We start from the raw sequence: 60,948 nt of genomic DNA, 5'->3' as shown, positions 1-60,948 counted from the left end.
AAAAACAAAAAAACATTGGTACCCCAGGTCATCTTAGGTTTCATTACATACAGTCGAGAAGAACTACTGAACATAAGAGCAGCGTCAACTCACCATCAGTACGACCAAGAATATAACTTTCGCGAAGCAGACCCTGTGTTCTGCCTTTCACCCAGGACAACAGAATGGAACCCAGCCGGCGACCCCCAAAAACGACTTCAAAAAAGGGGAAAACGAAGCGGTCTTCTGGTCAGACTCCGGAGACGGGCACATCGTGCACCACTCCCTAGCATTCTCCTCGCCAATGTCCAGTCTCTTGACAACAAGGTTGATGAAATCCGAGCAAGGGTAGCATTCCAGAGGGACATCAGAGACTGTAACGTTCTTTGCTTCACGGAAACATGGCTCACTGGAGAGACGCTATAGGAGACGGTGCAGCCAGCTGGTTTCTCAATGCATCGCGCTGACAGAAACAAACTTCTTTCTGGTAAGAAGAGGGGCGGAGGCGTATGCTTTATGGTTAACGTGACGTGGTGTGGCCAAAACAACATACAGGAACTCAAGTCCTTCTGTTCACCTGATTTAGAATTCCTCACAATCAAATGTAGACCGCATTATCTACCAAGGGAATCATCTTCGATTATAATCACAGCCGTATATATTCCCCCCCAAGCAGACACACCGATGGCTCTGAACGAACTTTATTTGACTCTTTGCAAACTGGAATCCATATAGCCGGAGGCTGCATTCATTGTCGCTGGAGATTTTAACAAGGCTAATCTGAAAACAAGACTCCCTAAATGTTATCAGCATATCGATTGCGCAACCAGGGCGGGAAAAACCTTGGATCATTGCTATTGCAACTTCAGCGACGCATATAAGGCCCTGCCCCGCCCTCCTTTCGGAAAAGCTGACCACGACTCCATTTTGTTGATCCCTGCCTACAGACAGAAACTAAAACAAGAAGCTCCCGCGCGGAGTTCTGTTCAACGCTGGTCCGACCAATCTGATTCCACACTCCAAGACTGCTTCCATCACGTGGACTGGGATATGTTCCGTATTGCGTCGGTGTCATTGTCGGTGATTCGGTGTGTGAGTTCGTTAGAACGTGCGTTGAAGATGTCGTTCCCATAGCAACGATTAAAACATTCCCAAACCAGAAACCGTGGATTGATGGCAGCATTCGCGTGAAACTGAAAGCGCGAACCACTGCTTTTAATCAGGGCAAGGTGACTGGAAACATGACCGAATACAAACAGTGTAACTATTCCCTCCGCAAGGCAATCAAACAAGCTAAGCGTCAGTATAGAGACAAAGTAGCATCTCAATTCAACGGCTCAAACACAAGAGGTATGTGGCAGGGTCTACAGTCAATCACGGATTACAAAAAGAGAACCAGCACCGTCACGGACCAGGATGTCTTGCTCCCAGGCAGACTAAATCACTTTTTTGCCCGCTTTGAGGACAATACAGTGCCACTGACACTGCCCGCAACTAAAACATGCGGACTCTCCTTCACTGCAGCCGACGTGAGGAAAACATGTAAACGTGTCAACCCTCGCAAGGCTGCAGGCCCAGACGGCATCCCCAGCCGCGCCCTCAGGGCATGCGCAGACCAGCTGGCTGGTGTGTTTACGGTCATATTCAATCAATCCCTATCCCAGTCTGTTGTTCCCACATGCTTCAAGAGGGCCACCATTGTTCCTGTTCCCAAGGGTAACTGAGCTAAACGACTACCGCCCCGTAGCACTCACTTCCGTCATCATGAAGTGCTTTGAGAGACTAGTCAAGGACCATATCACCTCCACCCTACCTGACACCCTAGACCCACTCCAATTTGCTTACCGCCCAAATAGGTCCACAGACGATGCAATCTCAACCACACTGCACACTGCCCTAACCCACCCGGACCTATGTGAGAATGCTGTTCATCGACTACAGCTTGGCATTTAACACCATAGTGCCCTCCAAGCTCGTCATCAAGCTCTTGGTCTCGACCCCGCCCTGTGCAACTGGGTACTGGACTTCCTGACGGGTCGCCCCCAGGTGGTGAGGGTAGGCAACAACATCTCCACCCCGCTGATCCTCAACACTGGGGCCCCACAAGGGTGCGTTCTGAGCCCTCTCCTGTACTCCCTGTTCACCCACGACTGCGTGGCCACGCACGCCTCCAACTCAATCATCAAGTAAGTCGCTCTGGATAAGAGCGTCTGCTAAATGACTTAAATGTAAATGTAAATGTAAGTTTGCGGACGACACCACAGTGGTTGATTACCAACAACGACGAGACGGCCTACAGGGAGGAGGTGAGGGCCCTCGGAGTGTGGTGTCAGGAAAATAACCTCACACTCAACGTCAACAAAACTAAGGAGATGATTGTGGACTTCAGGAAACAGCAGAGGGAACACCCCCCTATCCACATCGATGGAACAATAGTGGAGAGGGTAGTAAGTTTTAAGTTCCTCGGTGTACACATCACGGACAAACTGAATTGGTCCACCACACTGACAGCGTGGTGAAGGCGCAGCAGCGCCTCTTCAACCTCAGGAGGCTGAAGAAATTTGGCTTGTCACCAAAAGCACTCACAAACTTCTACAGATGCACAATCGAGAGCATCCTGTCGGGCTGTATCACCACCTGCAACTGCTCCGCCCACAACCGTAAGGCTCTCCAGAGGGTAGTGATGTCTGCACAACGCATCACCAGTGGCAAACTACCTGCCCTCCAGGACACTTACACCACCCGATGTCACAGGAAGGCCATAATGATCATCAAGGACAACAATCACCCGAGCCACTGCCTGTTCACCCCGCTATCATCCAGAAGGCGAGTTCAGTACAGGTGCATCAAAGCAGGGACCGAGAGACAGAAAAACAGCTTCTATCTCAAGGCCATCGGACTATTAAACAGCCACCACTAACATTGAGTGGCTGCTGCCAACATACTGACTCAAATCCAGCCACTTTAATAATGGAAATTGATGGAAAAAATGTATCACTAGCCACTTTAAACAATGCCACTTAATATGTTTACATACCCTACATTACTCATCTCATATGTATATACTGTACTCTATACCATCTACTGCATCTTGCCATCTTTATGTAATACATGTATCACTAGCCACTTTAAACAATGCCACTTAATATGTTTACATACCCTACATTACTCATCTCATATGTATATACTGTACTCGATACCATCTACTGCATTTGCCTATGCCTTTCTGTACCATCACTCATTCATATATCTTTATGTACATATTCTTTATCCCTTTACACTTGTGTGTATAAGGTAGCTGTTGTGGAATTGTTAGGTTAGATTACTCGTTGGTTATTACTGCATTGTTGGAACTAGAAGCACAAGCATTTCGCTACACTCGCATTAACATCTGCTAATCATGTGTATGTGACAAATAACATTTGATTTGATACTATGAGTCTATCAAACCAAATTGAATTTTATCTTACAGTGAAATGCTTATTTACAAGCCCCTAACCAACAATGCAGTTTTAAAAAAGTACAAATAAGAATAACAAATAAAAGGAACCAGTAATTAAAGAACAGAAGTTAAATAACTAGCTAGACTATATACGGGGGGTACCGGTACAGAGTCGATGTGCGGTGGCACCATTTAGTCGAGGTAATTGAGGTAATATGTACATGTAGGTAGAGTTATTAAAGTGACTATGCATAGATGATAACAGAGAGTGGGGGGGGTTTCCTCTGACACCACCTGGGATAGAGGTCCTGGATGGCAGGAATCTTGGCCCAAGTGATGTACTGGGCTGTACACACTGCCCTCTGTAGTGCCTTGTGGTCGGAGGCAGAGCAGTTGCCATTCCAGGCAGGGATGCAACCAGTCAGGATGCTCTCGATGGTGCAGTTCAGAAGTCTCGATGGTGCAGAGATCTTTGTGGGCTATACTCAGCCTTGTCTCAGGATGGTAAGTTGGTGGTTGAAGATATCCCTCTAGTGGTGTGGGGCCTGTGCTTTGGCAAAGTGGGTGGGGTTATATCCTTCCTGTTTGGCCCTGTCTGGGGGTGTCATCGGATGGGGCCACAGTGTCTCCTGATCCCTCCTGTCTCAGCCTCCAGTATTTATGCTGCAGTAGTTTATGTGTCTGGGGGCTAGGGTCAGTTTGTTATATCTGGAGTACTTTTCCTGTCCTATCCGGTGTCCTGTGTGAATTTAAGTATGCTCTCTCTAATTCTCTCTTTCTTTCTCTCTCTCGGAGGACCTGAGCCCTAGGACCATGCCTCAGGACTACCTGACATGACTCCTTGCTGTCCCCCGTCCACCTCCAGTTTCAACTGTTCTGCCTGTGATCATTATTATTTGACCATGCTGAACATTTGAACATCTTGGCCATGTTCTGTTATAATCTCCACCCGGCACAGCCAGAAGAGGACTGGCCACTCCACGTAGCCTGTTTCCTCTCTAGGTTTCATCCTAGGTTTGTTGCCTTTCTAGGGAGTTTTTCCTAGCCACCGTGCTTCTACACCGGCATTGCTTGCTGTTTGGGGTTTTAGGCTGGGTTTCTGTACAGCACTTTGAGATATCAGCTGATGTACGATGGGCTCCCGAGTGGCGCAACCGTCTAAGGCACTGAATCACATCTGGCAGTGAGTCCCATAGGGATGTACAATTGGACCAGCATCGTCCAGGTTTGGTAGGCCGTCATTGTAAATAAGAATTTGTTCTTAACTGACTTGCCTAGTTAAATAAAAAATATTGTGTGTAGATTGATGAGGAACATTTTCTATTTAATCCATTTTAGAATACGGTTGTAAGGTAACAAAATGTGGAAAAAGTCAAGGGGTCTGAATACTTTCAGAATGCGCTGTAAAGTAAAGTTTAAAAAAGTTAATTAAATACATTTAAAATGAACTTTATCTGAAAATAAAATATGATTCTCAACTGCGTTTCCCCTCCAGTCAGCAGACGGCGTTGTGCGTCTTTCAGGCGACGCTGCCAGCGTGACGTATAATCTAGTGGACTTTTCTTCAGAAACAGCTCGTCAACCACCTCCGTAGCTTGCTAGACAACATAGCCGATAGATTCAAGCTATTTCTACGCTTTCGAAGTATATTAGCTACTGTGTTTTAGACACCGTTCTGTCGTATCTACTTGTTAACCTATTTAATTTAATATTTCGTTATTCTTTATTCGTCAGCAATAGTAGCTGGCTGGTTACGTCAGCACTAGCCTAGTCGCTAATTATAGCTAGCTAGTTAACATCCCCGACCATGAGCTCCCTAAACTACTTTCATCCTGTTAAAGAAGAGATCTGCTGGACGGAGAAAGAAGCTCTGGGGCTGAACCTTGTCGTGAAAGAGGAGAAGGAAGAGGAGGATGTTACAGTTAAACAAGAAGTAGAGGGTGGGGCTGTTAAAGTGAAAGAAGAAGAGGAAGACGTTTCAGTGAAAGAAGAGGAAGACGAGTTCAGAGTGAAAGAGGAGGAAGAGAAAGATGATGATGCAGTTTTTGGAGTGAAGAAGGAAGGGGAGATTACTGTCACATTGAAAGATGAGGTGGAGATAGGAGATCTGATTAACACCAGTAAGTTCCGCCTTGAATAGTTTTTGTTCACTTTGGATATTCGGAGTTGGCTTGTCAATACCTCTTCAACGAAGGGCCCTGGGATGATGTCTGATATGTCTAGAATCATCAGACGACAGAGAGCAAGCTACCCCTTGTTTTTTCCGTTCCGTTTCCAAAAAGTGACGTAACATGTATATTTGAGAAGGGTCTAAATGCTGACCGCAGACTGGGGGCACGGCATGTAGTGATTTTTGTGTTGTGATGATTTACTACACACAATGCCCCCAGTCTGAGGATTGTTGACGTCAACCGCCTGTATTCAATGGAGAGAAATGCTAAGCTACTAGCCTCATGGCATGAATATGCATCTGGAGACCACTCCTATAGTGTTTTATTAGAACACACCGTTCTATACAGTCCACCTGATAGAGGTTCATATCTGACAGAGATGTACACACTGTTCTATACAGTCCACCTGGTAGAGGTTAATATCTGACAGAGATGAACACACTATTTTATACAGTCCACCTGGTAGAGATGCATATCTGACAGAGATTAACACACCGTTCTATACAGTCCATCTGGTAGAGGTTCATATCTGACAGAGATGAACACACTGTTCTATACAGTCCATCTGGTAGAGGTTCGTATCTGACAGATGAAAACCTCTTTTAGAAACTTAGAAAGAGGGGGAGTCTAAAGCTGCAACAACTAGGATTGTGCCTTTTGGCTTCTGGACAACGAAATCATTTTGATATGAAAACAAATAGAACAGGAGAGAAATGGCATAGTGGTGGGTCTAATAGAACAGGAGAGAAATGGCATAGTGGTGGGTCTAATAAAACAGGAGAGAAATGACAGTGGTGGATCCAATAGAACAGGAGAGAAATGACATAGTGGTGGGTCTAATAGAACAGGAGAGAAATGACAGTGGTGGGTCTAATAGAACAGGAGAGAAATGACATAGTGGTGGGTCCAACAGGTAAATAAATTGAAATACATTTTCCCAAATGATATAATTACCCCAAAGAAAGGATTGCCAAATAATTTCCCAATGTGAATGAGACCCCCTTCACCAGTCAGCTAGGCCTCACTCCAACGACAACGGAATTAATTTTGAATTGTAAGTATCAACAAAGATATTAAAAAATGGTTTTGTCAATAAAATATTTGTTCATACTGCTGTAACACATTGGAGAACATTCACAATATGGAGCAACAGTAACCATAGTAACACATTGGACAACATTCACAACATGGAACAACAATAACCATAGTAACATTGTTTCCCCCCAAAAATGAAAACGAAGTTTGTTCTGAGGTATCTGTCCTGTATCTGAGAGATATAATTACAAATATATAAAAAACTATATTTTTATTTGTCACTAAAGTCTTTCCACATTTTGTTACATTACAGCCTTATTCTACAATAAATAAAAATCCTCATCAATCTACACACAATACCCGATAATGAAAAGGCGTAAATAGGTTTTTAGAAAAAATGCTACATTTATTATAAGAAAAAACATTATTATTTATTATTTACTTATTTAATATTATGTACATAAGTATTCAAACCTTTTAATCTGAGACTTGAAATTGAGCTCGGGTGCATACTATTTCCATTGATCATCGTTGAGATGTTTCTACAACTTGATTGGAGTCCACCTGTGGTAAATTCAATTGATTGGACATGATTTGGAAAGGCACACACCTGTCTGGCTACCACAGCATTCTGAAGCAATACACCATCCCATCTGGTTTGCGCTTAGTGGGACTATCGTTTGTTTCTCAGCAGGCCAATCTCCCAACACACCTCCAGGCTGTGTAAGGGCGATTTGACCAAGAAGGAGAGTGATGGAGTGCTGCATCAGATGACCTGGCCACCACAATCACCCGACCTCAACCCAATTGAGATGGTTTGGGATGAGTTGGACCGCAGAGTGAAGGAAAAGCAGCCAACAATTGCTCAGCATATGTGAGAACTCCTTAAAGACTGTTGGAAAAGCATTCCAGGCGAAGCTGGTTGCGAGAATGCCAAGAGCGTGCAAAGATGTCATGAAGGCAAAGGGTGGCTACTTTGAATATTCTAAAATATATTTGGATTTGTTTACCACTTTTTTGGTTACTACATGATTCCATATGTGTTATTTCATGGATTTCATGTCTTCACTATTATTCTACAATGTAAAAAATAGTAAATATAAAGAAAACCGCTGGAATTAGTAGGTGTGTCAACTTTTGACTGGTACTGTATATCTCATTAATGTTTTTACCACTTCTTCCAAAGGCAAACATGTAAGGAAATGGTTTTTTTTAAATCAAAAGGGATGCTGTCAAAAATGTATGGAATTCAAATGGATTTACCCAGCCTACAAAGCACTACAGCAACTCTGTGATGACCAGTTCTGCTCTTTTATTGAGGGATCTAGTCTAGATTAAACCTCATAGGAAGACAGTTTCACCATGTGGAGGTTTCATTCAGGTCTCTGTTTAACGAGATACTCTGTTTGTCTTTGGCAGGAGAGAAAACAGAGTCTCACTCTGACAGCAGGAAGAGTCCTTCAGGGGAACCAGACCCAGAGACGCCCAAACCAGCCAGACAACACCACTGCTCCCACTGTGAAAAGAGTTTTTGCTGGTTAGGGAACCTAAAACTGCATGAGAGGACACACACAGGAGAAAAGCCTTTCCAATGCTCCCAGTGTGGAAAGAGTTTTGCTGTGTTAGCTAACCTGAAAAGACACGAGAGAATACACACAGGAGAAAAGCCTTATCATTGTGCCCAATGTGGAATGAGTTTTAATCAGGATGGGGACCTAAAAGCTCATAAGAGGAAACACACAGGAGAAAAGCCTTTCCAATGTTCCCAGTGTGGAAAGAGTTTTACTAAGATAGGGCAATTAAAAGAACATGAGAGAATACATAAAGGAGAAAAGCCATTCCAATGTTCCCATTGTGGAAAGAGTTTTACTCGGATAGGAAACCTAAAAAAGCATGCGAGACTACACACAGGAGAAAAGCCTTACCAATGCTCCCAGTGTGGAAAGAGTTTTGCCGTGTTAGCTAACCTGAAAAGGCATGAGAGAATACACACAGGAGAAAAGCCTCATCACTGTTCCCACTGTGGAATGAGTTTTACTCAGTTATGGGACCTTCAAGCTCATGAGAGGATACACACAGGAGAAAAGCCTTTCCAATGTTCCCAGTGTGGAAAGAGTTTTACTCAGATAGGGCACCTGAAAGCTCATGAGAGGATACACACAGGAGAAAAGCCTTACCAATGTTCCCAGTGTGAAAAGAGTTTTACCATGTTAACTAACCTGAAAAGGCATGAGAGAATACATAGAGGAGAAAAGCAGTTTCTACTCCCAGTGTAAAAATAGATTCTCTCGAATGGCAGAACTTAAAGCTCATGAGAGGATACAGAAGAGAAAACCCTTTCCAATGCTCCCAGTCTGGATAGAGTTTTACCTGGTCAAGTAGCCTGAAGGAGTATAAGAGGATAAACACAGTAAAAGTCCTACCACTGCTGTCTGTGTGGAAGAACATTCAGAGTACCTGAAATCAAATGAGAGAATAGAAAGAGTGTATTCTGACTTATATTTTTGACTGAAAATTTGTGTTTTTGTTTAGGCCACATGAAATCATATTGTGTATGGTTACACCTGTCTATATAAGGTCCCACAGGTAACAGTGGATGTCAGAGCAAAAACCAAGCCATGAGGTCAAATAAATTATCCATTGAGCTCTGAGACAGGATTGCGTCAAGGCACAGATCTGGGGAAGAGTATTTCTGCAGCATTGAAGGTCCCCAAGAACACAGTGGCCTCCATAATTCTTAATTGGAGGAAGGTTGGAACCACCAAGACTCTTCCAAGAGCTGGCCACCCGGCCAAACTAAGAAATCGGGGGAGAAAGGCCTTCATCAGGGAATGGAACAAGAACCCGATGGTCACCCTGACAGAGCTACAGATTTCCTCTGTGGAGATGGGAGAACCTTCCGGAAGGACAACAATCTCAGCAGCACTCCACCGATCAGGACTTTATGAAAGAGTGGGCAGACGGAATCCACTCCACAGTAAAAGGCACATGACTGCCAGCTTGGAGGTTCCCTACAGAGTAACTCTAGAGCTGTCAGAGTGACCATCGGGTTCTTGGTCACCTCCCTGACAAAGGCCCTTCTCCCCCGATTGCGCAGTCTGGCCGGGTGGCCAGCTCATTGCTTGGTGTTTGATCTGACGTGCATTGTCAACTGTGAGACCTTATATAGACAGGTGTGTGCCTTTCCAAATCATGTCCAATCAATTGAATTTACCACAGGTAGACTCCAAACAAGTTGAAGAAACATCTCAAGGATGATCAATGGAATCAGGATGCATCTGAGCACCATTTCGAGTGTCATAGTAAAGGGTCTGAATACTTAAGTTAATAAATGTGCAAAAATGTCTAAAAACTTATTTTTGGTTTGTCATTATGGGGTTTTGTGATGTCATTATGGGGTATTGTGATGTCATTATGGGGTATTGTGTGTTGATTTGATGTGGGGGAAAAAATCTTCAATTTTAGAATAAGGCTGTAACGTTTAAAAAAAATGTGGGATAAGTGAAGGGGTCTGAATACATTACAAATGCACTGTATACCGCTAGCAGAGTGTTGGCAGTTTTCTTCCGCTGGCAGAGTGTTGTCAACGTTTTCTATCCCTGGCAGTTTTGTACAGTCATGTGATACTTGGTATAGAAAAGTCCAATCTTAGGAGGGTACATGGGAGGCACAATACTGTGTGTCTGCAGGTGTCTGTCTGGTCAAAACCAGTGATACAGTTGCCCCTCCACCCTCTGGTGGGATGGATCATATCTACAGAGAAACCTAGATTCAAATACTTAGATTTGTGTGTATTGGGTATTTGTTGTGAAATTGTTAGAGATAGAGAACTATCGACTCTACAACCACAAGCATTTCTCTACACCTGCAATTATATATTCTAAACACATGTATGTGACCAATAAAATGTGATTAGATTTTGATTTGAAATTAACATCCTATTTATCAAAGGTGCTTTTGGCTGGGGTGACTCCAAAGGATTTGAATGAGTTAAAAGTCCATATTTATACAGAAACACTAAACCATTATTTTGATTTATTAAGAACAAGTTGATTGACAAAGTCATGAAAAAATTGAAGAATTGAATAAACCACATTTTGGCTATGATAAAATATATGTCTCTGGTGTCAAAATGATCCATGTTAGAACTATGGTTCAATTTAAATATGTAGTGGGTGTAAAGTTTGTTTTAAATTCTCACTCATTAAACACGTATCAATCAACACATGCTTCTCTTTGAACGACTTAATAAACTTAATAAATGAAAAATGTACTTTTGGTTCCTCAACTGCGTTGCCCACAACAGTCAGCAAATTGTGATGTGCGTCTTTTAGGTTCAGGCGACGCTGCCAGTGTGACGTATAATCTAGTGGACGGGACGCTCCAACAAAAACAGCTATTCAGACACCTCGGTAGCTTTCTAGCATAGCTACAACATTCACGCTCTTCACGCTGTTTTTGGTGTATTTTAGTCTCTGTGAATTAAACACACATCTGTCGTATGTACTTGTTGGCCCATTTAATTATATATTTACGTTGTTTGTCAGCTAGCTGGTTTGCTAGGTTAGCTTAGAACTAGGCTAGTCGCTAGCCCCGGCCATGAGGTCACTAAGCTACTCTCCTCCTGATAAAGAAGAGGAGGTCTGCTGGACGGAGAAAGAAGCTCCGGTCAAAGAGGAGGAGGAAGAGGAGGCTGTTACAATACAAAAACAAGTAGAAGGTGAGGCTGAGAAAGACGTTTCAGTGAAATAAGAGGAAGACGCGTTCAGAGTGAAGGAGGAGGAGGAAGAGAAAGAGGAAGATGCCGTTTTGGGAGTGAAAGAGGAGGGGGAGATGACTGTCACATTGAAAGAAGAAGAGGATGTTGGAGATCTGTTTAACACCAGTAAGTACCGTCTCTGCAGTCGTTGAACCAATATGCAGTAAAGGGGTTCTACAATTTAATGTTGTTCTGTAGGAATGGCTGAAGCTACACTGTAACGTGTAGAGCATCAAGAGTGGACCATCAACAAAATGTTAACAATTGATCAAATGCAGTTGCAAATGAGAACTTGTTCTCAACTAGCCTACCTGGTTAAATAAAGGTGAAAAAAAATCTAATGACAATGCCTGAAATACTGTAGTCCTCAATATCTCCTATTAGATTAGCCCAAGATGTAGTCTTAAAGGGGCAATCAGCAGTTGTTACATCAATTTTGCAGCTTGATGAAATGTACCCATCTGTTTCTTGAAGAATTCACTTATAAATGCCTCAGGAGCTTAGATCAACTGTCGTACCCCACCAGAACCCAGAATATAAGCTTTAAAAAAAATGTTTGTCATTAAATATAAACAAACACTGTATATCCTCAAAACATGGTTAAAACTAGAATGTTGATATCATGGAGGGTTGCATTTTTCCAGCCCCATCCCTCAGCTTTTTACCGAAATGGGCAGGGAGTACGCTTTGTTATTGTTTCTACTGCTGATTGCTGCCCCCGTTACTCCTCAAGGTCCAAGGACTTTATGTTATTTTCAGAGGTAGACTGGCTCTGGCAGCTATATTAGTCCAATAATCCACCTAAATGTGAATTGTTTCTTAATTGCGATACATTTCTAGAAACATAAATCGCTGTACTTTCATATCACATCGAAATAATTTCACACAACACTTTCATATCACATCAATATAGGTAACCAGTCACGATGCCACAAAAGGTAAACCAAATTTGTTTCTCGTCATTTCTCCTTTCTTCAGGCTTCTTTTTCTTCTTTGGACTTTATATGGCGGTTGGCAACCAACTTTAAGGTGCATTACCAATTGGACTGGAGTGTGGACCTCAGTTGATCTTTCAATCACCTACGTGGGTATATACCAAGACAGTCATGAGGAGGGCACAACAAAACCTTTTCTCCCTCAGGAGACTGAAAAGATTTTGCATGGGTCCCCAGATCCTCAAAAGGTAATGCAGCTGCACCACCGAGAGCATCCTGACCGGTTGCATCTCCACCTGGTATGGCAACTGCTCGGCATCTGACCGTATGGCACTACAGAGGGTAGTGCGAACAGCCCGGTACATCACTGTGGCTAAGCTTCCTGCCATCTGAGGAAAGCCCACAAAATTGTCAGAGACTCCAGTCACCCAAGTTTTAAACAGTTTTCTCTGCTTCCGTACGTCAAGCGGTTCCGGAGCGCCAAGGACCAAAAGCCTCCTCAACAGCTTCTACCCCCAAGCCATACAACTGCTGAACACTTCATAAAATCGCCACTAGACAATTTACATTGACCCCCCCCCCTGCTTTGGTTGTTTGTTACCTACATTTACATTTACATTTAAGTCTTTTAGCAGACGCTCTTATCCAGAGCGACTTACAAATTGGTGCATTCACCTTATGACATCCAGTGGAACAGTCACTTTACAATAGTGCATCTAAATCTTAAAGGGGCGGGGGGGGGAGGGAATACTTATCCTATCCTAGGTATTCCTTAAAGAGGTGGGGTTTCAGGTGTCTCCGGAAGGTGGTGATTGACTCCGCTGTCCTGGCGTCGTGAGGGAGTTTGTTCCACCATTGGGGGTCAGACCAGCGAACAGCTTTGACTGGGCTGAGCGGGAGCTGTACTTCCTCAGTGGTAGGGAGGCGAGCAGGCCAGAGGTGGATGAACGCAGTGCCCTTGTTTGGGTGTAGGGCCTGATCAGAGCCTGGAGGTACTGAGGTGCCGTTCCCCTCACAGCTCCGTAGGCAAGCACCATGGTCTTGTAGCGGATGCGAGCTTCAACTGGAAGCCAGTGGAGAGAACGGAGGAGCGGGGTGACGTGAGAGAACTTGGGAAGGTTGAACACCAGACGGTCTGCGGCGTTCTGGATGAGTTGAAGGGGTTTAATGGCACAGGCAGGGAGCCCAGCCAACAGTGAGTTGCAGTAATCCAGACGGGAGATGACAAGTGCCTGGATTAGGACCTGCGCCGCTTCCTGTGTGAGGCAGGGTCGTACTCTGCGGATGTTGTAGAGCATGAACCTACAGGAACGGGCCACCGCCTTGATGTTGGTTGAGAACAACAGGGTGTTGTCCAGGATCACACCAAGGTTCTTAGCTCTCTGGGAGGAGGACACAATGGAGTTGTCAACCGTGATGGCGAGATCATGGAACGGGCAGTCCTTCCCCGGGAGGAAGAGCAGCTCCGTCTTGCCGAGGTTCAGCTTGAGGTGGTGATCCGTCATCCACACTGATATGTCTGCCAGACATGCAGAGTTGCGATTCGCCACCTGGTCATCAGAAGGGGGAAAGGAGAAGATTAGTTGTGTGTCGTCTGCATAGCAATGATAGGAGAGACCATGTGAGGTTATGACAGAGCCAAGTGACTTGGTGTATAGCGAGAATAGGAGAGGGCCTAGCACAGAGCCCTGGGGGACACCAGTGGTGAGAGCGCGTGGTGAGGAGACAGATTCTCGCCACGCCACCTGGTAGGAGCGACCTGTCAGGTAGGACGCAATCCAAGCGTGGGCCGCGCCGGAGATGCCCAACTCGGAGAGGGTGGAGAGGAGGATCTGATGGTTCACAGTATCGAAGGCAGCCGATAGATCTAGGAGGATGAGAGCAGAGGAGAGAGAGTTAGCTTTAGCAGTGCGGAGCGCCTCCGTGATACAGAGGAGAGCAGTCTCAGTTGAATGACTAGTCTTGAAACCTGACTGATTTGGATCAAGAAGGTCATTCAGAGAGAGATAGCGGGAGAGCTGGCCAAGGACGGCACGTTCAAGAGTTTTGGAGAGAAAAGAAAGAAGGGATACTGGTCTGTAATTGTTGACATCGGAGGGATCGAGTGTAGGTTTTTTCAGAAGGGGTGCAACTCTCGCTCTCTTGAAGACGGAAGGGACGTAGCCAGCGGTCAGTGATGAGTTGATGAGCGAGGAGAGGTAAGGGAGAAGGTCTCCGGAAATGGTCTGGAGAAGAGGGGAGGGGATAGGGTCAAGCGGGCAGGTTGTTGGGCGGCCGGCCGTCACAAGACGCGAGATTTCATCTGGAGAGAGAGGGGAGAAAGAGGTCAGAGCACAGGGTAGGGCAGTGTGAGCAGAACCAGCGGTGTCGTTTGACTTAGCAAACGAGGATCGGATGTCGTCGACCTTCTTTTCAAAATGGTTGACGAAGTCGTCTGCAGAGAGGGAGGAGGGGGGGGGGGAGGAGGAGGATTCAGGAGGGAGGAGAAGGTGGCAAAGAGCTTCCTAGGGTTAGAGGCAGATGCTTGGAATTTAGCGTGGTAGAAAGTGGCTTTAGCAGCATAGACAGAGGAGGAAAATGTAGAGAGGAGGGAGTGAAATGATGCCAGGTCCGCAGGGAGGCGAGTTTTCCTCCATTTCCGCTCGGCTGCCCGGAGGCCTGTTCTGTGAGCTCGCAATGAGTCATCGAGCCACGGAGCGGGAGGGGAGGACCGAGCCGGCCTGGAGGATAGGGGACATAGAGAGTCAAAGGATGCAGAGAGGGAGGAGAGGAGGGTTGAGGAGGCAGAATCAGGAGATAGGTTGGAGAAGGTTTGAGCGGAGGGAAGAGATGATAGGATGGAAGAGGAGAGAGTAGCGGGGGAGAGAGAGCGAAGGTTGGGACGACGCGATACCATCCGAGTAGGGGCAGTGTGGGAGGTGTTGGATGAGAGCGAGAGGGAAAAGGATACAAGGTAGTGGTCGGAGACTTGGAGGGGAGTTGCAATGAGGTTAGTGGAAGAACAGCATCTAGTAAAGATGAGGTCGAGCGTATTGCCTGCCTTGTGAGTAGGGGGGAAGGTGAGAGGGTGAGGTCAAAAGAGGAGAGGAGTGGAAAGAAGGAGGCAGAGAGGAATGAGTCAAAGGTAGACGTGGGGAGGTTAAAGTCGCCCAGAACTGTGAGAGGTGAGCCGTCCTCAGGAAAGGAGCTTATCAAGGCATCAAGCTCATTGATGAACTCTCCGAGGGAACCTGGAGGGCGATAAATGATAAGGATGTTAAGCTTGAAAGGGCTGGTAACTGTGACAGCATGGAATTCAAAGGAGGCGATAGACAGATGGGTAAGGGGAGAAAGAGAGAATGACCACTTGGGAGAGATGAGGATCCCGGTGCCACCACCCCGCTGACCAGAAGCTCTCGGGGTGTGCGAGAACACGTGGGCGGACGAAGAGAGAGCAGTAGGAGTAGCAGTGTTGTCTGTGGTGATCCATGTTTCCGTCAGTGCCAAGAAGTCGAGGGACTGGAGGGAGGCATAGGCTGAGATGAACTCTGCCTTGTTGACCGCAGATCGGCAGTTCCAGAGGCTACCGGAGACCTGGAACTCCACGTGGGTCGTGCGCGCTGGGACCACCAGATTAGGGTGGCCGCGGCCACGCGGTGTGGAACGTTTGTATGGTCTGTGCAGAGAGGAGAGAACAGGGATAAACAGACACATAGTTGACAGGCTACAGAAGAGGCTACGCTAATGCAAAGGAGATTGGAATGACAAGTGGACTACACGTCTCGAATGTTCAGAAAGTTAAGCTACGTAGCAAGAATCTTATTGACTAAAATGATTAAAATGATACAGTACTGCTGAAGTAGGCTAGCTGGCAGTGGGTGCGTTGTTGACACTACACTAATCAAGTCGTTCCGTTGAGTGTAATAGTTTCTACAGTGCTGCTGTTCGGGGGCTAGCTGGCTAGCTAGCAGTGTTGATTACGTTGCGTTAAAAGAACGACAATAGCTGGCTGGCTAACCTAGAAAATCGCTCTAGACTACACAATTATCTTTGATACAAAGACGGCTATGTAGCTAGCTATGTAGCTAGCTACGATCAAACAAATCAAACCGTTGTACTGTAATGAAATGAAAATGTGATACTACCTGTGAATGCGACCGGGTTGTTGAGTTCTATTCAGAAGACGTTGGCTAGCGTTGGCTAGCTAGCAGAGTCTCCTACGTTAAGGACGACAAATAGCTGGCTAGCTAACCTCGGTAAATTAAGATAATCACTCTAAGACTACACACTCTAAACCTAAACAACGCATAGTCACTACGCCCCCACATTCATGTACAGATTACCTCAACTAGCCTGTACCCCCGCACACTGACTTGGTTCCGGTGCCCCCTTTATATAGCCTCCACACTGATTCGGTACCTGTGCCCCCCCCTCGGTACCGGTGCCTCATTATTCTCATTGTGTTACTTTTTATTATTAACTTTTTATTTTAGTCTACTTGGTAAATATTTTCTTCTTCTTCAACTGCTCTGTTGGTTAAGGGCTTGTAAGTAAAGCATTTCACGGTAAAGTCTAAGTTGGTGTCTTGACGGATTTGTAAAAATGCTTTGTAAGTAGGGAAACCTGCAAAATCGGCAGTGTATCAAATAGGTCGATTAGAAAGGCCTGCTCGCAGAAGTGTTTGACAGTGATGAGTGGTGGTTGTTTGACCGCGGACCCATAACGGATGCAGGCAATGTGGCAGAGACCGCTGAGATCCTGATTGAAAACAGCAGAGGTGTATTTGGAGGGCAAGTTGGTCAGGATATCATCTATGAGGGTGCCCATGTTTACGGATTTAGGGTTGTACCTGGTGGGTTTCTTGATCATTTGTGTGAGATTGAGGGCATCTAGCTTGGATTGTTGGACGGCCGGGGTGTTAAGCATATTCCAGTATAGGTCACCTAACAGAACGAACTCTGAAGATAGATGGGGAGCAATCGATTCACATATGGTGTCCAGGGCACAGCTGGGAGCTGAGGGGGGTCTATAACAGGGGGCAAAAGTGAGAATTGTTTCTAGAGATTCATTTTTTAAATTAGAAGCTCGAATTGTTTTGGCATGGACCTGGAAAATATGATAGAACTACGCAGGCCATCTCTGCAGTAGATTGCAACTCATCCCCCTTTGGCAGTTCTATCTGGATGGAAAATGTTGTAGTTGGGGATGGAAATGTCAGAATTTTTGGTGGCCTTCCAAAGCCAGGATTCAGACAAGGACATCAAGATTGGCGGAGTGTACTAAAGCAGCGAGTAAAACAAACTTCAGGAGGGGGCTTCGGATGTTAACATGCATGAAACCAAGGCTTTTACGGTTACAGAAGTCAACAAATGAGAGTGCCTGGGGACACGCAGGGCCTGGGTAAACCTCTACATCACCCGAGGAACAGAGGAGTAGGATGAGGGTACGGCTAAAGGCTATCAGAACTGGTCGTCTAGTGCGTTGTGAGCAGAGAATAAAAGGAGCAGATTTCTGGGTGTGGTAGGATAGATTCAAGGCATAATGTACAGACGGGTGCGGGTACAGTGGAGGTAAACCTAGGCATTGAGTGACGATAAGAGATGTAGAACCTCTGGAGGCACCGGTTATGATAGGTGAGGTCACCGCATGTGTGGGAGGTGGGACAAAAGAGTTCTCTGAGCCATGTTGAGTGGGACTAGGAGCTCCGCAGTAAAATAAAACAATGATAACTACCCTAAACAACAGTATACAAGTTATATTCACAGAGAGAGGCATAAAGCAATCACAGGTGTTGATTGGGAGAACTAGCTCAGACAACAACAGGTAAGACAACAACAACAGGTAAAAGGGCAATGAATGGGCAGAGAGGGTCAGATAAACAAATAAAATTGAGACCCGTGATTAATGAACAATCCAGCAGGCATCAGCTACAGTATGTAGCCAAGTGATCATAGGGTCCAGTGAACAGGAATATATGAAACAGGGAAGCTGTTAGGTAGTCGTTACTACGCTAGCAGTGAAATGCTCCTGGCTCGAGGCTAACTGGTGCTAGCTTCGGGACAACGGCGTCACAACGTCCTGCAAAGGGCGTTTGAGGGCACATCGGAAGGAATTACGTCGGCAGACCAGTCATGATGGATTGGCGGGGTTCCGTGTTGACAAAGGGTCCAGGCCAATTGGCAAAAGAGGTATTGTAGCTGGAGTAATTTTGTTTGCTAGCTGGGAGATGCACCTGGCTCGGGGCTAACTGGTGCTAGCTTCAGGACAAGGGCGTTAGCCACTATAGCCACTCTGGTGCAAAGGTCCAGAGCTCACGGCAGGAATCCGGTGATGAAGTGGCTTCTAGTCGTCTTGGTGAAGTGTCTGGGAGGCATCAGCTGTGTAGCCGAGTGATCAGGCTGGGAGATGGGCCTGGCTCAAGGCTAGCTTCGAGGCTGGGCCACTCGGTAGCAGCTAGCTAGCTGTGATTATCCGGGGTAATGGTCCAGAGCTTACAGCTGGAATATGGTGATGTAGTGGAGAAAAACAGTCCGATATGCTCAGGGTTGATATTGCGCTGTGCAGACTGGCAGGTATTATCCAGGCCAAAAGCAGCTGGTGTCTGAGCTAAAAAGGCAAAGGCCACTAAGCAGTGGCTAACAATGACTAAATAGCTAGTAGCTAATTAGCTGGTTAGCTTCTGATGGAGGTTCTAGCTATAAGGTCTAAAAACAAATAGCAGATCCGTATCACATTGGGTGAGGCGGGTTGCCGGAAGGTATATTTAATTTAAACATGGAAAAAGAGATTGAAATATTTTGCAATATATACAAAAAAATGACGAAAAAAAAAATGTAACATTTACAACTCCTAACACGTCATACTGCTACCCCATCTTGGATTGCAAGATGACTCAGTTAAAAAACATTGGATATATCAAACTCTGAAATTATTTAGTATTTCTGTGCCCACAAACTGTTTTCCCAGCGTAACTTAATTAAGGAGCCACTAAATGATACGCAGGTCGAGTGCATTTCAGAATAGAAAAAGACTGTCCCACCAGGGCCAAACAGGTGTTCTACCTCGTTCCCCTCCTTCAGGGAACAGTAATTACAGTGTTAGGTTCTAATTAAATAACTCACGAACACTAGAGAACCTTAACCAAGTTTAAATATTCCCAAAGAGTCGTTACAGCTGTAATTCAGACAAAAACATGTTCTCAACATCACAAGTAAATATACCCCACTTTGGACACTCCTTCTCTCCAATCCTTACATCTGCTGGTTCGACAGGAAGAGGGTAACAGGATACTAAACCCTTATTACTCCCTTCAGGGGATCTGACCTGACCTCCTGACCTCAACCCCTCCTCCTCTGCATTCCTTACATCTTCTGGTTCGACAGGAAGAGGGTAACAGGATACTAAACCCTTATTACTCCCTTCAGGAGATCTGACCTGACCCCCTGATCTCAACCCCTCCTCTGCCTAATCCACAGATGTCCATCCACTTCCCCTATAGCAATCCTGTTATCTCCTCCCATCCACCCAGTACATTCCACAGCCACTCTGTCTTTCTACAGATCTCACTCCTGTATATACTCTGCGTCTGATCTATCATGTCTTTAATATCTCAATGTTCAAAGTTTAGAATCCAACAGTCAAAGTTACACTCCCTTTCAGTCGGTCAACTTCGGTAAAACATACTATGGGAAAATACAATCATTTCCCATGCCGATCCAAACGGACACTAAATGAAACGGCCCCTGGCAGACCACCCAGACCTTACCCTGCAAGATGCGTCAGTTTTGTCAATATATTCACTGTCTTTTGTTTGAAACACTCCTGTCAATGTTGAGTAAGGACGCACACCTAACTACGCATATAGAAGTAGGACTAGTCTACCTGGCCTGCGCGCAAATGTAGGCCTATAAATGTGCCCATTTGGGGATGTCTGATAGTATTTCTCATTGTCTTAACGCACTTCCACTAATGAGCTGTGGAGCTTCTCAAAGTAATTTTTATTCACCTCAAAGTCTAATCAAAATCAATTACGTATGACAATAGTTCCTCAGAGTATTTTTGTAAAATATTTCCACTCTGCATGAAAGGAAAAAGTGTAATTCTCTGATTCAGTGGAAATGGCATAAAATACCTGTTACTTCTTAACCTTTGCATAACTAGCGAACAGCTGTGTCTGTCCCGAACTCTCTGGCGCGGGGAACTCGTGTTTGAGGGGCCCAGGATATTTTATACAATGTCGCAAGCTTGCTATCACAAGTTTCAGAGGACCCAGTTGGAAGTTGATATAATGTTTCAAGTTTGTTGTAGACAGGCCATGAGCAGCCAATGTGATTTATTTTTATCAGGATATTTTCTACCTGCAGGCTGCAATGTTTTTATTTGTAATGTAGGCAGTTTTTTTACATAGTTGGCAATGGCAATAAAAGTTACTTTTAGATTTGTATAATTTTCATTTAAATTTAGATAGAATGTAGATTAATCACAGACAATGATTTTGAGATACTATTATAAATTAAACTGTTCCACAAAAATGTGCATATGAAAATCATAACTGGCACGCAGATCGATAGAAATGGTAAGATACATTGTCACTCTAAATGGAAAAGTTTGATGACCGCTGGTGTAGTTAACTACTGAACACTTCAGGAGCTTAACGGCAGAATTTACAAAGCCCAGGAGCGGGAGGAGGGAAGAGTTTTTCTCGGTTATATTGATGACTGGCTCCCTCGAGTAACTTGTGTATCTGTAATTATTTAATCAAACAGCATGCTTAAAGCATCAGACAAGTTGCGCACATATAGGTGATTTTATTAAAACACACGGAGCGATTTGTAGAAAGAACAGATAAGAATTTGTTCTTAACTGACCTGCCTAGTTAAATAAAGGTTACGTTAAAATAAACAAAATAGTATTTTTTGACAAACCATTTTTACAAATCCGTCAAGGCAACAACTTTGAATAATGGGAATTGATGGGAAATGATGTAAATACATCACTAGCCACTTTAAACAATGCTACCTTATATAATGTTACTTACCCTACATTATTCATCTCATATGCATATGTATATACTGTACTCTACATCATCGACTGCATCCTTATGTAACACATGTATCACTAGCCACTTTAACTATGCCACTTTGTTTACTTTGTCTACACACTCATCTCATATGTATATACTGTACTCGATACCATCTACTGTATGCTGCTCTGTACCATCACTCATTCATATATCCTTATGTACATGTTCCTTATCCCCTTACACTGTGTATAAGACAGTAGTTTTGGAATTGTTAGTTAGATTACTTGTTGGTTATCACTGCATTGTCGAAACTAGAAGCACAAGCATTTCGCTACACTCGCATTAACATCTGCTAACCATGTGTATGTGACAAATAAAATTTGATTTGATTTGATTTGATTTTGATTTGAGAAGGGTTTAAAACAAAGGTTTCAAACCAATTCATGAATGTAATTGGATCTAGGTATGTTTCGCATTGGCTGAATATTATACAATGACTTATCAACAGCTCTAATAATTTGACCCCCACAGGAAATTTACACGGGCAATTCTAGAATATACTATACATCCTAGACACCTGGTTAAACTATCATTATGACATCATGGATGAATTCTAGAATATACTATATATCCTAGAAACCTGGTTAAACTATCATTATGACATCATGGATGAATATATTATATAGCCTAGAAACCTGGTTAAACTACCATAATGACATCATGGATGAATTCTAGAATAAACTATATAACCTAGAATTCTTTTTAAAACAATAATTTTGACCTCATGGATGGCCAGTCTTTGTATTCATAGTGTAGTGAACTCAGGGGATAGCCTGAAGGTTGCGACAATAGCTTTCTCTATAAATTTAAGAGTGGTTACATTTTTCCTCCCCCCATCCCTCAGCTGTTTACCAAACCAAGTTTCTGAGCAGCCATTTTGTTGCGGGTTTAAAAAATAAACACATCAATCAATCTGCAGTTCAAACACTGTTTTGATAATAAGATGATGGGGTTGGAGAAATGTAACTACAGACAGACAGACCCATGGATGCAAGGACTGAACATCCATGATATCAACATTATAGTTTTAACCATGTTGATGCTATACAGTGTTGGTTTATGTTTACATTGTTTCTCGACATTGGATTAAAAAAAGCTTATTTGGAGTTCTGATGGGCTACAACAGTTGAACTAAGATCATGAGCCATGTGTTCTATTCTTCAAGAATCAATGGCTATATATAAATCCTTAAAAAAAAAAATGTATTTAGCAATTGCATATTTCCCCTTTAACGCCACACATCAGTTCAACAACTGCTGAGATTGGTATTTAAGACAGTACTTACTAGTATTAATCAGGACGCGGTTTCTCAAAAACATCTTACGGCTAATTTCATCGTTGGATGCATTTGGGAAACCGGCCTCAGACATCCAGTTTCCTCCTCGTTCCCCTTTTTCGATGTGACAGTCATCTCCCCATCTCCCCATCCGAGGTGTCTGACTAACTGTGGGGAGGTGCCAAGATGGCTGCTTGAACAGATGCTTTTTTACCGAGCTCCGTACCAAACTTCAGAAAGATTGTGAAATAAAAAAAGTTTAGTCATTATTTTTTATTTTTTTGTTCAAGATATAAGACCTTTCCTGTGACTGGAATGATACTTGGATCATTTATTTCAGCATGTCCATGCAAAGTCGTGACAAAAAAAGAAAGGAAGAAGTTAGCCGTTCTATTGCTAATCAACAAGAGAGAAACGTGCTTATAGACAACTGCCATAACTACGCTTCGCCTATGGATAATATCATGCTTTCGAATGCAGAAGATGACGAATTCCCCTCTTTACCGGTTACTCCGTGCAAACCTCCACCCTCCAAAAAACCCAACATGAACTCTGACATCGTGGCTACCCTCTCCTTACTCATCAACTCCAGGTGTGACGCCATTGAGAAAATGGTAGGCGTGAACACCATGGTTATCGAAGGCTTGAAAAAGACTGTGGAGTTTGCATGTGGTGAAATTAATGATATGAAAACGAGAGTGGCAAAAGTTGAACAAAATGTGGAAAGGGTGGAAAAGAATAACAATGTCTACCATAGACGTCTCACTGATCTGGAACAATACACAAGAAAATGGAACCTGAGACTCTACGGCTTGCCGGAGGTGGAGAATGAAGATATGCGAGGAGAGGCTATCCGTATCTGCCAAGAAGTTTTGCCTGCAAGAAGCAACAGCAAAATGATTCAAGACCCAGGGGTATCATCATCCTATTCACTACCAGATTCTACAGGGATGCTGTCTGGAAAGCTGCTAGGAAGAACGCCTTCCTTCAGAGCCATGGTATGCGTTTCGCCGAGCATCTCAGCCCGGAAGACATAGAAAAAAGGAACAAGTTGTGGCCAACGATCAAGAAAGCACGAAGTGAGGTGAAGGCTGCTTACTTTGTCGGAGGTCGAGGTTTCATCAACGGTTCAGAAATCCATATTCCTCCCTAAAATCTCACTAGAAGGAACAGGTTGATGGTGTCAGCCATGGTATTCTAATTTTCCTTATGTGGTTTACCTAACAAGCATCAGGTGACTATTTTACAGGAATACTCAGGTATTTCAATTCATTAGTTTGTTCTTGTATGACCAGAAGTCCTATTTTGTTTACAAACTTACGAAGAAGATTGAAAGCTGAATTTATGTTTTATGTATACAGTAACTAAGATACTGTTTTAAATGGCATACAGGTCTGCTTTGACTTTACACAGTTATTGTTCTATTTAGTTATTAATACTTATTTCCAAAAAAGTTCTTAGGAACGTTTATATGTAAAACATTTTGTTATTCAATTATTTTATGATCAGTTTTCATATGTACTTAAAATAGTAGGTACCCTTTTATTTAAATTATTATTTGTTGTTTTATTTCTCAGAATAGTTCCTGATTACACTAAAGAGGGTTTTTAGTCTCTCTTACTACAAGAACCCTTGGTTTGGTCTTGAACATCATTTCCAGTTGAGTTGAATTTCAAAGGTTATGGAATAAGCTATTTTCACTTTAAATTGACTTAAATGGTGCAGATCTCGGTTCCTTATCGTTTACGTTCACTGCTCCTACGTCTTTGACTCATCTTACTGGAATTCCGAGATGGCATAGCAGTTCAGACGTCTTTTGTCCTCGTCTTGTCGTGTCCTGTATATATATATATATTTACAACTTTTTTTCACATACATTTTTTTATATTTTCCATCAACTCATCTTCAAAACACTCTCCTGCAACCCGCCTCACCAATTTATATTTATAAATAAGTATTATTTACCTCAAATCTGCAATCCTCCAAGAAGCTAGCCAGAAGCTAGCCAGAAACTCCAAGAAGCTAGCCAGAAGCTAGCCAGAAACTCCAAGAAGCTAGCCAGAAGCTAGCCAGAATACTCCAAGAAGCTAGCCAGGAGCTAGCTAGAAGCTAATCAGAAGCTAGTTCAGAAGCTAGTTAGCTTCTTTACTGGCAAATCGTTAGTATTCAGCTAACCACGGTTTGTGGTCATCAGCTATCCTTTAGCTTGAAAATCTATCGCCAGTTTTGTACGGCGCAGCGCGGCTCGGAACGGAACATACCGGACCAATTTTTCTCTCCATGTCCTTGGATTTCAACTGCTCTCTGGACATTCATTCCCGGATCTCACAGCTAGCCAGCTGCTATCCGTGTGTCTATCTGCTCTCGTCGATTCCGGAGCAAACATCAATTACTCCGGAGCTGGCCAGCTCCGTAAATCACTCCTGAGCTCCGTCAATCACTCCTGGGCTGCAGTCACCTATCCGGACCCGTTTTACTACCTACGCGGAGCCCCACCGGGCCTTCACAACTGGACTGCCGACGTTGTCTACCCGAAGGAGATCTGGCTGGCTCCTCCGTCTCGACGTTACCTGAACGCCCATCTGCGGCCTACTAACCGTTAGCTGTCTTACCGGCAGCTCTCAGAATAGACAATCGGACAATTTATTTATTTTTATTATTATTATGTTTATTCTTGGGCCTCTATAACTATATCTATTGTTTTTATTTTATTTTTGTTGTTGTGTGATTTGGACTAATTCCCTCTACCACACGGAACCCCACTAATCTACTGACGGAACGCAAGAGGTGGCTAACAACAGACCCCCTTCCTATGCTAGCTTGCTACCGATGTCCTGGCTAGCTGTCTAAATCGCCTTGACCCCGAAACCAACCACTCCACTCTCTGGACTCTTTTGATCACTCGACTAAGGATGCCTCTCCTTAATGTCAATATGTCTTGTCCATTGCTGTTCTGGTTAGTGTTTATTGGCTTATTTCACTGTAGAGCCTCTAGTCCTGCTCACTATACATTATCCAATTTATTAGTTCCACCACCCACACATGCAATGACATCTCCTGGTTTCAATGATGTTTCTAGAGACAATGTCTCTCTCTTCATCACTCAATACCTAGGTTTACCTCCACTGTATTCACATCCTACCATACCTTTGTCTGTACATTATACCTTGATGCTATTTTATCGCCCCCAGAAACCTCCTTTTACTCTCTGTTCCAGACGTTATAGACGACCAATTCTTATTGCTTTTAGCCGTACCCTTATTCTTCTCCTCCTATGTTCCTCTGGCAATGTAGAGGTGAATCCAGGCCCTGCAATGCCTAGCTCCACTCCTATTCCCCAGGCGCTCTCTTTTGATGACTTCTGTAACCGTAATAGCCTTGGTTTCATGCATGTTAACATTAGAAGCCTCCTCCCTAAGTTTGTTTTATTCACTGCTTTAGCACACTCTGCCAACCCGGATGTTCTAGCTGTGTCTGAATCCTGGCTTAGGAAGACCACCAAAAATTCTGAAATTTTAATTCCAAATTACAACATTTTCAGACAAGATAGAACGGCCAAAGGGGGCGGTGTTGCAATCTACTGCAAAGATAGCCTGCAGAGTTCTGTCCTACTATCCAGGTCTGTACCCAAACAATTTGAACTTCTACTTCTAAAAATCCACCTCTCTAAAAACAAGTCTCTCACCGTTGCCGCCTGCTATAGACCACCCTCTGCCCCCAGCTGTGCTCTGGACACCATATGTGAACTGATTGCCCCCCCATCTATCTTCAGAGCTCGTGCTGCTAGGCGACCTAAACTGGAACATGCTTAACACCCCAGCCATCCTACAATCTAAACTTGATGCCCTCAATCTCACTCAAATTATCAATGAACCTACCAGGTACCCCCCCCAAAGCCTTAAACACGGGCACCCTCATAGATATCATCCTAACCAACTTCCCCTCTAAATACACCTCTGCTGTCTTCAACCAAGATCTCAGCGATCACTGCCTCATTGCCTGCATCCGTAATGGGTCAGCGGTGAAACGACCTCCACTCATCACTGTAAAACGCTCCCTGAAACACTTCAGCGAGCAGGCCTTTCTAATCGACCTGGCCGGGGTATCCTGGAAGGATATTGATCTCAACCCGTCAGTAGAGGATGCCTGGATATTTTTTTTAAATGCCTTCCTAACCATCTTAAATAAACATGCCCCATTCAAGAAATTTAGAACCAGGAACAGATATAGCCCTTGGTTCTCCCCAGACCTGACTGCCCTTAACCAACACAAAAACATCCTATGGCGTTCTGCATTAGCATCGAACAGCCCCCGTGATATGCAGCTATTCAGGGAAGCTAGAAACCGTTATACACAGGCAGTTAGAAAAGCCAAGGCTAGCTTTTTCAAGTAGAAATTTGCTTCCTGCAACACTAACTCAAAAAAGTTCTGGGACACTGTAAAGTCCATGGAGAATAAGAACACCTCCTCCCAGCTGCCCACTGCACTGAAGATAGGAAACACTGTCACCACTGATAAATCCACCATAATTGAGAATTTCAATAAGCATTTTTCTACGGCTGGCCATGCTTTCCACCTGGCTACTCCTACCCCGGTCAATAGCACTGCACCCCCAATAGCAACTCGCCCAAGCCTTCCCCATTTCTCCTTCTCCCAAATCCATTCTGCTGATGTTCTGTGGTCCTTCTGTAGCTCAGTTGGTAGAGCATGGTGCTTGTAACGCCAGGGTAGTGGGTTCGATCCCCCGGGACCACCCATACGTAGAATGTATGCACACATGACTGTAAGTCGCTTTGGATAAAAGCGTCTGCTAAATGGCATATATTATTATTATTATTATTATTATTATATTATTATTATATATTATTATTATTATTATATTATTATTATTACTGAAAGAGCTGAAAAATCTGGACCCCTACAAATCAGCCGGGCTAGACAATCTGGACCCTTTCTTTCTCAAATTATCTGCCGAAATTGTTGCCACCCCTATTACTAGCCTGTTCAACCTCTCTTTCGTGTCGTCTGAGATTCCCAAAGATTGGAAAGCAGCTGCGGTCATCCCCCTCTTCAAAGGGGGGGGACACTCTTGACCCAAACTGCTACAGACCTATATCTATCCTACCATGCCTTTCTAAGGTCTTCGAAAGCCAAGTCAACAAACAGATTACCGACCATTTCGAATCTAACCATACCTTCTCTGCTATGCAATCTGGTTTCAGAGCTGGTCATGGGTGCACCTCAGCCACGCTCAAGGTCCTAAACGATATTTTAACCGCCATCGATAAGAAACATTACTGTGCAGCCGTATTCATTGATCTGGCCAAGGCTTTCGATTCTGTCAACCACCACATCCTCATCGGCAGACTCGACAGCCTTGGTTTCTCAAATGATTGCCTCGCCTGGTTCACCAACTACTTCTCTGATAGAGTTCAGTGTGTCAAATCGGAGGGTCTGCTGTCCGGACCTCTGGAAGTCTCTATGGGGGTGCCACAGGGTTCAATTCTTGGACCGACTCTCTTCTCTGTATACATCAATGAGGTCGCTCTTGCTGCTGGTGAGTCCCTGATCCACCTCTACGCAGACGACACCATTCTGTATACTTCCGGCCCTTCTTTGGACACTGTGTTAACAACCCTCCAGGCAAGCTTCAATGCCATACAACTCTCCTTCCGTGGACTCCAATTGCTCTTAAATACAAGTAAAACTAAATCCATGCTCTTCAACCGATCGCTACCTGCACCTACCCGCCTGTCCAACATCACTACTCTGGACGGCTCTGACTTAGAATACGTGGACAACTACAAATACTTAGGTGTCTGGTTAGACTGTAAACTCTCCTTCCAGACCCATATCAAACATCTCCAATCCAAAGTTAAATCTAGAATTGGCTTCCTATTTTGCAACAAAGCATCCTTCACTCATGCTGCCAAACATACCCTTGTAAAACTGACCATCCTACCAATCCTCGACTTTGGCGATGTCATTTACAAAATAGCCTCCAATACCCTACTCAACAAATTGGATGCAGTCTATCACAGTGCAATCCGTTTTGTCACCAAAGCCCCATATACTACCCACCATTGCGACCTGTACGCTCTCGTTGGCTGGCCCTCGCTTCATACTCGTCGCCAAACCCACTGGCTCCATGTCATCTACAAGACCCTGCTAGGTAAAGTCCCCCTTATCTCAGCTCGCTGGTCACCATAGCATCTCCCACCTGTAGCACTCGCTCCAGCAGGTATATCTCTCTGGTCACCCCCAAAACCAATTCTTTCTTTGGCCGCCTCTCCTTCCAGTTCTCTGCTGCCAGTGACTGGAACGAACTGCAAAAATCTCTGAAACTGGAAACACTTATCTCCCTCACTAGCTTTAAGCACCAACTGTCAGAGCATCTTACAGATTACTGCACCTGCACATAGCCCACCTATAATTTAGCCCAAACAACTACCTCTTTCCCAACTGTATTTTATTTATTTATTTATTTTGCTCCTTTGCACCCCATTATTTTTATGTCTACTTTGCACATTCTTCCATTGCAAAACTACCATTCCAGTGTTTTACTTGCTATATTGTATTTACTTTGACACCATGGCCTTTTTTGCCTTTACCTCCCTTCTCACCTCATTTGCTCACATTGTATATAGACTTGTTTATACTGTATTATTGACTGTATGTTTGTTTTACTCCATGTGTAACTCTGTGTCGTTGTATCTGTCGAACTGCTTTGCTTTATCTTGGCCAGGTCGCAATTGTAAATGAGAACTTGTTCTCAACTTGCCTACCTGGTTAAATAAAGGTGAAATAAAATAAAAAATAAAAAATTACTACAGTTTATACTTTTATATAATCTTTGTTGTCTTTGTCTATATCTCTTAATGCTAGGGGGTTACGAAACAGTGTGAAGCGCAAGGCCTTATTTTTATTTGCTAAACAATTTCGAACAGATTTTTGCTTTTTTCAAGAGTCTCACTAAATTTCGGCTGATACCAACTTCTGGAGGTCACAGTGGGGCAACGATATTTGGCTTTCCCATGGATCTGAACTGGTGTCACTACAATGATAAATTCCTTTGGTGGTAATATTCTACACTTGGAATGTGACCCCTTTGGTCACTTTATTTGTCTTGTGATCAGTTACAATGACATTACACTTATTACTGTAAACTTCTACGGGTACAACACCAAACATGAGAATGATGAGTTGCTTGAATCTATAGAGAAACATACTTCATTGGTTATCTAAATTTCCCAATTCGTTATTATTGATAGGAGGGGACTTTAACATTAAAATAGATAATTCAACTGATAGATGGCCCCCAGGTAGGCCAACCATTCAGAATTTGGGTTTAATACTTTTTATGGAAAAGTTTGATCTTACTGATATATGGAGAGAGAGGTTTCCGGCCGAAAGATCATTCACTTGGAGTAACAAAACAGGCTCCAGACAATCCAGAATAGATTTTTGGCTTATATCCAAATGTATTGATAGTGAGTGTGTTACTACAAATATTTGTACTACTCCCCTCACAGACCATAAGGCTATTTACATTGATATCAAAATATTTACCCCTGATACGAACCTTGGTAGAGCATCCTACTGGAAGCTAAATAGCTCATTATTAAATAATGATATAGTTACATTTGAGGTTAAAGATCTGCTCTCACACTTTTGGGAAAGGGCTTGTGAAGAAAAATCTTATTGCAAGAACTGTGAGCTCTTTAAATTTGAGTTGTCCAAATATCTTAGAAAATATGGTAGTAATCTTGCTAAGACCAGAAGAGCTGAGGAGGAAAAGGTGATCATTAAGATAACTTCCCTTTCTCAGAGGTCCCCAGCTAACCTCTTGGGGGAGGAGAAGATGGAACTAATTGAGTTACAAAATAAACTGGATAATATATATAAATTAAAAGCAGAAGGAGCCTTTATTAGATCTAAGTAAAAATGGATTGAGGAAGGAGAACAGAATTCATCCTATTTCTTTAGACTTGAGAAATTTCACTCTAAAAATATCACTATCCATAAGTTAAACATTGATGGTGTTATTACAGATGACCAAAAATGAATCGCTAAATACTGCAGCAATTTTTGCAGAAATTGTATAGCTCTACGTACTGTCAGGAATCCACAGATATGTTTTTTTAACTCACTGAATAATGTTCACTCTATCAGTGATATAGAATCTAAACAGTGTGATGAACCCATCAAAGTTGAAGAGATTATAGAGTCTATCAAACATCTAAAGAACAATAAATCGCCAGGAATTACATCATATTTTCTGAACAAGTAGCTCCCTTCCTATTTGAAGTCTTTTTAGAGAGTATTAAAAACAGTGTTCTCCCTCCTACAATGAATGAGTCAGGGGTTAATAACACTTATACCTAAACCTAAAAAAGAAGTGTTGCTCATCGATAACTGGTGTCCAATTTGTCTTCTTAATAATGACTTTAAGATTTTAGCCTCACTACTTGCAAAAATAATTAAAGAAGTCCTGGATGCAATCATTGATGAGGAACAGACATATTTCTAACAATGTCAGACTAGTATTAGACGTACTTGACTACTCAGACCTAATAACTGAGGATAGCTTCATATTATTTTTAGATTTTTATAAAGCATTTGACACAGTAGAGCATCAGTTTCTCTTCCACTCCCTTGAGAAACTTGGCTTTGGGGATATTTTCTGTAAGGCTATTAAGACTCTCTATGCAAATGGTAACAGCTCTATCAAATTGAAATATGGCACCTCACCTAGATTTGAGTTAAAGAGAGGAATTAGGCAAGGTTGTCCTATCTCTCCGTACCTGTTTTTATTAATCACCCAACTTCTTGCAAATTCTTTAAATAATAGTCCTGTACAAGGTATTTCCATAGCTGGTAAAGAAATTTTTATAAGCCAGCTGGCTGACGATACTACACTTTTTCTGAAAGACGCTAACCAAATTCCCATATCGATCAATGTGATACAATCCTTTTCCAAAGCGTCTGGTCTATATCTTAACATTAAGAAATGTGAACTCATGGCTGTCAAAGATTGTGTGACACCTTCATATTATGGTATTCCAGTAAAAGAAGAACTTACATATTTAGGCATAACCATTACAAAGGATCAGAAGTCTAGAGGCTTACTAGATTTTAACCCTCTTATTAAAAAACCCCAGAAGAAACTAAATCAATGGCTACAGAGGGACTTATCTTTAAAAGGTAGAGTCCTAATAACCAAGGCTGAAGGTATCTCTAGACTAACATATGGTGCTCTATCTTTATATCTTGACCGTAAAATAAGCAAGGAGATAGACCAGATGCTTTTCAACTTTCTTTGGAGAAACCGTACCCATTACATTAGGAAAACTGTTGTAATGAACACTTATGAGAATGGTGGACTGAATTTTTTTCTTTAAATAATACTTTTAAGATCAATTGGATAAAACAATTCCTAAGAAGACCCACTTCTATCTGGAATTTTATTCCTCATCATGTCTTCTCTACATTTACATTACATTTAAGTCATTTAGCAGACGCTCTTATCCAGAGCGACTTACAAATTGGTGCATTCACCTTATGACATCCAGTGGAACAGCCACTTTACAATAGTGCATCTAAATATTTTAAGGGGGGGAGGGGAGGGTGAGAAGGATTACTTTATCCTATCCTAGGTATTCCTTAAAGAGGTGGGGTTTCAGGTGTCTCCGGAAGGTGGTGATTGACTCCGCTGTCCTGGCGTCGTGAAGGAGTTTGTTCCACCATTGGGGAGCCAGAGCAGCGAACAGTTTTGACTGGGCTGAGCGGGAACTGTACTTCCTCAGTGGTAGGGAGGCGAGCAGGCCAGAATCATCACGTTTGGGTAAGAAAACCACCGAAAATTAAGTCATTACAACGCAAACTCCAAATTAACTCCATAATATCGACAGAAACATGGAAAACGTTGTTTAGAATCAATCCTCAAGGTGTTTTTCACATATCTATCGATGATAAATCATTCATGGCAGTTTAGTTTCTCCTCTGAAGAAATAGAACATGCATGGACCTAGAGATTTCACAATTTCGACGCAGGACACCGGGCGGACACCTGGTAAATGTAGTCTCTTATGGTCTTCCAATGATATGCCTACAAATACGTCACAATGCTGCAGACACCTTAGGGAAACGGCAGAAAGTGCAGGCTCATTCCTGGCACATCTCACAGCCATATAAGGAGACATTGGAACACAGCGCCTTCAGAATCTGGGGCATTTCCTGTATGAAATTTCATCTTGGTTTCGCCTGTAGCATTAGTTCTGGGGCACTCACAGATAATATCTTTGCAGTTTTGGGAACGTCAACGTTTTTTCTTTCCAAAGCTGTCAATTACATGCATAGTCGAGCATCTTTTCGTGACAAAATATCTTGTTTAAAACGGGAACGTTTTTTATCCAAAAATTAAAAGAGCTCGAAGAAGTTAAGAACAAATTCTTATTTTCAATGACGGCCTAGGAACAGTGGGTTAACTGCCTGTTCAGGGGCAGAATGACAGATTTGTACCTTGTCAGCTCGGGATTTTAACTTGCAACCTTTCAGTTACTAGTCCTCCCCAATTGGGATCTAACCTCATTGATCTGTCAGTAAGCTATGTTTACATGGGTATTGGGATCTTACCTCATTGATCTGTCAATAAGCTATGTTTACATGGGTATTGGGATCTCAGCTGTAGTATAATCCAGCAAAGCAGTCCTACCAGCTAAAAGTGTAATGAACCTTGTCTGATAGCCAATCAACCGTGTCCTGAGCCTGTCGCCTGCAGTCCGCAGAGAAAAGTTGGTCTTTTTTTTCTCGTAAAGTTACACTGGGTACATGGGTCACATAAATAATTACCATCCAGCACATTGTCTAGGAAGGTACTGTTCCTAGTGGTGCTAGAATGGTTTGTTAGGGCTGACAATCACATTGTTCCTAGGCCGTCATTGTAAATAAGACTGACTTGTCAATTTAAATAAAGGAAGAAAAAAGGGAATATGTATAATTGAACTACAATGACCACAATGCACTGCGTGTCTACTTGTCTTGTCTGTTTACTTTACACCTGCTATGTAAAAGAGACAGAAGAATGCACAATGGTCAATGCTATCTGAGATTCTTGGGACATCTCTACCCTAAACCCTAACCTTAACCCCTACCGTAACCATTTTAAATGTCAACTTGAACAGGCTAGGGACGTCCCAAGGATGTATCTCTACCTAAAATACATGATCTAAGTGATTGATAGTTGGTATTCAGCAGTCATAAACCCTTATTTACTTTAATGAACTACTAAATGAGGGATTTTGTTAGACAACAGACAGCATCTCTAAACTTTATTGAGTGACTTATCCATTCATCCGTCCATCCCTCCTCAGCCTTTCTCTCCTCTGAAGACCCAGTGAGGGTGGAGCTCGGTCAGAGAGCTGTTGAGGGACTGGTTAGGAAGAACACTTCTACAGCCAGAGAGGTGAGAGGTCACACATGGTTTAGATGGTAAATATTTATGTCCCCTTAGTTGTTCTTTGTTATTATGAAGGTAATTTGTGTCAAATGTACTTTTCCCCACATCTCTTACATTGCTTATGCATATTCAGAGGCCAGACTCAAATTCCGAACACAATGCGCATCCTGGCAGATCTACACCTAATGCGAACACATTGTGATTTCTGTGCATCCAAACCTAATGCAGCTTGGAGTGATCAGATGACAGAAAGTCACATTTAGGCGCCACGTGTAACTGAGGCCATAGATGCTCCATATCCATTACTTTGAGTGTTTTATTTAATGACTAAATGTGTTTCTGTGTTGCAGGGGCAGTCAAGAAATGGAACAGCAAGGCCACAGAACGACATAAGCAGAGCTGTGGGAGACCACCTCAAGCCCCTGGTAGAGCCGGGGGTGGTGTTTACCATTCCTTCAGCAGGCTGGAAAAGTGTAATTGATTATTTTTTTCATACTAAGATGGACCAAGAGTCTGTTGATTGGTCGGTCATTGGGTTAATTTGTTTCGCAATATGTTAAAATCAAATCAAGCTTTATTTACACAGCACATTTCAGACATGGATCGAACGCAATGGCTTCATTAGAAAAAACTAATAACAACTGAAAGACTCTTGAGCATTCTAAGGAAATGTCATTGATTAAAATATGACCAATTGGATTTAATATCCAACCTAAAATATAAGCTTGTTTTTAAAGGAGTTCTAAAAGACTCTGGGGGTGTCCACTGACGAGTAACAATAACTGGGACCTAAAAGACACCCACCATGAGACCCACCCAATCTGCCCAAGAAGAGGCAAAAAAAAAAAACACACAACAAACTTTAAGACAGGACGCAAACCAAAAAGGTGGTTAAAATAATTTATTACAATCAATACCATTCATACTATTACAAAATCATAATTCTCATTCATTCTTAATTAATTCTATTTACAAAAACATCAAACAAAAACAAACCTCAGGGGAGCATCGTCCCTCCCCGTCATACCTAACCAATACCTAACCCTTTCCCCATCTCCCCTTCCCTAATCTATCCCCTTACCAACACTCCCAGCCCTAAACCCCCTTTCCACCTCTCCTGTGCTGCATGCTTCCCCCACTTCCTCTCCTCCCTCTTCATCCTCCCCCTCAAATCACCTTCCACCCTTCTCACTATCCCTTCCACCCCCCAATCTCTCCCTGTCTTGACTAAATTCTGCCTGGCTTCCCACAGTCCCTTTTTAAAGAGACTCATGAGAAGCCAGAGCAGAAACCTGTCCCTATCCGTTCCCTTTGCTCTCCCTACGCCTCTCTCTAGCCTATGTCAAAACAAAATCACTCCTAACCACACCTAGCATCACCCGTGCCCTAGCCCAGACTAGTCCGGCAAAGGCACAGTCCCAGAAGGCATGGCGCACAGTCTCCTCCCTGCCACAAGAGAATCTTGGACAGGTGGGGGATTGCACCAAACTATACCGGTACAAGATGGAAAGTACCGGCAAACGCTTATGAAGGCTCAACCAATTCAGGTCCTTGAGCCCGTTGTCCAGGCCCCGCGCCTGCACTCCCTCCCAGACCACTGACGAGATGCCCGCTACGGGCGCAGGACTCTCTGCCTGCCTGACCTCCTCGTACAGGTGCCTGTGGTCTAAACCTACTCGGGCAACTTCAACCTCGGGGTGCGCACGCAGCCACTTGGCCGCATGACCAAAGTGCCACGGCAGCTGTTCCGCCCGAGGACCCGCGTTAGACCACACCATTACGCTTCTCGCCTGATACGAGAAGAACACCCGCAGGAGGTAACCGGACGGGTGTATCACTGGCTGAGCAAGCTCTGCTAACAAGAAAGAAACAAAAATTGAGTCCAGCTTGAGGGGGAAATGTGGTACCCCCCTACCTCCCTCCCCGATGGGACAGATCATGCGTGCCCTGGCGACCCACTCGCACCTGCCACTCCACATAAACTGAAACACAAGCCTCACTAGAGGCCTCCTCAGACAAGCCGGCAATGGGTAGATGTACGCCAAATACAAAAGAGACGGCAACACATCCACCTTTAGGACCAGGACTTTGCCCATAAAAGACAAATACCTAGCCTTCCACATTGCTAGCTTCCTCTGTACCACTGCGATACGCATGTTCCAGTTTAGCGTCGCTGAGCCGGAGGTCTCAAAATGAACCCCGAGAATCCTCAGGGCCCCTTCACAGAGAGATAACCCCCCAGGCACATCCGTTCTACCGCGCGCCATCTTCCGAAAAACTTGAAGGAAGACTTTGCATGGTTCAGAACTGCTCCCGACACTCGGGTGAAATCCCCAAAGATGGCAAGGGACCTTGTCAGGCATGAGTCCTTGCACAACAGCAAGGAAGTGTCGTCGGCGTACTGCGTCATCTTAACACGCAGCCCACCACTTCCAGGGATCAACAAGCCTTCCACCCCTGTGTCTGCCCTAATGGCAGCCCCCAGAGGCTCCATGTACAGAACGAAGAGGAGAGCCGAGAGTGGGCATCCCTGCCTGACCCCAGACGAGAGGTCAAAAACGTCACCTAAGTGACTATTTACACTAACTCGACACCCCGCTCCGACATATAAAGTACGGATCCATCCTATAAACTTCCTAATCCTAATCTACCTAACACCCTGAATAGAAAAGATCTATTCACGCGATCAAAAGCTTTCGCCTGATCTAGCGCTGCTACCATTAAAGGCAGCCCTCTATCTTCAACCCAAGTGATGGAATCCCTGATCAACTGTAGGTTCCATCTTATAGAGCGGCCCTCTACCCCGCACGACTGATCCTCGTGGACGACGTAGGGAAGGGCTGTGCGCAACCGGTCTGCTAAAACCTTTGCAAGAATCTTGTAATCTACGCACAGCATGGTCAATGGCCGCCAGTTGCCAAGGTCAGTTGCTTCCCCCTTCTTATAAAGAAGTGACAGCACACCAACAGCCATTGATCCCCCCCGGGACCCCCGTCTCAAGGTCCCGGGGGGGACCATCAAGTATACCCCAAAACTTGAGGTAAAACTCAGCCGGCAGCCCATCCATCCCAGGCACCTTCCCTTTTCCCATCCTCCTAAGAGCGCTCTCAACCTCTTCTAGTGAGATCTGGGCCTTCATCACGTCTCTAATGTCCTCTGGCAACCGCCGGGACAAGTGTTCTAAAAACACGTTTCCCTGCTCTCCATCTATTTCCCTTTCCTTAAATAAACCTTAGAAATGATCAGTTGTCACCCTGACCATTTCCTCTGGTTTACTTACTATACTACCATTTTCTTCCCTAACTCCATGCATTACCTTCCTACTCTGCCTGGCCCTAACCGACTTAAAGAACATAGCGGAACAAGTCTCATTATGTTCTAGAAAGCCACTATGCGCACGCTCCAGGAAAGCTCGAGCCTTCTGCTCCTGCAGCTCCCTGAGCTGCGCCTTTAGGGCTGCGAATCTCTCCCAGTCAATCGACCCGCCGAGGTTGCCTGCCTCGTACTCGAGTTCAATTAACCTTTGGATACGATCCACCTCCCTCCTTTCCTCCCTTTTTTCCTTCTACAATATCCTATTATAAAAGCCCTTATCCTCCCCTTAACTAAATCCCACCACTCTAACACCTCCTCGCACATGGACCGGAGGCCGTCAAGCCTCCGAAAGAAACAAAAAATGCGTCAACGAAAGCCTGCTCCTCCAGTATATTCCGATCTAACTTCCAGTACCCCCTACCGAAGAGGCAGACTGGCAACCCCACCTGCAGGAACACCCCGTCGTGATCCGTGAAGAAAACATGCAACAGCCGCCCAGACAACCCCAAAGACCTGGATACAAAAATGACCCAAAGACCTGGATAGGCCAAAAAGACCATGGCAAGCCATTAGCCCAGAGATGGCACCTGCACTACTATCACCGCCTACCCCTAAATCTATATTAAAGTCTCCTCCTATCACCAAGTGCCTGTTTGTAACACACAGGGGCGCCAGACAGTCCACCATCTCCCTCCTGTCTGCCGCCACCTGTGGCCCATACACCCCAATTAACCTATATCTAGCTTCTCTAAACTTAACATCTATCCCCAAAACTCTACCCTGCATTATTACAAAAGTGTTCTCTATTTTAACCTCTCTATGCCCACACAAAATCCCTACTCCTGTTGAGTGCACCCCTCCTATGCCCCAAAAAGATTCCCCCTTATCCCACTCCCTCTTAAATCTACACACATCCCCACCATCCCTCAGGTGAACCTCCTGTAAAAAACAGAAATCAAACCCCACACCCTCTAAATAACAAAAAAAACGCCCTCCTTTTAACATTATTCCTTAACCCCCTAACATTTAGACTAAAAAAAGAAACAGAACTATTCATTTAATTATTAACAACAAATAAAAAAATAAAAAAACAAAGAAAAAACAGGAGACTCAACCGATGCTCCCCTGGTCCATCTCCACCGGCGTGGCCGTCCTCTCCTGACTCCTGACGCCCCCCCATCCTCCATCCCAACCCATGACCCAGGCAGTGTGTTGGGTCCTCCCTCCCCACCCCCATCCCCCCCCACCATCCTCGGGGCTGCATGTAGGGGACCCCATCTCCTCAAACAGGAGTTGGGATCCCTCTAGCAAACAGCCCACCGACCCCTCACTGGAGTCATCCACTAAAATGCAAGGGGCTGAGGCAAACCGGGAGGACAAATTACCCCCCCTCCCCCCGCCACTCTCTTAGCCCCCCTCCACACCCCCTCCCTCTCACTTCCTGCCAAACTTCCCCTCTTCTTTCCTTTCTTCTTTGGTGAAGGAGGTAGCGGGGAGACAACGTCCCATCCCCGCTAACCCTCCACCAAATCCCTTGTCTCGACCTCAAAGAAACTTGGCAGGCTGTCCCCCACTCCTTCTCCCCCTCCCACCCCCTCCCCTCCCATCTTCCCTCCGTCCCCTGTCACTGTCACCGCTCCTCTTCCACTCCTTCTCGCACCACTGTCCCACTCTCCCTCTTCTCCGCTCCTTCCCGTTCTTCCGCCTTCTTTTTCTTCTCTCCTTTTTTCCTTCTTTCCATCTTCACTCTTTTCTTTCGCCTCTTCCTTCTTCCTTCTTCCCTTTTAGTCCTTCTCCGTCCTTTCCCCTGTGCCATCCAGACAATCCACACGCGTCCTTTCTTTTCTCCCCCATCCCCCGCTCCTCCCCCCAGCTGCAGACGCGTATGACCTGTGACGAGCCAGGCAATCACGCCACAGGTGTTCTCGGGAGCCACACCCGTGGCAAGCCTTGGGCTCGTCACACTCCCTGGCCTCGTGCTCTTCCGACCCACAAAACCGACACCTCTTGGCTGCACGAGGCCAGGGTATGGCCGTAGGCCATACAACGCCTGCAGAACGGGGGCTGACGTGCATAGTAGAGTGTTCCCCTGTCAGCCCCCAGGGAGAACATCGCCGGAGGATGGAGGTAGCCATCCACACTCTTCGGGGAATCCCTGAGTAATGCCTGGAAGCCTCTCTTCCCATTCCAGAAACCCAGGGAGTCCCTGAGGTACCTCGCTGAAGAGACATTGTCCATGTACCTCCCCAGAAAGGCCCTCACTTCTTCGTCCTTCACGTGCGGATTGTACATGGTTACGGTGACCACCCTGAAGTTGTTTCTTGCCAGGCTGGTCACCGTGTAATGACACAGGGGACCTTCTTCTTTCCCTTCCGTCACCATCTTCATAATCTCATTGTGTTTTTCTTCCAAATATAGGGTTACATCAAACCCCTTCTCCATTGGGTTCCCCTGAAGGCATAGAACATCTTTAACCTTCAATTTTAGGTGCCCCATTAGGATGTTCCTCCCGAAGGTTTCTCTCCCCCAAGGCTCCATCTCTTTTCCCCGCCAAGAAAAGCGCACAGTGTTGGCCAGTCCAATCCCCGGAACCGACGGTCCAGATGTACTTTGCGCCATCTCCTCACGGACGATGGCGCACCCGTCCCACCACCTCAAACTTATAAACAGGAATCAAATCAAAAAAGAAAAACCAAATTAAGACAACAAATATAACCTATATTTTTTTTGTTGGACAAGTTGCTTTCCACCAACAGAAAACAACTTCCATTTCACATTATAATCTACTACAATGCTTCACCTTCTACAATATAAACATGGTGACTACTGGCTGTCAACAATTAAAAACAAGAAAAAACACGGAATTCTAAATGATAATATACAATCATAGAATTTTTTTCTCCTTTTTCTTCCTATAGAATCAAAGAACTCACTAGCTTCTAGAACTCTCATCCCCTTGGAACGAGCCCAAACAAAACTCAAATCAAATTGTATTAGTCATGTCTGATTTGAAGAGCAAACTCCTGCAATATCTCGTTAGGCATGTTGTTGGATCAGCGTCCAGTCCCCAATGTCATGCTCTAGTACATTTAGGTTGGAACATCTGAGAATGATCCCTGCTATTCTAAAAGCAGGATAACAATTCCAATATAATTGTACACAAAAAAAGTCATTTGGTTGCATGAATAATTATGATTACTAAATGTTACATGAATTGTAAATATGAAATATCAAAAGCAAATGGACACCCCTTTGTAACAAAATATATTTTGTCAGGCTGGATGTTTGAAAGATGAGGTGATTTGATTCACTCTTCTTCAGTTGTGGAATAAAGACAATTGGCACTTGGATGTAAAGAAATGCTGTAGTGATGTAAGATAGTTAATAAAATTGATTATAGACCAATTTATTATATTGCGTCCATGTGTATAGGCTGCAAGTACGTTGAATTTAAGTTGTTTTCAAGTCATTGAAAAAAAGACCCGAAGACATCTTATCAACTTTCAGTTTTCAACATTGCAAGTTAGACAATTTTTGTTAAATCTCATAAATAGTACTCTTTCAATTCAGAGCAAACGTTTAGGGTTCTACATCCTGACATCCCTTAAAATACTGCTCCTACAATGTTAAAACATTCTACATTGTGACATCATTAGAATACTGCTCCTACAATGTTAAAACATTCTATATTGTGACATGACAAATACTTCCACAATATTGAATACATTCTACATTATTTCATGAAACAACATGTATTTTCTGATGTTTGATCAGAGATCTTTTATCAGAGTATCTCTTCCCACATTGATTACAGCTATGCGGTTTCTCTCCTGTGTGTGTTCTCTGGTGAGATACCAGGCTGCTTAGCTGAGTAAAACTTCTCCCACATTGATCACAGCAATACGGTTTCTCTCCTGTGTGTATTCTCTGGTGTACAGTCAGAAGACCAGATGAAGCAAAACTCTTCCCACATTGATAACAGCTATATGGTTTCTCCCCTGTGTGTGTTCTCTGGTGTGATATCAGGCTGGTTGAATGAGTAAAACTCTTCCCACATTGAGTACAGCTATAAGATTTCTCTCCTGTGTGTGTTCTCCGGTGTTTTGTCAGACAGCCAGATGTACCAAAACTCTTCCCACATTGATCACAGCTATAAGATTTCTCTCCTGTATGTGTTCTCTGGTGTGATGTCAGGCTGGTTGACTGAGTAAAACTCTTCCCACATTGACCACAGGTATAAGGTTCCTCTCCTGTGTGTGTTCTCCGGTGTGTTGCCAGACGGCCAGATGAACCAAAACTCTTCCCACATTGGTCACAGCTATAAGCTTGATCTCCTGTGTGTGTTCTCTGGTGTGATGTCAGGCTGGTAGACTGAGTAAAACTCTTTCCACATTGATCACAGCTATAAGGTTTCTCTCCTGTGTGTGTTCTCTGGTGTTTTGTCAGACAGCCAGATGTACCGAAACCCTTACCACATTGATCACAGCTATATGGCTTCTCTCCTGTATGTGTTCTCTGGTGTATAGTTAGATAGCTAGATGTAGAAAAACTCTTCCCACATTGATCACAGCTATAAGGTTTGTCTCCTGTGTGTGTACGCTGGTGTACTATCAGGCTGTTTAACAGAGTAAATCTCTTCCCACATTGATCACAGATATAAGGTTTCTCTCCTGTGTGTGTTCTCTGGTGTTTTGTCAGACCACGAGATGTGCCGAAAACCTTTCCACATTGATCACAGCTAAATGGTTTCTCTCCTGTGTGTATTCGCTGATGAATAGTGAGACAGCTTGACCCAGTAAAACTCTTCACACATTGATCAAAGCCATAAGGTTTCTCTCCAGGTGGAATTCTTTGATGTATTTTAAGGTCTGATGAAGAGTTGAATCTTTTCCCACAATCAGAGCAGCAGTGAGATTTCTTCCCTGTGGGTCTCTGCTGTTGTATTTTGAGGTGTTCTGATCTGGAGAGACTCTTCTCTGCCGCATCAGCATCATAATGTTGTTGAGACTCCACAGAGGATCCACGATAGTCCCGTCTCTCTCCTGTGTGAATTACAAAGTCAGACAGATGGTTAACCTGTTGTGTATGGGGCAGTATTTTGATTTTTGGATGAAAGACGTACCCAAATTAAACTGCCTATAATTGTCAGATTAGGATGGGAAACACTCTAAAGTTTCCAAAACTGTCAAAATGTTGTCTGTGAGTATAACATAACTGATATTGCAGGCAAAAACCTGAGGAAAATTCAACCAGGAAGTGGCTTCTATTTTGAAAGCTCCATGTTCCATTGAATGCCTTCCCTCCATTTAAAGGGATATCAACCAGATTCATTTTCCTATGGTTTCCCCATGTTGTGAACAGTCTTTAGACATAGGTTGAGGCTTTTATTTTGAAAAATGAGCGAGAAAGATCACATCACGTCAGTGTATAGCTGGGTGTCCCCAGAGTTTTGGCTGCTTGGAGCAGCCATTTTCTCTCTCTCTCTCCTATTGAAGAAGCTACTGTCTCGGTTGAAATATTATCGATTATAGATTGTAAAAACAACTTATTAATTATGAAAAACTTTTGACATGTTTCTGTGAACATTACGGATACTATTTGGAATTTTTTGTCTGCGATGTCGTGACCGCTCGAGCCTGTGGATTTCTGAACATAACGCGCCAACCAAATGGAGGAACTTTGGATATAAAAATAATCTTCATGGAACATTTATTGTGTAACTGGGAGTCTCGTGAGTGCAAACATCCAAAGATCTTCAAAGGTAAGCAATTTAATATATTGCTTTTCTGACTTTCGTGACCAATCTACTTGGCTGCTAGCTGTTTAATATTATGTCTACTGAGAGAGATGTCCTTAAATAAGCGCTTGGTATGCTTTCGCCGAAAAGCTTTATTGAAATATGACACGCCAGGTGGGTTAACCACCACCTAAGTTGTGTTTTGCTATATCACACTTGTGATTTCATGAAAATTAAATATTCTTAGTAATTTAATTTTAATTTAGCGCTCTGCAATTTACTGGATGTTGACGAAAATGATCCCGCAAAAGGGATGGGTGCATCAATAAGTTTTTTAAAGGCACACAACAGCAGAAATCCACTGTTTATTTGAGGTAAAAGATGATGCCCAGAGCATACCCATGAGTTCTACAACAATTGACGCCTGTTCAATTATTTGACAATGAAGACAGTCAAGTTAGCAACAAGTCATATTTTATCTTGTGGTAAATAGAAATAAGTTATTCAAGGTGTTGAAATCCTAAGCAGTGTGCCAGACAACTATTGGTCTCCAATGTAGGCCCTTTTCTGTGTTTGCTAAAATTGCAGCACGAGGGCAAAGCACAAACAGAAACATCTCCCTGCTAATGAGGAAACCGATAGTTATGGATGTAGTATATCTGCCTGGAGCAAAAATGGTGAATTAAGATTTTAGTATTTCACAATGTATTATGAATATTACAGAGCAAGATCAGGAGTGCTACTCAAGGAAACTCACATTAAATAATAATAATAATAATAAATGCCATTTAGCAGACGCTTTTATCCAAAGCGACTTACAGTCATGTGTGCATACATTCTACGTATGGGTGGTCCCGGGGATCGAACCCACTACCCTGGCGTTACAAGCGCCATGCTCTACCAACTGAGCTACAGAAGGACCAGCTCTGTGTCTATTCACTAATTCACCACCGTGGGGGAAAACTCAGTGGAGATCTCACAGGCTGACAGCAAAAATAGCCTCCATTTCCAGGTTGAATATGAGTACATTTCACACTACTTTTGGATTATAATTGTAAGGCTCGCTTGAATGTCTAATATGGCTAATATGTTTGTTTTTGTCGCAAATCAACTGCTATATACTAACCAGTAAAATGTTCTTTGGTTAGCTTTAACATCAGCCATAACTTCACCTAACAATAACATAGACCTAAGATTATAAATCATTTAATATTTCAGGTGAAACATGGAAACTAAAATGTCTGTCATGACATTTCATAACCAGATAATTTTGTGAATAATCCCAATAGGCTACTCTAATGGGTTGTCATTCTAAATGTCCTGAACAAAGGAAAATAGCTCTGTGTGTTGTAGAATAGCCTATCCATCAAGGAACAGTTCTCTACCCATTATGAGCAAAGTATCTCCATTTCCAAACAGACTAACGAGACCCTTCTGTAAATCAAGCAGATAATTACATTATAAACATCAATGTGTTAGGGATGTTTGATCCAACGTGGAGCACGGCATAACTGTCTTTACCAGAGTAAAGAATGAAGAAGCACTTTGGTTGTTGTTGCATGTCGTAATGTTTGTCATTTGACTGGCATGCAGAAAATTATTTCCTGGATCAGCTGATAAGTTGAACATGTGACTAACAAAACAGCTACTGTATTAAGAATGATGTAATTATTGAAGAACCACATTAATGATAGTATCCATTTGGGTGTTGTCAATAAAGTTACAATTATTAATATTATTATTTTACCTTTATTTAACCAGGTGGCCAGTTGAGAACAAGTTCTCATTTACAACTGCGACCTGGCCAAGATAAAGCAAAGCAGTGCGACAAAAACAACAGAGTTACACGTGGGATAAACAAAAGTACAGTCAATAACACAACAGAAAAATCTATATACAGTGTGTGCAAATGGAGTAGGGAGGTAAGGCAATAAATATGCCATATTAGCGAAGTATTTACAATTTAACAAATTAACACTGGAGTGATAGATGTGCAGATAATGATGTGCAAAGAGCAAAAAAAGTCAATAAAAACATGGGGATGAGGTAGGCAGTTGGATGGGCTATTTACAGATGGGCTGTGTTCAGCTGCAGTAAATCGGTAAGCTGCTCAGATAGTTGATGCTTAAAGTTACTGAGGGAGATATAAGTCTCCAACTTCAGTGATTTTTGCAATTTGTTCCAGTCATTGGCAGCAGAGAACTGGGAGGAAAGGTGACCAAAGTAGGTGTTGGCTTTGGGGAGAGTAATAAATGAAGAAGCACTTTGGTTGATAGTTAAACATGTGACTGTAACAAAACAGCTACACTATTAAGAATTATGTGTAATTATTTTTTTTAAAGCGTTAATGACAGTATCCATTTGGGTGTTGTCAATAAAGTTAAGGTGACTCTCGGTTATAACCATTGGATTTAGCAAACTCTGATATTATTTAGGATTTCTGTGTCTATGAAAACTGTTTTCCCAGCATAACATAAGGAGACACTAAATGTTACGTAGTTAGAGAGCACAGGTGTCGTAACTTGTTCATAACTGCCACACAGATCGGTAGTAATGGTCAGATAAATTGGCTCTCTAAATGGAAATGGAACAAGTTTGCAGATTTTACCGGAAACTTAATGAGCATAACGTCAGAATTTAGGAAGGCCAGCAGCAGGTCAGGTGGTTATTTTCTTCTGGTTATTTTGATCTCTGGCTTCCTCAAGTCATTTGTGTTAATTATTTAATCAAACGCTTGAAGCATCAGTTCAGTTCAAGTTCTATATGGTTCTATGTGGAAAAATACATCATAACATAACAATTTCCGCACAAACAGTTGATTTGATCCAACACATACAGATGATGTAGTTGATTTGATTCAACACGTACAGTAGATTTGATTCAACACATAATAATATATGCCATTTAGCAGACGCTTTTATCCAAAGCGACTTACAGTCATGTGTGCATACATTCTACGTATGGGTGGTCCCGGGAATAGAACCCACTACCCTGGCGTTACAAGCGCCATGCTCTACCAACTGAGCTACAGAAGGACCACACATACAGTTGAGTTGATTTTATTAAACACACAATTGATTTTATTAAACACACACAAAATTAATGGTATATTTGCTACGTGAGGTTTACTTGAACCAACAGAAGTTTCGTAATGTTTAAGATGTTATGTGGACACGTGATATACAGACAACTTTGATAAAAAAAACATAGAAGTTGTCTCCAGATCGCTATGCATATTCATGCCATGAGGCTTGTAGCTTATCATCTCTCCATTGAATACAGGCGGTTGACAACAACCCTCATAGAATATAAACAATAGATTACAATAATAAGATGTATCCACCAATCCAAAGAAATGATAGGCAGGAGAAAGACAAACCGCAGTGTCGCTTTGTGGACAACGACTCCCCTTGTTAGGGCAGGGAGACATCTTGTCAGTATATCCATAATCTTTGGTGTAGCCAAACCAACTCTCACATGGCACTATTGGGGGGCACGGTGTGTAGTAAAACATCACTACAGCAGATAGACCCTTCTCAAATATAATATGTTAAGTCACTTTGTGGAAACGGAATGGAGAAAACAAGGGGTAGCTTGTTCTCTACGTTGTCTGATTCTAGACATATCAGTCGTCATCCCAGGGCCCTCCGTTGAAGAGGTATTGACGAGCTAACTCCGAATATCCAAAGTTAAAAACACATTTAAGGCGGTACTTACTTGTGTTAATCAGATCTCCTATCTCCTCCTCTTCATCTTTCAATGTGACAGTAATCTCCCCTTCCTTCTTCACTCCAAAAAATGCATCCTCCTCTTCTTTTACTGTAACATCCTCCTCTTTCACTCTGAACGAGTCTTCCTCTTCTTTCACTGAAACGTCTTTCTCTTCTTCTTTCACTGTAACAGCCTCACCCTCTACTTGTTTTACTGTAACATCCTCCTCTTCCTTTTCCTCTTTCACAACAATGATCTGCCACAGACCCTCTTTCTCCGTCCAGCAGACCTCTTCTTTAAACGGAGGAGAGTAGTTTAGGGAGCTCATGGTCGGGGATGTTAGTTAGCTATCATTAGCGACTAGGCTAGTGCTAACTTAACCAGCCAGCTACTATAGCTGACTAATACAAAATAACGCAATAGGTTAACAAGTAGATACGACAGAAGTGTGTCTAAAACACAGTAGTTAATATACACCGAAAGCGTCTAAATAGCTTGAATCTTTCGGCTATGTTGACTAGCAAGCTACGGAGGTGGTTGACGAGCAGTTTCTGAAGAACCGTCCACTAGATTATACGTCACGCTGGCAGCGTCGCCTGAAAGACGCACACGTCGTCTGCTGACTGGAGGGGAAACGCAGTTGAGGATCATATTTTATTTTCAGATAAAGTTTATTTTAAATGGAATTAATTAAACAATACTATTATATTGAGACACACAGAGACCTGAATGTGTTGATTGATTAGTGCGAATAAAAAAATGTTTACTACAGAACATTTAAGGCAGTTTAATTTAAGTCACCATAAAAATCTAAATAAGTAGCTAGCTACTGTAGGTCTATACTGTTCCTACATGGTGTAACAATACATCATGTAGATGTATATAATGAACATACTAGGTCTATACTGCTCCTACATGGTGTAACAATATATCATGTAGATGTACACTACCGTTCAAAAGTTTGGGGTCACTTAGAAGTATCCTTGTTTTTGAAAGAAAATCACATTTTTTGTCCATTAAAATATCGAATTGATAAGAAATACAGTCTAGACATTGTTAATGTTGTAAATGACAATTGTAGCTGGAGATTATTTATGGAATATCTACATAGGCGAACAGAGGCCCGTTATCAGCAACCATCAATCCTGTGTTCCAATGGCACATTGTGTTAGCTAATCCAAGTTTATAATTTTAAAAGGCTAATTAAACATTAGAAAACCCTTTTGCAATTATGTTAGCACAGCTGAAAGCTGTTGTGCTGACTTAACAAAGTTTTTGTAAACAGTGTTGTTGCATAACAATCAAGCAGTAGAACAACAATAATCATCACCCTCTTGACCAATCTTCCCTCCCCTTAACATTGGGTTTGATTCAGACCCTGTCAGTGTACCAGATGGACATTGGGTTTGATTCAGACCCTGCCAGTATGGCCAGAAATGAATTCCAAGGTCATTAACTAATAACCACAGAACCATCACAGACCTTTCATGCATGACTAAAAACACCTAAGTATTAGATTTACTGCCATGGTCTAGTATGTCACTGCATCAGACACCATTCACAATGCTGGCTGAGGTATGAGTAAAACCTTAAATATTATGTCCTAACCATTCACAATGCTGACTGAGGTACGAGTAAAACATGACATATTATTTCCTAACCATTCACAATGCTGGCTGAGGTATGAGTAAAACCTAAAATATTATTTCCTAACCATTCACAATGCTGACTGAGGTACGAGTAAAACATGACATATATTTCCTAACCATTCACAATGCTGGCTGAGGTACAAGTAAAACATGACATATTGTTTCCTTAATTGTCAAAAAATCCCCACTCCTTTATCAACTGGTCTCTCACTGTTTGACCAGAATAACAGGAGTTGTGTCCTTCAAACTGTTACACTGTTGGTCCATAATCATATTCAGCTACTTAGATGTAATGTATTGTCATGTTATGTTCTCTATAATGAAACATCACCAAGTGAAATAAAGTTGATAAGATACTCTTAATAGACATTAAATAAAAATGGTTGTCCAGAAATCATGAATTATCATGTTGCTCTCATGAAATTAACAAAATATTTCACAATCATTACCACTGCTGATATTCACAGAGAACGATTACAAGGATCAAATTTCTCAGTTGCATTGACCTGCAGACATCATATACACCCCTCTCCCTTATGCACACGTGACTGAAATGTCTGTATGTGTAAAGGATGTAGAGGGATAATTCCAGTGCATCGGTTATTGCTTCACGGAAACATGGCTAACTTGAGAGACGCTAATGGAATCGGTGCAGCCAGCTGGTTTCGTCAAGCATCGCGCCGACAGAAACAGACATCTTTCTGGTAAGAAGAGGGGCGGGGGCGTTTTCCTTATGATTAACGAGACGTGGTGTGATCACAACAACATACAGGAACTCAAGACCTTTTGTTCACCTGACTTCCTCACAATCAAATGTCGACCGCATTTTCTACCAAGGGAATTCTCTTCGATTATAATCACAGCCATATCCCCCCCCCCCCCCCAAGCAGACACATCGATGGACCTGAACGAACTTGATTTGACTCGTTGCAAACTGTAAACCACATATCCTGAGGCTGCATTCATTGTAGCTGGGGATTTTAACAATGTTAATCTGAAAACAAGACTCCCTAAATTGTATCAGCATATCGATTGCACAACCAGGGCTGGAAAAACCTTGGATCATTGCTATTCTAACTTCCGCGATGCAAAAAGGGCCCTTTCGGAAAAGCTGACCACAACTCCATTTTGTTGCTTCCAGCCTACAGACAGAAACTAAAACAACAACCTCCCGCGCTCAGGTCTGTTCAACGCTGGTCCGACCAATCTGATTCCACGCTTCAAGACTGCTTTAATCACGTGGACTGGGATATGTTCCGCATTGCTTCCAACAACAACATTGACGAATACGCTGATTCGGTGAGCGAGTTCATTAGAAAGTGCATTGACGATGTAGTTCCCAAAGCAACGATTAAACATTCCCAAACCAGAAACCGAGGATTGATGGCAGCATTTCACACACAAACCACTGCTTTTAACCAGGGCAAGGTGACCGGAAACAGGACCGAATACAAACAGTGTAGCTATTCCCTCCGCAAGGCAATCAAACAAGCTAAGCGTCAGTATAGAGACAAAGTAGTGTCACAATTCAACGGCTCAGACACAAGAGGTATGTGGCAGGGTCTACAGTCAATCACGGATTACAAAAAGAAAACCAGCCTCGTCACGAACCAGGATGTCTTGCTCCCAGGGAGATTAAATAACTTTTTTGCCCGCTTTGAGGACAATACAGTGCCACTGACACGGCCCGCAACCAAAACCTGCGGACTCTCCTTCACTGCAGCCGAAGTGAGTAAAACATTTAAATGTGTTAACCCTCGAAGGGCTGTAGGCCCAGACGGCATCCCCAGCCGTGCCCTCAGAGCATGCGCAGACCAGCTGGCTGGTGTGTTTACGGACATATTCAATCAATCCTTATCCCAGTCTGCTGTTCCCACATGCTTCAAGAGGGACACCATTGTCCCTGTTCCCAAGAAAGCTAAGGTAACTGAGCTGAACGACTACCGCCCCGTAGCACTCACTTCCGTCATCATGAAGTGCTTTGAGAGACTAGTCAAGGACCATATCACCTCCACCCTACCTGAAACCCTAGACCCACTCCAATTTGCTTACCGCCCAAATAGGTCCACAGACGACACAATCTCAATCACAGTGCACACATAATTACACATAATACTTAATACTGAAGCTATTTAGTTAGTTTTCAACTATCATCAGCTGATCCAGGATATAATTTTCTGATTGCCAGTCAAATGACAAACATCATGACATGCAGCAACAACCAAAGTGCTTCTTCATTCATTACTCTGGTAAAGACACTTATGCCGTGCTCCATGTTGGAACCAACATCCCTAACAAATTGGTGTTTATATTGTTATTGTCTGCTTGATTTAGAGTAGGGTGCCGTTAGTCAGTTTGCTACACCCATATTGTGACTTTTAAATTATTTATTTACAGCCATTGATTCTTGAAGAATATAACACATGCCTCATGAGCTGAGTTCAACTGTTGTACCCCATCAGAACCCCAAATAAGCTTTTTTTACTATAATGTTTAGAAACAATGTAAATCAACACTGTATTGCAGTTAAGAACAACTTCTTATTTTCAATAACGGACTAGGAACAGTGGGTTAATTGCCTGTTCAGGGGCAGAACGACAGATTTGTACCATGTCAGCTCGGGGATGTGAACTTGCAACCGGTTACTAGTCCAACGCTCTAACCACTAGGCCACCCTGCTGTCTCAACATGGTTAAAACTATAATGTTGATATCATTGGATGGTATCATGGATGGTCAGTCCTTGCATCCATAGGTCTGTCTAGTTACATTTATCCAAACCCATAATAATTTTATTACCAAAATAGTGGTGGAATGAGAGATTTGTTATTGTTTGAACTGCAGTTTGCTGGGTTGTGTGGGGTTTTTAAACAGCAACAAAATGTCTGCCCAGAGACTTGGTTAACAGCTGAGGGATGGGGGAAGGAGAAGTGTAACCACTCTCAAATTCATAGAGCACGATATTGTAGAAACCTTAACCCAACACCTAGCGACCTCGTCAAGAAGTTCAGACATCTTGGCGTAACAGTTATAAGGTGTTGACTTGACAGTCGCTGGACCCAGGTTTGAGTTCAGCTCAGCGCCTCCCCCTGAATTCACTACACTATGAATACAAGGGCTGGCCATCCATGATGTCATAATGATAATTTAACCAGTTTTCTGGGCTATATAGTATATTCTAGAATTCATCCATGCTGTCATAATGATAATTTAACCAGTTTTCTGGGCTATATAGTATAAAGCATGTAAGTCGCTCTGGATAAGAGCGTCTGCTAAATGACTTAAATGTAAATGTAATGTTAAATGATATACTTAGCTCATAATGTGTAGAGAACTGTTCCTTGGTGAATAGGCTATTGTACAACACACAGAGCTATTTTCCATTATTCAGGACATTTAGAATGACAACACATTACAGAGTAGCCTAGTGGGATTATTCACAAAATTATCTGGTGATCAGGTTATGAAATGTCATGACAAAGACATTTTAGTTTCCATGTTTCAACTGAAATATGAAATGATTTATAGTCCTCTGTCAATGTTGTTACGTGAATTTATGGGTCGTACAGTAGGTCTACGTTATTGTTAGGTGAAGTTATGGGTCCTACAGTGATATGCAACTTTTCAGGGAAATTAAGAACCAATACACACAGGCAATTAGGAAAGCTAAGGCTAGCTTTTTCAAACAGAAATGTGCATCCCGTTGTGCAAACTCAAAAAAGTTCTGGGACACTGCTGAGGCTAGGAAACACTGTCATAAATCCACTATAATTGAGAATTTCAATAAGCATTTTTCTACAGCTGGCCATGCTTTCCATCTGGCTACCCCTACCCCGGTCAACTGCCGGGGTAGGGCACCCGCCACAGAAACTCGCCCAAGCCCCCGCCATTTCTCCTTCACCCAAATCCAGATACATTTACATTTAAGTCATTTAGCAGACGCTCTTATCCAGAGCGAAAGAGCTGCAAAATCTGGACCCCTTCAAATCAGCGGGCTAGACAATCTGGACCCTCTCTTTCTAATATGATCTGCCAAAATTGTTGCAACCCCTATTTCTAGTCTGTTCAACCCCTCTTTCATATCGCCTGAGATTCCCAAAGATTGGAACGGTTCCGCGGTCATCCCCCTCTTCAAAGGGGGTGACACTCTAGACCCAAACTATTACAGACCAATATCCATCTTGCCCTGCTGTTCTAAAGTCTTTGAACGTCAAGTTAACAAACAGATCACTGACCATTTTGAATCTCACCAATCCAGTTTCAGAGCTGGTCACGGGTGCACCTCAGCCACACTCAAGGTACTAAAGGATATAATTAACAGCCATCGATAAAAGACAGTACTGTGCAGCCATCTTCATCAACCTGGCCAAGGCTTCGACTTTGTCAATCACCGTATTCTTATCAGCCGACTCAACAGCCTTCGTTTCTCGAATGACGGACTCGCCTGGTTCACCACCTACTTCTCAAACAGAGTTCAGAGGGCCTGTTGTCCAGATCTCTGGCAGTCTCTATGGAGGTACCACAGGGTTCAATTCTCAGACCGACCCTTTTCTCTGTATATACCAATGATGTTGCTCTTGCTGCGGGTGAATCCTTGATCAACCTCTATGCAGACGACACCATTCTGTATACATCTGGCCCTTCTTTGGACACTGTGTTAACAAACCTCCAAACGAGCTTCAATGCCGTACAACACTCCTTCCGTGGCCTCCAACTGCTTTTAAACGCTGGTAAAATGTATGCTCTTTAACCAATCGCTGCACGTACCTGCCCGTCCAGCATCTGGACAGGTCTGACTTGTGGAATATGTGGACAACTATAAATACCTAGGTGTCTGGCTAGACTGTAAACTCTCATTCCAGACTAATATTAAGCATTTCCAATCCAAAATTAAATCTAGAATCGCCTTCCGTTTTCGCAGCAAAGCCTCCTTCACTCAAGCTGCCAAACATACCCTCGTAAAACTGACTATACTACCGATCCTTGACTTCAGCGATGTCATTTTCAAAATAGCCTCCAACACTCTACTCAGCAAACTGGATGCAGTCTATCACAGTGTCATCCGTTTTGTCACCAAAGCCCCATATATCACCCCCCACTGCGACCTGTATGCTCTCGTCGGCTGGCCCTCGCTACATATTTGTCGACAAATCCACTGTTTCCAGGTCATCTATAAGTCTTTGCTAGGCCGCCTTAACTCAGCTCACTGGTCACCATAGCAACACCCACCCATAGCACGCGCTCCAGGAGGTATATCTCACTGGTCATCCCCAAAGCCAACACCTACTTTGGTCACCTTTCCTTCCAGTTCTCTGCTGCCAATGACTGGAACAAATTGCAAAAATCACTGAAGTTGGAGACTTATATCTCCCTCACTAACTTTAAGCATCAGCTATCTGAGCAGCTTACCGATTACTGCAGCTGAACACAGCCCATCTGTAAACAGCCCATCCAACTGCCTACCTCATGCCCATGTTTTTATTGACTTTTTTTTGCTCTTTTGCACACCAGTATTTCTACTTGCACATCATTATCTGCTCATCTATCACTCCAGTGTTAATTTGTTAAATTGTAAATACATTACATTTACATTACATTTAAGTCATTTAGCAGACGCTCTTATCCAGAGCGACTTACAAATTGGTGCATTCACCTTATGACATCCAGTGGAACAACCACTTTACAATAGTGCATCTAAATATTTTAAGGGGGAGGGGGTGAGAAGGATTACTTTATCCTATCCTAGGTATTCCTTAAAGAGGTGGAGTTTCAGGTGTCTCCGGAAGGTGGTGATTGACTCCGCTGTCCTGGCGTCGTGAGGGAGTTTGTTCCACCATTGGGGAGCAGAGCTTTTGACTGAGCTGACAACTGCTTCCTCAGTGGTAGGGAGGCTGGATGAACGCAGTGCCCTTATTTGGGTGTAGGGCCTGATCAGAGCCTGGAGGTACTGCCTACCTCACAGCTCCGCAAGCACCATGGTCTTGTTATTCAACTGGAAGCCAGTGGAGAGAGCGGAGGAGCGGGGTGACTTTTGAACACTAGACGGGCTGCTTCTGGATTTGTAGGGGTTTAATGGCACAGGCAGGGAGCCCAGCCAACAGCGAGTTGCAGTAATCAGACGGGAGATGACAAGTGCCTGGATTAGGACCTGCACCGCTTCCTGTGTGAGGCATCATTATCTGCTCATGAACCTATCCACTCCTTGATGTTAGTTAATTTGTTAATCACGCCAAGGTTCTTAGCGCTAGGAGGACACAATGGAGTACATTTACAGTCCTAGGAAGAGCAGCTTTTGCCGAAGCTTGAGGTGGTGATCCGTCATCCACACTGATATGTCTGCCAGACATGCAGAGATGCGATTACCTGGTCATCAGAAGGGGGAAAGGAGAAGATTAATTGTGTGTCGTCTGCATAGCAATGATAGGAGAGACCATGTGAGGTTATGACAGAGCCAAGTGACTTGGTGTATAGCATTCAGAGCCTTATGACATCCAGTGGAACAACCACTTTACAATGCCCAGTGGAGAGGAGGATCATGGTTCTAAATATTTTTAGCTTTAGGGGGGAGGGGGATGAGAAGGCAGTCTCAGTTGAATGACTAGTCTTGAAACCTCCTATCCTAGGTATTTTGGAGAGAAAAGAAAGAAGGGATACTGGTCTGTAGTTGTTGACATCGGAGGGATCGAGGTAGGTTTTTTCAGAAGGGGTGCAACTGCTCTCTTAAAGAGGTGGTGATTGATTGACTCCGTCTGTCTGGTCGTGAGGGAGTTTGTTCCACCATTGGGGAGCCAGAGCAGCGAACAGAGGTGGATAAGTTGATGAGCAGGTGGGAGAAGGTCTCCGGAAATGGACGGGAGATGACTGTGCCTGAGAAGAGAGGAGGGGAGAGCATGAGGGGGCACGTTGAGTTTTGGAGACAGTTTGTTGTCCAGGATCACGCCAAGGTTCTTAGCGCTCTGGGAGGAGGGACACAATGGAGTTGTCAACCGTGATGGCGACATCATGGAGGGCATCCTTCCCGGGAGGAAGTTTTTTCAGCTTGAGGTGGTGATCCGTCATCCACACTGAATGTCTGCGACATGCAGAGATGCGGCCACCTGGTCAGAAGGGGAAAGGAGAAGATTAATGTGTGTCGTCTGCATAGCAGATAGGAGAGACCATGTGAGGTTATGACAGAGCCAAGTGACTTGGTGTATAGCGAGAATAGGAGAGGGCCTAGAACAGAGCCCTGGGGACACCAGTGGTTCATTCTTGCCACGCTGGAGATGCCCAACTGGAGAGGGGGAGAGAAAGAGGTCAGAGCACAGGGTAGGGCAGTGTGAGCAGAAATACTTCGCTAATATGGCATATTTATTGCCTTACCTCCCTACTCCATTTGCAGACACTGTATATAGATTTTTCTGTTGTGTTATTGACTGTACTTTTGTTTATCCCACGTGTAACTCTGTTGTTTTTGTCGCACTGCTTTGCTTTATCTTGACCAGGTCGCAGTTGTAAATGAGAACTTGTTCTCAACTGGCCACCTGGTTAAATAAAGGTGAAATAAAATAATAATAATATTAATATTTGTAACTTTATTGACAACACCCAAAATAGATACTGTCATTAATGTGGTTCTTCAATAATTACACATCATTCTTAATACAGTATCTGTTTTGATAGTCACATGTTCAACTATCATCAGCTGCAGTGTGGAGCAGAAATCTAATATGGCATATTTATTGCCTTACCTCCCTACTCCATATCATAGTTATTTTTCTGTTGTGTTATTGACATCCTGGTTAAATAAAATGAGAACTGAAATAAAATAATAATAATATTAATATTTGTAACAGGAAATAATTGTCTGAATGCCAGTCAAATGACAAACATTATGACATGCAACAACAACCAAAGTGCTTCTTCATTCTTTACTCTGGTAAAGACAGTTATGCAGTTATGCAGTTATGCCGTGCTCCACGTTGGATCCAACATCCCTAACAAATTGATGTTTATAATGTTATTGTCTGCTTGATTTACAGTCGGGTCTCGTTAGTCTGTTTAGACACGGAGATACTTAGCTCATAATGTGTAGAGAACTGTTCCTTGATGGATAGACTATTGTCACGATCGGCGTAAAGGGGAGACCAAAGCGCAGCGTGATTAGAATACAATACATATATTGAAGGACGAACGCGAAAAACAACAATACGAACGCCATGACCAACGAGTGCAGACACAGGCAACTTCACATAAACAATAACCCATGAACCACAATACAAAACAGGCTACCGAAATATGTTTCTCAATCAGAGACAACGACAAACACCTGCCCCTGATTGAAAACCATATCTGGCCAAAACACATAGAAACAGACAAACTCGACATGCAACATAGAATGCCCACTCATATCACACTCTGACCAAACAAACAACGCCAAAAATGTTCATAGTGTGACAACTATTGTACAACACACACAGCTATTGTCCTATATTTGTTCTTCGGTGAAGTTATGTGTCCTACAGTAGGTGTATGTTGTTCTTAGGTGAAGTTATGGGTCCTACAGTAGGTCTATGTTATTGTTCGGTGAAGTTATGGGTCCTACAGTAGGTCTATCTTATTGTTATGGGTCCTAGAGTACACTATGTATGTCCTCTAACAACAACCAAAGTGCTTCTTCGTTCATTACAGGTATATTTGTTGTTAGGTGAAGTTATGGGCCAATTTGGCAAACAGTGTACAAACCCTCATTGTCAGGTTGATGGAAAAGCTAGATAAAGAGCCTTTTACTATTTCCACTATTGTGGGCCTTTAACCATCTGTCTGTCTGACTTTGTTGTTCACACAGGAGAGAGACAGGACTATCGTGGGTCCTCTGGGGAGCCTCAACAACATCATGACGCTGATGAGGCAGAGCAGAGTCACTCCAGATCAGAAAGTGACTAACAAAAAAAGAGTTGTCCTCTAACCAGTGATGTACACATTATTCCCAGATTCCGTGTGGTTTTTGAGCTGTTAGTTTCAACAGGACCGGCAACCTCATCTCCCTCCTCTCGCTCAATTGATTTCAACATGATATCGATGAGTGATGACAAATAAGTGTTGTTTTTCTTTGTTTAGCAACCCCTAAATATAAACGCATCACACCAAAATGTAGCTGACTGTCTTCTGCAGGTTGTCCTCTAACCAGTGACGTAAAATATATATCCCATTTCCATGTGTTTTAGTTGTTACTTTCAACAGCACGTACAACCTGATTTCCCCCCTAATCGATATCAGTGATTTATTGCTACTTGTCAAAACATCAGCATTTTGGTGCTTGTGCAGTTTATAAGGAGCTTGTTTAAAAGAATACAAGTAATATTATTGTGGCAGATGTTTGTGTACATTCAGTGGGGCAAAAAAGTATTTAGTCAGCCACCAATTGTGCAAGTTCTCCCACTTAAAAAGATGAGAGGCCTGGAAATTTCATCATAGGTACACTTCAACTATGACAGACAAAATGAGAAACAAAATCCAGAAAATCACATTGTAGGATTTTTTATGAATTTATTTGCAAATTATGGTGGAAAATAAGTATTTGGTCAATAACAAAAGTTTATCCCAATACTTTGTTATATACCCTTTTGCTGGCAATGACAGAGGTCAAATGTTTTCTGTAAGTGTTCACAAGATTTTCACACACTGTTGCTGGTATTTTGGCCCATTCCTCCATGCAGATCTCCTATAGAGCAGTGATGTTTTGGGGCTGTTGCTGGGCAACACAGACTTTCAACTCCCTCCAAAGATGTTCTATGGGGTTGAGATCTGGAGACTGGCTAGGCCACTCCAGGACCTTGAAATGCTTCTTACGAAGCCACTCTTTCGTTGCCCGGGCGGTGTGTTTAGGATCATTGTCACGCTGAAAGACTCAGCAATGTTTCATCTTCAATGCCCTTGCTGATGGAAGGAGGTTTTCACTCAAAATCTCACGATACATGGCCCCATTCATTCTTTCCTTTACACGGACCAGTCGTCCTGGTCCCTTTGCAGAAAAACAGCCCCAAAGCATGAGCCCAATACCAAACCAATCAGGTGTTTGACAAAGTGATTCTTCAGATGTAATTGATCACGTGTTGCTGATAAAGTGACACTGCTTTGAATTATACCGCTTAGTGACTTCAGTACCTGCCTCATAGCTCCAGTCTCAAACTTAACCCCGTTCCTGCTGAAGAAGAGGAGGGCTGCTGGATGCAGAAAGAAGCTCTCGTGAAAGAGGAGGAGGACGAGGAGGCTGTTACAATACAAAAACAAGTAGAGGTTGAGGCTGTTACCGTTAAAGAAGAGAAAGACGTCTTAGTTAAAGAAGAGGAAGACTCGTTCAGAGTTAAAGAGGAGGAGGACGACGACGTTTCAGTGAAAGAAGAGGAGGGGGAGGTGACTGTCACATCGAACAATGAAGAAGAGGAGGAAACTGGATATCTGGGCCCGGTTTCCCAAACACATCTTAAAGCGTCCGATGGTTTTAACGATGAACGGGCCCTGATTAACATTAGTAAGTACTGTCTTAAAAACAGAAGCACAAACTCTGCGGTTGTTGAACTGATGTGTGGTGTTAAAGGGGAAATTTGCAATTGCTACATCCATATTTTTACTTTTAAATGATGTATTTATGGGCATTGATTCTTGAAAAATATAACGCATGCCTCGACTGTTGTACCCCATCAGAACCCCAAATAAGCTTTTTTTACTCTAATGTTTAGAAACAATGTAAACTAACACTGTATAGCCTCAAAACATGGTTAAAACTATAATGTTGATATCATGGATGGTCAGTCCTTGCATACATAGGTCTGTCTATGAATTTGAGAGTAGTTACATTTCTCCAGCCCCATCCATCATCTTATTACCAAACTATTGGTGGAATTAGTGGTGTAAATTACAGCTATTGTTTACAGCTACAGTTATTGGTTGAACTGCAGATTGGTTGATTGATTGATTGTGTGGTTTTTAAAAGGGGAAACCTAGTTTTTAAACAAACAAAATGCCTGCCCAGAGACCTGAGCTGTGTTAGAAAACTCTTACCAACGGTACTATTTGTGATGTTAATTGAGTATATAGTATGCTTATTGGTCATAGTATGATGTAGTTAGTATGCCAAAAGTTCCCGGATGTCATACTAAATTCACCAAAATATGACAAAGACACGCAGTACTTTCTGGCCCATAATGCAATTCTTCAGGAAATGGGCGAGGCTTCACATTGATTTCAGATTTGAAGAAAGTTAAGGAAAATATGCAGCCGAAGTACAACGAGAAAGTATAAAAATTAACTGCTTTAAATAAGTATGACAAATGTTGAGCAATGTAATAAAGTAATGACTTTTCAAATAAGTTACGTTACACGTTATGTTAGCTATACGATCCTTACAAAACGCATAGCATATCTTTACAGCAGTATGTATCGGTATGTTAACTAGCTACCCAACATTAGTTGGCTACTTACACATCAAACTTGTCAGTTAGTAACTATATTCTAACTAACTACCCAATGTTTATTGACATGATTAGAGAGCAGAATAACTGATGAATTTAATAAAGCTCAACACTCGTTGAATATGGCCGGTGTCAGTAAACATCTGCAAAAAAGCTCAAGTTAAATTGTTGCCAGCAGCACAGTTAGTCACCAACGCTCTGGATAACATGAAAACAGCCTAACCAGCTCTGCTAGGGCAAGTAAAATGGTAAGAGTGAGGTTTTCTCTCATTTGTGTCTAGCAAGCTATCCAACGTTAGCCAGTTAGCTTGGGTGCTTTACTGTCATTGTGAGGTCAGAACGCTTGGATCGACCCTACTCCTCAGACATATAGTATTAGTTCACAAACAGTGGTGTTATAAGAGCTTATGTTTTGGTTTCTGGTGGGGTAATACGGTTGAGGCATTTAAAAGTTATAGTCTTCAAGTATCAAAGGTTATATATTAAATGGGTCTTTCTATAACTGCCAGTGTAGATTTCCTGTTGGGGTCAAATTGTTGGAGCTGTTAAGTCATTGTATAATATTCTAGGAATTCTTTACATGCCACGTCTTTTCTTAGCAAGGTATTGCTCAAATAATGTTAGCTGCTATTCACTAGTTAGCAGGCTAGCTAGCTTGCTAAATGTATTAAGAATCAGAGCAAACGTAGCTAGCTAATACTGCCTGGTACAAGTGCTGTTGTAGGCCTAGATAAGCATATTTGTGCAGCGGTATCTTATCAGAGAGGAGTAAGCGAAGTATGAATATGTTGGCTAGCTAGCAGGCTACATGAAGTTAGAAAACAACATGTAATGTAACATCTAATTAGGGTCTGAATTTCAAACAAAAATGATACTCTTCAGATCCCTATACAAGTTCAGGAACCTGGAAAGGGGTGGAACGTCTTCATTCAGTACTCCCTGTAACATTTTGTCTGTGATGTCCTGGA

General features: G+C 43.0%; 2 protein-coding genes and 1 long non-coding RNA gene across 4 annotated transcripts; 2 read left to right on the top strand and 1 right to left on the bottom strand.

The window, feature by feature from the left end:
- Positions 1-5,001: 5,001 nt before the first annotated feature.
- Positions 5,002-9,312, top strand: LOC124018193 (zinc finger protein 239-like). Its single transcript, XM_046333464.1, has 2 exons — positions 5,002-5,541; positions 8,047-9,312. The coding sequence occupies exons 1-2, from the start codon at positions 5,229-5,231 to the stop codon at positions 8,901-8,903; spliced, it is 1,170 nt and encodes a 389-aa protein (XP_046189420.1). The 5' UTR covers positions 5,002-5,228; the 3' UTR covers positions 8,904-9,312.
- Positions 9,313-11,003: 1,691 nt separating this feature from the next.
- On the top strand, positions 11,004-35,868 carry LOC124018199. The gene is made up of 3 exons (XR_006835588.1): positions 11,004-11,512; positions 34,031-34,122; positions 34,467-35,868. It is a non-coding gene; the product is annotated as an uncharacterized LOC124018199 (long non-coding RNA).
- Positions 35,869-39,968: 4,100 nt separating this feature from the next.
- Positions 39,969-47,421, bottom strand: LOC124018186 (zinc finger protein 2 homolog). 2 transcript variants are annotated; one of them, XM_046333452.1, is made up of 2 exons: positions 46,886-47,421; positions 39,969-40,090 (listed from the first exon to the last, which is right to left on the bottom strand). In XM_046333452.1, exons 1-2 carry the CDS (start codon positions 47,205-47,207, stop codon positions 40,086-40,088), a joined length of 327 nt encoding a protein of 108 aa, XP_046189408.1. In that variant the 5' UTR covers positions 47,208-47,421; the 3' UTR covers positions 39,969-40,085. The 2 variants fall into 2 exon arrangements, with proteins under 2 accessions (XP_046189408.1, XP_046189407.1); XM_046333451.1 differs by lacking the exon at positions 39,969-40,090 and adding an exon at positions 41,162-42,473.
- Positions 47,422-60,948: the final 13,527 nt, after the last annotated feature.

This window comes from Oncorhynchus gorbuscha, unplaced genomic scaffold (genome assembly GCF_021184085.1).
Source record: "Oncorhynchus gorbuscha isolate QuinsamMale2020 ecotype Even-year unplaced genomic scaffold, OgorEven_v1.0 Un_scaffold_428, whole genome shotgun sequence".
Classification (NCBI taxonomy): domain Eukaryota; kingdom Metazoa; phylum Chordata; class Actinopteri; order Salmoniformes; family Salmonidae; genus Oncorhynchus; species Oncorhynchus gorbuscha.
Note: the sequence above shows the minus strand (reverse complement) of the source record. Positions and strands in the feature narration are given on the sequence as shown.

Bases quoted from the DNA above. Each gene is read 5' to 3' on its own strand.
- LOC124018186 (XM_046333451.1), bottom strand. From the start codon at position 47,207: ATGAGCTCCCTAAACTACTCTCCTCCGTTTAAAGAAGAGGTCTGCTGG. The intron at 42,474-46,885 runs GTAAGTACCGCC...TAATTCACACAG, and splicing joins AGGAGATCTGATTAACACAA to GAGAGAGACGGGACTATCGT.
- LOC124018193 (XM_046333464.1), top strand. From the start codon at position 5,229: ATGAGCTCCCTAAACTACTTTCATCCTGTTAAAGAAGAGATCTGCTGG. The intron at 5,542-8,046 runs GTAAGTTCCGCC...TGTCTTTGGCAG, and splicing joins AGGAGATCTGATTAACACCA to GAGAGAAAACAGAGTCTCAC.